Here is a 72,089-nt window from a genome sequence, read left to right as displayed (position 1 = left end):
AAGGAGTTACACAGTCCACCTTGAAACATAAAAAGTACTTACCATAAAGCAATTCATGAACATAGACAGCACTCGCCCCCCTAAATGTTCCACGATATGCAGAGCAAAGTCTCAAGGCTGTTTGTTTTGCTTTTTTCGGAGGCTTTTTTTCCCCATTCATGTATGAAACTCCTCAACAGCATGTCTATAAGACGCTGTAAGAATTAGACAATTCTTGAACATGATCGTAAGGGCCTATTTTCAAGGATAACAGTTTGTCCGTTTAAGATGCTGTGGCTACAGATAGCAGCGTGATGGTCCATTAGAAAAGGGCAAGAATCCGAAGCCGCTGGTGGGGTGAGTCACTGTCACTCAGAGTCTTCCACAAATGGGCTTCGCCCAGGCGGCTCTCTTATGTCAACAGCTGCCAGTAGCTGGAAAGACATTTGCAGTTCAACAATGATGTAGTCTTTTTTTTTTTTTTTTTCTTCTACTGGTGGTTCTTGAGCCTATAGCATGAAATCTGGAATCTAAGGGACTCAGAGATGGGCCCCATCCTTACCCAAAACACAAACCCACTCCCCACCGTTCAGGATCACCCAGCCTCTGTTCATAAGGCACCAGCACTGTCCACTCAAAATAGAATGTGGGCCAATAATGAGGCCACATAGGTAACTTTAAATGTTCTAATGGCCACATGAAAAAAAAGTTGGAAAAAAAGTGAGATTCATTTTATTGCTGTTTTATTTTTTTAACTCAGTGTGTCTAAAATACTATCACTTTAGCATGCAATCATTACACAAGTTACTAATGGGATATCTTTCATTTTTGTCATGCCAGGCCTCCAAACGCTCGGTTGTCACGTGCACTTTATATGTGACGGGATACGGGACAGCACAGGTCTGCACCATCACAAAGGAAGAATTAATTCACTCCTACACCCTCTGACCCTCCCCCAGAAACTCGGTACATTCTTCAACAGCTCTGGGTATCAGAAAGTTCTTCCTGTGGGGCAATGAAAGCTGCCCACTTTCAACTTCTACCCTTAGTTTTTGTTTCCTTTAATCGTATATTTTTTTAAAAATCCTCACCCAAGGACATTTTTTATTGCTTTTGGGGACAGAGAGAGAGAGAGAGACATCAGTGTGACAGAGGAACATCGACTGGCCACCTTCTCACATGTGTCTTGATCGGGGATTGAACCTGCAACCTTCTGGTGCAGGGGACAGTGCTCCAAGCAACTGAGTGGGCTGGCCAGGGCTAGATGATACTATTAATTCTACTGAAATTTCATGATGGCTTTCAATAGTGGCAGTATGTCATATGTAACTCTGCTTATTTTCAAGTTTTCTCCTCTTAAATCATATCCCTTCATTTTTTGAGTTTTATTTATTTTTAGAGGGGAAGGCAAGGAGAAAAAGAGGGAGAAAAATATCCGTGTGTGGCTGCCTCCCACACATCCCCCCCACTGGGGACCTGACCCACAACCCAGACATGTGCCCTGACTGGGAATCGAACCAGCAACCCTTTGGTTCGCAGACTGGCACTCAGTCCACTGAGCCACACTAGCCAGGACACATCTCTCCTTTTTTTTTTTTTTTACTTTTAACAGTGGATATTAGTTTCAGATCAGCTGCAGAATTTTCTGTTTCACAGTAAGTCCACACTTAACACCATTGATAGGTTCTGGGGACGGCAGGGGAACTACAGGTAATAAAACCAGTTTAGCCTCAGGCTCACTGACGCAAACAACAGTCAGGTTCCTGGGGCACCTCCCCAACATGATAACAAAACAAGCTGGAGTGAAAGGACATTCTCCGAGGACCGGGTGTACCTAGGACATGTCACTTTACGAGTCGGCCCATTGTTCCAGGTTGACAAGAGTCTCTTTGGAACAGAATTCTCTCAGCTAACTCCCCAAGTACCCCTGTCTGTCCCAGGTCAGCCGTCTCTGCAGCCAGCACCGGCAGCAGGCTCGGTCATCCAGGGGCAAATAGGTGCCTGGGGGCAGGGCACCCTCCTTCCAGGCTGAGAGCCTTCCAGACTCGGCCCACTTAGGTTACAGTCGTTTGGACAGTTGAAGTCAGCACACCACCGGTCACTTTAGTGCACATTTCTTCGTCTGCCCCACAAAGACACCCTGACTCACCTAGTCAGATGTCCTCCCCAGACACAGTTCTCAGCTGTCAGAGCAGGAAATAAGCGAATACTTCAGGCCGAACTCAGTGGAGCGGTGGCCAGCTCGGTCCAGAACCACATTTTTCTCCCTCCAGGCTTCTGTCGCCTTCTGTATTCCTCATTGCTCCTCAGGATAATTGATAACGGGTCACAGTTCTCGTCTCTCGGCTCCCTCATCCCGGGGATTTGTGCGAAATAAGCCGTTGGTCTTCCTTCTTTCTCTTTCAAGGGGAATTCTTTCCTGTCACTACCTATTCTGTTCTTTCGGTTTACAAGGTATTTTCAAGCATTCTGGCATAGGTTATATGACTATTAATTTTTAAATCATTTTCATGGTTAGCCTATGGAAACAGGCTCATATCAAGTATGAGTGTGTGTGTGTGTGTGTGTGTGTGTGTGAGAAAGAGAGAGAGAGAGGGAGAGAGCAAATTTTTGCTGTTGGTGCAAGTTTCTGAAGCCAGAAAGGTCTCCTAACTAGGGTGATAAGAAGATATTTTCCCCATGGACTGGAGGAACAGAGAAGACACAATTTTGCCACAGAAAGCATCATTTTCAAGGATCTACTGATATCACTCTTTTCTCTTTATCTTTTCTCTCCACTGACTCACTTTTCTGGGCAACACTGCTGATTCCTATGATTTTCTTCCTTTTTTCCAAACCAACTTGCAGCTCCTCTTTGTTAAGGGGATAGGGATCACTTTCTTTTCCCATAATAACGACCATTGGATCTGAAGGTTTGTTTATGTATTTAATTTTGGGGGGAAGCACATAGATGAACCAATCAGGGGCCCAGTAAAAGAATGCATATTTCTCTAGCTCCTTCTAAAGTCAGGCCTTTATGTGTAGCCCAGACCTGGGTCCTGTTGCCAGCTCATCACTGACTATATTAAGCTGATGTTTTAGTTTTCTGGTTTGGGTTGTGGCTCACCTACTGTCCCGTGCATTGCTGGATGTCTGAGACTATTATCTTATCAATCTCCGCATTACCAGCCCCTCAGGCTTAATGGGCACTCCGTTAATACTATGCCATAAATGAATCAATGAATGAATGAATCTGTTATAGGACATTCATGTATGACCTCTACGGGACTGCTTCCTGTGTTGAAACACTACTTTGCTGGCTGGAGAGCCTTAGGGAACCAAAGGCTTTCTTTTGTATTAAACTAAAACCTATCCCCAGAACTTCGCTTTCCCACCGATGACATGTTAGCCATGTATTTATTCTAAACACTAACCGAAGGCTTCAGACCCGGCGAAGATAGCAATTTGGTTTTCAACAGGAAGTCCTGAGCTCATTCCTGCATGCGTCCCGCCATCCTCATTCCAGTGGCAAGCTGGCATGCCAGCCACCCAGGTCATCTGGGGAGAGTCCGAATTCCATGTAGACACAGCCTGCTCGCCTCTGAAGAGCAAGTGTACTTTCTCAGGCTTCCAGGGAGCCAGTGTTTATCAGCGGATGAGTACAGTTACAGGGAGATCAAGGACTTGGTTTATTCTGGGTCACATCCACGAAAACGGCCTCGTCTGAGCCAAGGAGCACTTTTCGTTCTCGACCTGGGAACTTGGACTGAAATTTTCTGCCATGCACCCCTCCTTCCCAGGGTGAGCCCATGTGCCTGGGCCGTGCCCGTCCTTTCTTCATTCGAGATCAGCAGGGCTGTCGGGCATAGCTCTCTCCTGTGCTCACTGCCCGATGACACAGTAAACACAACCCAGTATCTCGCACTCTGATTTGGCTCCGGGCTGGCCTGTGAGTCACATGTCAGAGCCGAACGCTAAGCCCCACGTTCCACGCAGAGAGAGATGATGCCATCTGTCAATTCAGTGACCCCTAACCTCCCCCCACCCCCCCAATACTGTCCCCTTCTTTTTTCCTTGCACTTTTTTTTGGAGGTGTTTAGAAGTTGTGTCATCTTTGTGAATTGTGATTTTAGGATAAGGTATGTCAATATTGTGAATCTGCACTAAAAAAAAACAAAAGACTGCAAGGAATATGTGACCGTGATTATATCAGCTTTGATCACACTGATGCCACTAATTAAAAATTCCACTGAGGACAGCGCTGTGGAATCATGGAAGCCCTGAGAATTACCGAGGAATGATAGAACTATTCAAAGCATTAGTGATTAATGAACAGATGTGAGGAGGCAATGCAAAGTTGTGGGAAACCGTTGCTGACGGTGATGTCAGCAAGGAACAATTTGCAGACATAATTACTAAAAAATTATCAGAGACTTCCTTGTCAAGTATTTTGTATGTTTATAAAGCTGTTGGTGACTCATTGTCAAAGTCTGGGAGACTTACTTGATTTGGAATCAGGATTTTATTATAGCTTAGCTGTTATGTAAGAGTTTACTCAGGCCGATGGGGAGATATCCTTCCACGTCAGCCTTGCCTGTATGGGTGCTCGTGACATTTCCTTGTAGCTATTTCAGCAATTCCTATCTGAGTCTTCCTGCATGTTCGTGCCTGGGGTACTGTCGGTTTGTGAGACGGAGCACAGGCATGGATGAACAGATGCCACCAACTCGAATGGATTCAGGCTTCATGACAAAGGTGTACGGCATTGTGAAGTGGGTAATGTCACTTGGGGTAATTGTCTCTGTCAGCCATAACTCCGCATATGAATGTTTTGTCCTACGTATGTTGTGTTATTTGGCACAGGAAGTCAAAGTCCTCTGTGGCTTAACTAAGGCCAATCTAATAAGGGGTCAGGCTTTATCCACATCCCCCCAAATTCCCGTGCTTGAAGGCCAAGTCCTCTGGGTCCGCCCAGTTTGTTGGGAGGCTGGGGAACTATTGTTTGATCAGCACCTCCAGTTGCTAACTGGAAAGAAGCATTCTGTGTGCAGTTTCCAAAGCACTGACAGCAACCAGATAGACATGATGTGTGCCCCTCGCCTCCTATTTGAATGATGCTGTTGTCCCCAGAACAACTCCAAGAGAAACACAGCCTGAACCATGTGGCGCTTTCCAAGAAAGGTTGGGTGTTATCTGTGCTCCAGAGGGGAGAGTGCGGAAAAATAATTCGAAAGAAGGAGCGAGGAGGGCTCCCGTATTCTGTTTCTGGCTCTTCCACTGCCAGGCTGCTACTGTACCATTGCTAGGTTTTCTGCTTTCTCTCTGTAAGTTTCTTTAGCTATTGACTCAGGGAGTCGCCATGCAGCTAGCTGCAGAATTAGTCTAAACATCTGCCTGCATGGGCTTATATGCACATATGGGGTCTATTTAAACATTTTTAAATGGATTTATTGTATCACTGATGCCCTCTTGGATGGCCCTCCTGTCTTTGAAATAGACATGACCACGGAGAGGGCCGAGGGAGGAAGCATAGCATAATGGACAGGAAGACTTCAGGACAGCAGGTGAGACATACTGGACTTGGTCCTTTGGGTAAACTGAGGTCAATGATACGTTTTGGACGAGAGCTGCATATTTCTTCCACACGAATGACAGAAATGCCTGTGTTTTGCAGTTGTGAGTAATGAAGGACAGTTTATGATCCAGAAAAGTCACAGTACAAAGGCACTACTTCCTGTTGGCCAGTTCTTAGTTTGCCATAAACAAAGATTCTATTTTCATTCCCGAAGCACACGTTGTCACGCAAGATGGTCCCAAGAGGAAGGACTTTTGCTTCCATTTGGCGTCTTTGAGAAGTTCTCTAAGACAATGGTGTGGCTTTTCTGTTGCCCAGAGTACGTCCATCCAGCCACCGGCTGGGGCCGGTGGGATGGGGCGGAGGAAGAACAGGGCCCGAGGGCCTCCGCTCAGCACCACATACGCGGAATTCACGTGTAGTTTGCAACATGGGAAGATGGGCTGGTGAGGTGAGTGGCAGCACAGTCACCATGTTTGGGAAGTGTCACACAGCTGAAGTCCGGTCTAGAACGGAAGGGGACACCTGGCTCAGTGCTGGGAACAGGTGGGGAGCTTCAGTGGCTGACCGTGTAATCGGACGTAGCTCTGGCCCACAGAGGTTCTCCCATTCGCACAGGGCTGTCTCTCTGTCTCCAGTGGTCCAGAGGCTGACACACGTAATTTATCAGCACCCACGTCCTCCTCATCCTTGCTTAAAGGGTGGACGAGACAGGTGACAGTGACGAATGCAGCCCTCTTCCCTGAGCCCTCCATGTGCAAAGTGTTCTCCTAAACGGTTAAATGTGTCACCTCAGCAAGCCCTGTCAACTTCCCTGTCAACTTGGTGTTCTTCATCCCATTTTAAAGATGAGGAAAGCGAGGCTTAGAGAGAGACCTGCCCCAGGTCACCAAGCCAGTCGAAGGCGGAACAGAGTTCAAACCCAAGCTCTCTGACTCCAAGCCGATGCTCTTAAACACTGCGCAGCCCCTCACATAAGAAAGGGGGAAGGTTTGCTGTCAGCGCAGACCGATGCCGTCGGTCACGATGGAGGAAGAAGGCAAAGAGTCTGTGATTCCCAAAGCAAACTTGCCACGTTTTGTCCCTGAGTTCCTGCATTTTTGTTCTCGGGGCTAATGCTAGAATTCAGGTAGCCATTCTCCTCTTGCCTGAACTTCTTGGGAAAATGTGATTTCTTGGTAATTATACAATTATTATAAACGCATTGTAAAAACTATGAAAAAATCAGGAAAAGTAGATGGCAGGAGAAACATCATGCCTTGTGAGGACAGAGTCTGTGATCTATTTATTTGTGTCTTTAATAGCGTCTGCCAAGTCCCAAGCATACACAGATGCTCAATTATCCAATGAATCGATCTGGCCTCCTGGCTCTCCCCGATTATAAGAAACTATGAGTTTGTAGTCATTTAGGCTAAAATTAGAATCACAGATTTTTGATCACTGAGTATCCAATGTCGCTCAGTTGCTGCTGCTGCCATAGGACTTTTGAAATAAATAGTAGGATAGTTTCTGAAGTATAGAGCCACGCTACTCTTACAGCCTCCCTAAGACCGTGTTATGCTAGAACTGTGGGACTTTTGCAGTCTCTGGATTTGACCATTCGATTTTCTGGATAAGGAAAAGAAACCAGAGAGGGCAGCCTGACGTCATCAGCTACTACTGTTGGAACAGGGATAAGGGGGCATATCTCTATGCTCGGGGGTCAGGGCTGGCTTGCTACCACTTGCCTCGACTTCCCCAAAACAGGAAGATCAGATGAAAACACAGCAAGTCTCTGACCAGATTTCAGTACTTGCTTGGACCAAGCCTGGGAAAAATTGGAAGCAACGCTCAGCAAAAGGAGTTTCCTTGTCATTTAGTCGCCACTCTTCAAGAGCTCTTAATTTTATGTCCTTGGCATTGAGGCATCTGCGAGCAAGGCCCCCACTGCCGCAGGATACTTCAAAGGTCAGATTTCACTACTAAACTCCACTTCCTTCAAAATACACTTTTGGGTGCCAGAGATTCCTTCTGGCTGAGTAATGAACATTTCTTTAGTATTAAATAATCACAGTCATCGGAGGTTAGAAAGGATCTTAAGACTATCAGCTCCAATGATCTTCTTTTATAGTCAAGGAGACTGCCGTTTAAAGAGGTCCCCACACAGGACCTGGAACGGGAGTCTTTCTAAGACAACGTGATGGTGTCGTGACCTTGTGTAAAGGCTGAAGAAAATAAAGAACCCCCTGGGGCTTGCCCCCATGGGGGTTATATAATAATGCTGCAGCCCTTGGTCAACTCTTTTGCTTTATGAACATAGAAGAGATGTTTTCAAAGTTAAATAAGCAAGACTCAGACATCGCCTTGACCTGGATGATTCAAAGATGAGTGTTAGGAAGATCAAGGAGAGCGACCACGGAGAGGGAGCTGTTGTTAAAATATCCCTGTGCTTTGTCTTGGCCGCAGCTTCCAGCCAGTGAGCTCACGGGTGTCTGGCACCTTCTTTCACTTTACCTCCAGCATTTAGGGCCCTGGCCCAGGGCACCTGAGTGAGTGTGTGTGGGGAATGGATAAAGGGCCTGGTGACAGAGTGGTGGCTAAGTGAGTAATAGATCTGTCATTTACAAAAAAAAAAAAAAAGAAAAAGAAAAAATATAGCACAAAGCACCCCAAATAGATAATCTTTGGTACTGGGTTCCAAGCATTCAAGCTATCTTTAAATGCTTTGTTAAGGAAAAAGCTGGCTTGAGAGACTGGCTTCACATGCTTAGGTCTGAAAACCAAGTGGGAGATAAATAAATTGAGTGGCAGAAACCGCAAAAGTGGTATGTGCGTGATCAGACGTGCTCTCCCCAAAGCTGTCCTCTCAGGTGTACGTTTGCTCACTCGCCCATTCATTCATTCATTCATTCATCCACCTGTTCATCAAATATCCACCCATTTGGTGGGATCCAAAAATGCCAAGGTGACTGCCGTTAAGCAGCTCGGGAATTTACTCCAATTTCCCCCCTTCTCACACCACATGTGTATGTTATGTAGGATAAAGTAAAATGAGAAAACGCTGAATGAAAAACACCTTAAAGGAAGTTGGCATTATTTCGTTATGTGGTCCTAATCGGAGTTTGAGGATGCTATCTAGGTCATCTTTGACTGTTTGTCCCCAAACCTGGGAAGATGAAAATGACTCTGGAATTTCCTCCAAACAAGATCCCTTTCCTCCTGAGGCCTCTGTGCGTCTCAGGAATGTGCTGCACTATGGCTGCACCGTGGCTGCACCGTGGCTGCCCTTCCAGCGGGTCCGGTGACGTAAACCCCGCAGAAACCCGCCCTGAGGTCGAGCACACTCAGGGCTCACAGTCACCCTTACATGGGCAAAACTGTATTTGCTCCGCACCTCCATCACCCGCAGGTGAGTGAAGCAAACCCACAAACAATGGTTTGGCTAGGAGATACCGTTCTACTTGGAGTGGCCTACGATTGCCAAAAATGTCCACATCGAGCAACGCCAAACCAACGACGACTCACCAAGTGGGCAGAGTCACAGAGGGATGAGTTTTAGCCCCAGTCTATCCATAATCAGGAAAGTGCTCCTTTATCCCTCGTGTCCTAAGACAAATGGTCTTTTTTAAAAGTCCATTCTTAGTGACCTCTATAGAAAACAAAGATTCTCAGGAAATATTGACGATGCTGACAATGACTATGGGTAAAGATCATGATTAAAACGGAGAACTCTGGGCAGGGGTGAGCCTCAAATGTTTAACATCGAACAGTCACATCAAACCACCCAATGCACAGCGACCACAGACAACTGCTCTTTGCACCCCTGTGCATTCGTTCCCTGTCGGCTCTGCTTCCACGCCATCAGCGCGGACCTGTGACAAGGGAATGACACCTACCTGGTGCCCATGTACCTTGTACAGGTGGAGATCAACATCACATATAAACCAAAGTGCGCCCCTGCCCCTTATACAGACGGATATAAACTGCAAACGCGAATGTAATGTATGCTGTTCCACGTCGTCAGTTCTCCCTTCTCTAATAGATTCTCTCTGATAAGTGTGAAAGGGTACCGTGATGCACCTGCCCACCTAAAAAACAGAACCAACACCCTCTCCCTTCATGCTCTGCGCCCCCCTAATCTCTCCGCACTATTTCTTTTCCTGCGGGCACGGTTCCTGGAAAGACTTTTTCCACACTCACGGTCTTCCCTCCCTTCCTTCGTTTTGCTCTTGAATCCCCTGCCATCAGGCTTTTTATCTCTCTCCTGAAAATACTCTCGTCAAAGTCACCAAGAGCATGGTCATGGCCCAAATGGGCGGGAGCCTCTCAGGTCGTCGCCAGGTGAAGGTTAGCGGTGTCCGATGGAGTGGGTCTCCCTGTCCTGGATAGGCGTCCCTTACGTGGCTTCTTGGTGCCGCTGGCCTGCCCCTCCTCCTGACCTTGTTGCCCCTCTCCACTGTTTGCTCATCCTGCCCTTCTCAGCTTTGGAATGTCCGAGGATTTGGGGCTCAGTCCTGGGATCTCCTCTCTCTTCGCACTGTGCACGGACTCTCAGCTCCCAGACTGAAAGGGGGGGGGGGGGCTTCCACACCAATCTCCCTGCCACGCTGGGAGTGGCAGCGGCAGTGACGGCCACCTTTACACCCTTGCCCTGCACTGTTCTTCTTCGGTTTACTTATCACCACCTGATACTCTATGAGATATATAGCTTTAATCCTCACCTGAAAGCAATTTTTCATTGCTTTTGGAGAGAGAGGAGAGAGGGAGGGAGGTGGGGGGGAGGGAGAGAGAGGAAAAGAGAAAGAGGGAAAGAGAGAGAAATATCACTTGGTTGCCTTCTTGTACTCAGCCTGACCAGGGATCGAACATGTAACCTAGGTAAGTGCCCTGACCAGGAATCAAACCCGTGACCTGTCAGTCCATGGGACAACCCTCCAACGGAGCCACCCCAGCCAGGGCCTCTGGCATATCTCTGTAGTGGGTTTTGTTGTCTCCTGTCTCTTCTACTGCAGGCTCCCCGAGGGGGGCAACTATCCAGTTCACCATGGTCTCTTCGGTACCTAAAACATCTAAAACAGTACTTAGCATGGAGAAGCGACTCAGTACATATTTGCTGAGTAAACAACAGAGTGTGTGCAAACGAGGACTACAAAGACCACTCTGCAACCATGGGGTAACCCAGACAGAGCTGGTGCATGGCCAGCGAAGCTGGAAATATTTTCTCTCTGGGCCTTCCTGGAAAACGTTTGCCAGCCCTGGTTTATAGGTGTTAGGGAGGCAACAAAGGAAAGGGTAAGAGTGTAGCTCTGGAGCCAGGTGTCCAGGGGTTCAAATCCCAACTCCTCCCCTCACTCACTGTGGCCTGAAGTCCGCTGTCTTGCCCGGACCTCAGTTTGCTCTTCTGTGCAATGGAGGTAGCAGCAGCACGAACCACGCAGGGCAGGGGTGAAGACGAAAGGAGCTCATAACGTGTGCGGTACTCAAAATCTCCCCGAGACAGACTCGCTCCCACTATTGTGCAGTGAGAGAGTAATGCAGCGTGGGCGGAAAGACATGCACGTCTAAGTGGAGGGACGTGTGTTTCATGTGTCCCGAGGGCCACGGCGCCAATGCTGACAGATGACTAAGCGCCTTTCCCTCCTTCGCCGGTCCGCTCTCCTGAATTTTGGGTTAGTTGGTTATGAGCAGAGACATTTTCCTTCTATTGCACATGGAAAAACTGACGTGCAGACTGTGCTTCTGCTAAACTCATCTTTGTGGGATACATCCACGGAGCAAATCAATTGGCCTGTGTCGTCTACTCCATGTTTTGATGGAATTCAGGAGAGAAAAAAAAACGGAGCTGAAATCAGTCTCACAGACATTTCGTGTGGGTGTTTATATGACGACTGGTCTAATGCTCCCTTTTTATTTGATTTTGCACTTTCTAGGTGGACGGTGTCGCAGGCGTCTTAAAACGACTCCCTGAGCATCCTTCCAAATTTCCTCCCCTGGTCCTCCTACTGAAACTTCTTATGTACTCTGTCCCTTTCTTCGGTGTCCAGGTCAAGTTCCAGTTCCTCTGAGGGGGGTTCCTGGCTCTCCCAGCTTTCTGAGCCCAATGAGCCCTCTATTCTGTGAATGTCCATGACGCAGTCTATCCCCAGCAGAGGGTGCTCGTTAATTTCTTCTTTTACTTAAAAAAAAATCATGAAAAAATCCTATTTTTAAAAACTAGAGTTCTATCTGATTGAGGCGAGGGATGAAGCCTTACCTTCCTGGTGTGCTTGGCACACAGAACAGCGCTGCACACAGAGTATCTGCCCAGCAACGGGCTGTTTCCGACGATGCTTCTAACCGTGGCTTCCGAGGGTTTGTGGGGCTTGCCTCCCACTTCCTCTGCTCCGGCTACCACGATCTTCCTTCGGAACACCGCCCCCCACCAGCCCTGCTCTGCTCCACCTCCTGCTGGTCCCTCTGCCCAACACGTCTCTCCGCATCTCTGCCTGGCTGACAGCTACTCCTCTCTCCGACGTTAGTTCCACAGTCACTGCTGCAAGGAAGCTTCTGGAACAGGCCTTCTCTCCGTGACCGGGACCAAGCTGGGGCCTGTCTTCCTATGGCTCTGCCTTTTCCCTCCTGGTCGTTTCTGATCACACGTGACATCTCAGGTGGTTATCTGGTTAACATCTACCTCTCTTATGAGACCGAGCTCTCCAGAAAGAAGGACAGTGTGGGCTGGGATCACATTGCATTCCCAGGGCCGGGTCACATGATGGACTCCTCATTTTTTTGAATGAGTGAGGGGTGAATCACCGACCCAGATGAAAAAGATAAATGAAGATTACACTCCTGCTCAGCATGCAAATACACTGAGTCCATTTTTGCTGGGTATACTCCCTGTGCTGGCACCGAGCTCAGCATCGGGGGTGCAGCAAAGAACAAGGTGGGGGGAGGGGGGAAGAGGGAAGATTCAAACGGATGCTGCTGTGTCTGTGTGTGTGTAGTCCGATGGACCGCTAGGGCGAGCCTGGCCTGGCCTCCCAAAGGCAGGGAAAGGGACTAATTTCTGTCTCTCACCCTCTATCACGCTCTCCCAATATGGTTCTCAGTAGCAGGTATTAAATTCACAAAACTCACCGACATACCTAGTACCCCAAAGTGGATGCTTTGTCAATCATTGTAATCAATCTTTGCAAGCAAGATTTTCTGGAACTTTCCTCATCGGTGACTATCTTCTCTCCACATTGCCGATAAACCTAACGTCGAATATCAGAAATCTTGCTGCCCGTCTCCCGTTCTCCACATTTTACCAAGCCTTTGCCTCCATGGGCTATTAATTCTGAGTTTTATTTGTTTAATGCTTTCTGTTCGATGTACGTCTGTAGTATTCTTCATTTCCCCTCTCAGATGATCGTTTTGTGAAAACACGAACAATTGAGATGAACAACTTCTAACTAGTGGCAGTTAACTGGATTTCCATTGCTGTCTGCTTTGGTGCATCGGCTACTGTTACAGAAGAAGGAGAGAAACCTCGCCGATGCTAAACCCCACCACAGCTCCACTGTAGAGGGGTGCCATGGCCTGGTGATAAAGTCTCGCACTGCCCACTCTCACAAAGGCAGGAGACTTGGGGACAATCTAGTCTGATCCTCTGCTTCGCAGATGAGACCACTGAACCTGGATGTGGTTAGGTCACGTGTCTTCTTAGGCTAGGGCAAGACCCCAGACTCCCGATTCTCACTCCGTGAGCTCTCCCACTTTCTTCCGGGCCATCCCACCACTTTCACAAGGCTTATGAGTGACAGAGGTCCCCTTTCGGTCTTTGACCAAACAGGAAAACAGGAAGGGGCTGTGAAAACTGCCCCCTGAGCTTTTCCGCAATGAGGTATGTTCGTGTCATTTAGAGAAAGGGGACAGCCTTGCAGGTTGCCCCGTGGTGGTATTTAAGGATCGTTTCTGTGTGAGAGCAGAGTTCTCAGTGCAGCCGTGGATGGCCTGGAGATCGTGATGATGAACGCCAATTTCCCCTTCCCTACCTCTGGCATCATCCGTTGGCAGACTTGCCTCCAAGCACAGGAGGCTGACATTTCTCAGCCCAGCGCGCTGCCTGAATAGCCATTATGTTCTGCGGACATAGATGACTGAGTTTTGTTTCCTTGAGCTTTGTCTCGGGTTGCTACCCTCAGCCTGGTCTGGAGGCATGGCCAGCTCCAGAGCAAGGTCAAAGTCACTGACACAGAACAACGAACCCTTCTGGAATGGTGAGGAGGGACCCCCGGCACCTGCTCTGGCGCGCTCCTGTCCTCTCCAGCACCCTGGGGGTGACCGCTGTGCCCCGCAGGGGCTGGGCTGGGCCTGCTGCCAGACAGCCCTGATCAGAATAAAGCCCAGCAGGCTACCCCTTTCTCGGCTCCTCTACCTCCACTTTCCCACCCTCAAATAAATGGAAGGGACCGCTGTTGCTAAGGGCCCAAATAACAAGACCCAAGTGCTTTTCACTGTTGTTTCAAAGACCAGAAGCCCCCCTCCATGGGAAGGAAAACGAAAGAAATGGGGAAGGCAACGGGAGCCTACTGGGCTCAGGGAGTGAGGACAACCTTTTAAAGGGGGTTCACATTTATTTAGGGGGTGAAACATCCTTGCGTTTCATCAGTATCGGCCAGATCAGGCAATGGGTGAGTGTGCGCAGTGATCAGTCCAAGTAGGTGACTTAGGGTGTGGGTGGGACCTGTCTGAGACAGAGGTTGACGTTAGCGCTCGGCTGGGCTTCAGTGCTTTTAGTGTCTTTAATTTTGCTGATCCATACAGCAAAGTTAGGTGAGAGAGCTGCTTCCCCTCCCCCCTTGTCCTCTGCCGTCCTTCTTGCATTCTCTTCTCTTCTCTTCTCTCTCTCTTTCTCTTCTGTGGGTCCTGAGTTGGAGGATGGAGAGTAGCTATTTAGTTCTCATTATCCCCTTGAGTCTTTCGCAAAAGTAATGGTGGTGGTTCCTGAACAAAATACCTGCTCGCTAATGAGACACCATCCGCCCCGATTTGAATAAACGACACGTGTCAGCTGACATTGGTTCTCACCTATCGACCTGTTTGTCTATCTTATCTCATCTTGGACATTTTTTTTCCTTAGGGACACATTTGGAAAAGAAAATGGAAATTGAATGATAACAGTTAGACACAAGTAACTTGGGAAAATTACTGGGTATATGAGGAAGTCAAAGGACAGATAACTTGGTGTCTGCATTTTGGTAGCTGTTCGACAAACAAGCAAATCTAAAAGTATGGCAAAATGAAAACCCAACCCAAACTAGATGGCATCTTACCACGCACAGTGGCTGAGCTATGATCATGGCCAAAGAGGTTGAGGTATATTGGATGGAACATGACATTGTCTTGTCGATAGTTTCTGTATCTCCAATTATTTTTTAAACAAAAAATTTCCCCCTTGGAACACCATTTGGTGAGAACTTGTTAGGATAGAGTGGAATGGACAATGGAGGGTGATAAGACATCAGGAGACACTGCAGGACCCAGGAGTTTAAAAGAACTTTGATTTTGCCTATCTATTTATTATTCATCCATCTATCTATCTGTCTGTCTGTCTGTCTATCTATCCATCCATCCATCCTACCTACCTACCTACCTACCTACCTACCTACTGAGGCTACCGATCCTTTGAAGGACTGCTAAGAAAAGTCCTGGCCAATGAGTCAGTTCAAGTCTCAGTGAGTGGTGACGCAGGCTCCGAGCACTTTGGGGGAATTTGGAAGCACACACAGCGCTGCCGGGGGCCTCAGGGGGTCTGTGTTCACAGTGACTCTTCCCTGTCGGGGCTGATGCAGGCTGAGGCTGCAGGTGGAGTCATGTTGATGACACATGTAAGTCACTCAGCTCTCCTCTGAAATGAGCCTGGGGTGGTATAGGACACTGTTCATTATGAAGTGATTTTTTTTTTTCCTCTTGGGATCTTTAGGGAAGAAGAAAATATTGGTGTGTGTGTCTTCAACAGATCCTCCAATTTGTGGATCTCTGATATTTGATTTAAGAGAAGGAGAATATACACATAATACCTAAGTACATATAATATATGCATATATACGTTTGTGTGTAAATATCTTTGATGAAACATTAATAAAATTTATGTAATTATTTTTGGCCATATAGAATCCACACACACACACACACACACACACACACACAATGAACCCTTCAGGCACTATTTTTTTTTCATTTTGCAAAACAATTTTTTATAAAGTTATCCCTTTTGAATTATAAATGAACTGGTAAGATCCAATAGGTCCTTAAAATAGGATTTTGTATAGTACATAAATAATAATAATTCACATTTATAGACCTTTTCTCTTATGCCAGGTACTGAGCTAAGAACTTTATATGAAGTAGCTCATTTAAATCTCCCAGTCACTCTAGGAGCTAAGGTAGTATTACTATCCCTTATTTCAAGAAATCGGGGTTTAGAAAGTTTAGTGACTAGCCCCAAGTCACGCCATTAATAAGAGGTATAGCTGGGATTTGATCCCATGTACCCTGACCCTAGAGCCTATTACCGTCTTCTCAGCAATAGCATTTCTGCATTTTGGGGCCCCATAGTGCCTTTTATGCACAGAGAGCTTGGGACAAAGCAATGCACACATCTAAGGTGCGAAATACAGTTATCGATCCTTGGTTTGGACCCAAATGTCATTCATTTTGGCCAATGTTTCTCTTTCCATTCTTAAGAATTTGGCTTTTATCCTTTGTTCAAGTTCTGGAAAATCAGGTCTCAAATAAACTCACTGAATTCGTGCTGTGTAACCATGTGGCCAATGCTCGTGCTGTCATGGACAGACAAACAGACACAGAATTATAAAAGACAGAATGGGGAGAAAGGGTCAATCTGGATTCTTCTCCGTACAATTCCCTTGATACAGAACGGGCGATGCAGGGATCAGAGCTTTTCACTGCTGGGCAGGAACCTGTTGATAGCGATGTGGTGAATCACACACAGACCTTATGGAAGACGGCCAATTGCAGCATTCTCTGATGTTGCCCGAAGATAATTCAGTCTAGCACCTGAGGGCTTGGGAAATGCACTGGGTCCCTCTTGCCTTCCACGTGTTCTCTCAACGTGCACACGCCTCCTGCAGGCCCGGAGAAAGGACCAGTGTTTATGCAGCTCATGAAACCCAGAACTCTTTTCCTAGAAACACCAGAGACAGGGACATGGGCCCTACCCGAGGGGTGAGTGGGTGTGAGAAAATGCAGGGCGACTTCTTATGTAAACATCACAGAGGTTAAAGGTTGCGGTAGCCCCAGCCGGGCTAGAATAGGACAGGAGGAATGTGCCAGGCTGGGCATGCAGGGCGCTGTCTGTCAGGGGAGGCGGGGTCCATGACCCCTGCTTATCTGTCCACTGAGGTTTTGATCTCAAGACTGGGAAAGACGCGGCCAGAAATAAATGTTTGAGGCATGACATTCTTTCCACGTTAGGACACTGCATTCTTGCAATTTGGTGACAAATGACTGAACAGCGAGCTTGGTCCCATGGATGATCTAATTCTGTAAAAATGAAAAACTCTGGGCATCGGCTCCAGGGTATTCCAGGAAAGAGTTAAAGCTAAATATTGCCGCCTCACTCTCTCCTTCCTTTCTGGTGAATGATTAGCGAGGACGCTGGACGGGCCACCTCCTAGAGGTGCTTTCTCTTTTTCCCTCTAGGTTTTGTGGTCTGCCTTCTGTGGAAGAGAGCCTCTCTCTCCCTTTCCTCTTCTCCTTGGCTGGAAATCACTCCCAGGAAACATGCACCTTCTATCTCAAAAGCACTTTGCAATAGCATCTTATCATCCAAAGTGGCTGAGCTGTTATCACGGCCACAGAGGTAAAGGTAGAGGGGGAAGTAGGCAATCATGCCCACTTTTGAAAAGCTGCGAGCAACTGTGTGGGAGTGTGTGGGTGTGTGTGTCCGGCATAGGCAGTGTTTGAACGGAGGCCAGCGTGGAGAACTTGCTGCAATAACTCTCTACCCGGCGGAACAAAGCTTCCAATAATACACGGTGACATTTACACAAATATTTGTGGTTGTGCTTTCCATTGCTTCTTATAGGAAACAAGTGAGATTTTTAAATGCCGCAGGGATGTGATCAGTAGACAGTAGTGGGAAAGAATTTTCCCGAAACTTGACTTGCCATCAAAATAAGGAAAGGAGATCAGAAAGAACGGAGAATATTTCAGCTAATTAGGATGTGGCACTTTCCGACAGCTGATGTCCAAACCAGTGTTTGGAATTCGATCCCATTAACATGTGTCACGCTAATGAGTATTTTCCTTTGGAGCCGATTGGGTGGTTACATTTTTGGCAAGGCTCTCACGGTCTGTTGCTTACATTACCTGACCCACATTTTCCTGGTGCTGGCTGTGGGAAAGAAAAAAGTGGAAACTATCTCAGAACCTGGACAACGGTCCTGAGAACGCAGCTCATCTCGAACGGAGCCACTTCGAACAGCAGCTCTCGAAGGATTATCATCTTCTCCCTGTGGAACAAAAGGAGTGAGTCCTCTTTGTATCAAAAAGGCAGCAGAATAAATCCCCCAAAGGGGGATAGGAGTTCTTTCCTTCTTTATTTTTTTTTCTTCAGCCTGCAATAGAAGGCCAGTTCTCTGCATTCCTCCTGTTGACTTTGAACAAAATCAACCAGAGACCAGCAGCTTCCTTGAGTGTCACTAACGAGATGCCCTAACCGATCATTTGAAAAGCTCCCCACACAGGAACCTCAAGCCTCGTGCTCTGAAAAACCTTTTTAGGCCTCTGCTCTTTGCAGAACCTTTAAAATACCGTGTTTTCAGTGAGGGAGAGTCCTGGGCTAATGCTGAGGACTTTTATGAGGAGGAGGAGGGGTAGGAGAAGGCAGCCCTATGCTGGATGCCATATGTACACATGTGTGTGTGTGCTTGTGTGTCCAAGTATGTGTGTGTGTGTAGGTGAGTGCAGGTGAGCACGTGTGTGCATACGTGTGAGTGGATGTGTGCATGCCTACACGTGAGTGTGCTTCTCATTAGGCACTAGGCTCTTGGAGGCGGTTCGTCAGAAAGCTTAAAGGAAGAAGCTCTGGAATCACAGACCGGGGGTTAAATCCAGGTGTGATCACGGTCCAGGTGTGATCACGGTCCCGCTGCACGGCCCCTGATGGGCTGCTTCATCTTTCTGGGCCTCGGTCTCTTCATCTGTGGACGGAGGTAGCAGGCACACCCACCTGGTGACTGGGTGGCTGCTCGCTGGCACGTGGGAGGTGACTGCCTGCTGGGAAAGTTCTCCCAGGAACCTCAGATAGCATCGCTGGGGCTGTCTCTCCCCTTCCTGCTTCCTGGAGGAGCTGGGGCTTTTGTTTTTTGTTTTTAAACAAAGTGGGTGTTCCACCTGCCTTGTGGATTCTCTGACTCACGCGGCAGCGTGTGGATTCTTGTCTGCGGAGCCATGGCTCACTCTGGGGAGAGGCACGGTCGCCCTCCCTGCCCCAGAGAGTGGAGCTCTCTGTCTGCGGCACTTCCACCCGACGGGGCCCCGGGTGCTGGGGATGCTGCCACCGCCCGTGTCTGCATGCGGAAGGGGACTCCGCCTCCCTACACGCCCCCCACCCTGGGCCGAGGCACGGAGAGTCCTCCGCTGATGGGAGGGGCAGATGGCCAAGTCTGAGGAATGCGGTGGGCTCAGGGTCCAAGTTCTGTTTCACACCGACCCGGAGACTCGGAATTCCATTGCGTGGCCTCCGCAGTCCCCACATGCTACTCTCAGCAGCAGTCAGATGGACACTGAGCAGGCACCTTGCCTCCCCCTGCGGAGCCCAGGCCCGGCCAGGGTTGATGAAAGACTCCTTGGCGGGCTACCCCCGCTGGCTGCTCGTGACAGTCCCTTTCCAGCTCCCTCTCCTATTTTCATCAAATTCTCTGTTTTCTGAACTCCTTTGGTAGGGAAACGTCCTATTTAGACAGCTGATTAGTCAGTTCTGGTTTCAGAATTGTTTACTTTGACGTTCAACAGACACTCACAGGGCACCTCTCTGCGTGTGAGATGCTGGGAGAAAAGGGTAATTCAAGACTGTCCCTAATTTCAAAATGTTCACAATTCTGTGGAGGAGAAAGACAAGTTAGTGGTTTCAGCGTGGTGTGCTAACCGCTGGGACGGATGTGGTGGCCGGGGGCTTATGGGATGGCAGAGAGAAACAAAAAGAGTTTGAGTAACCTATCCAGGTGCAGGAAGTTTGTTTTGTGGGGGAGACAGGATTCGAACCTGGTTTCTGTGACTACGATTTATGCCTCTTTCCTCAGTTGCCCACATCATCAGTTCTGGTAGATAACTGAAAAATGCCACTCAAGACTCTAAGATGAAAATAATCTTACAATTATGAATGGGGTGTGCCAGTGAAAAAATTTTTTATAATTACATATTATTTTTGAGAAGCAAAGTTTTACAATTAATAATAGTGATGTGAACCAGGCTAACAGAGTGGTAAAAGCTAAAACATATGACCGGATAGAAAAGAATTATTTATGATGTGTCTGTAATGTCTATGTCAAACTGCATATAAGCAAGGCCTTTAGAAGTTTCTTCCATCAGTTGGGATTGTGTTAGGCTGCATGTAGCTGAAACTAGGACACGGTGGCGTCCACGAGGTCTGAGGTGCTAGCTCAGGACGGGTGCAGCCACTTAAGGAAGCCATCTAGAACCCCAGCTTTTTCAAGCCTCCCAGTCCCCCCATTATTACCATGTGGTTTGCACCCTCATGGTGGCAAGATGGCTGCCTCACCTCCAAATACTACATTCACCTTCAAGAGTGAGGAAAAGGGAGAGGGGTGAGGACACAAGGCACTCACCAGCTGAGTTTGGCTCTTTATTTATTTTTTTTTTTAAGATTTTATTTACTTATTTTTAGAGGGAGAAGGGAGGGAGATAGATAGATAGAGAGAGAGAGAGAGAGAGAGAGAGAGAGAGAAACATCAATGTGTGGTTGCTGGGGGTTATGGCCTGCAACCCAGGCACGTACCCTGGCTGGGAATCGAACCTGGGACACTTTGGTTCCCAGCCCGAGCACAATCCACTGAGCTACGCCAGCCAGGGCTGAGTTTGGCCCTTTAAACGGGGAAAACAACCCTGTCACATTTCACGTGTCTCTCATGATCCCCTGCTGGGTAGTACAACCACCCCGAGCTGTAAAAATTCTGGAAAGGAGAATGCTTTCTTCCCACCTAGACTAAACTGCAGCCCTACACAAAATCTGGGCTCTGTTAGTAGTGAGAAAAGAAAGAATGCACATGAGACAGCCAGCACTGTCTGCCACTTTCCTTTAGGTAGCCTAACTATTCACTTATACTCTTACTTAAACCATTTGTTCTTTCACAAAACTCATTAAAATATACATAGGGCGTGAATGCAATTCAGTTCAGGCTTGTTTGAATGATCACACAGTCTAAACGAGTCTAAATGACAGTTGATGGTACAAACGGACTGGGTACCTCTTCACCCTTCCCGTCATGTTGCTATAAACACCCCAGATTTCTTTCTTTTTTTTTTTGGTGAGAGTAAACCTGTTTCCCTATCATTTTATGCTTTCAAATGAAATATGTCTATGCTTTTCATATTATCCAATTCTCTTTTATTCCTAGTATTTTTGTCACTAGTTATTTCATTGGGCTGTAATGAAAGGTTGTTTTTTTTTATATAAAATATGCCTTGAATTTAGAAGAAAACCTGAATAAGAGTGTGAATACTGAAACCAAAGTTTCCAATAATGAATCACTCAACACACATTTATTGTTTTCCACAACCAAGGTAATTGCCTTATAACACAAACCTTCATTATTTCCCTCGGCACCTGGCACACTGTACCGTACACGATGATCAATAAATGTTGCTGACTGATGAAACTGCACCTACCCAGGGGTGTAAATGGGTAGGGAAATAATGTAATTTCACTCATCATTATCATCGCCGTCATCACCATCATTACTGTCATTATCATCATCATCATCATCATCATCACCACCAGCAGCATCACCGACATCATCATCCTCATCATTGTCTTTATTTATGGGGAATTCCAGAATGTTATTTTTAAAGTGCAGTGGCCATGAGCTGGGATTGTACAGGAGGAAGAAAAGAGGCGTGGAAATAAGACAATCACCACGAGGCCCCGGATGGAAATCTTCCAGACACTGGGGTGCTGCCCCTTTCTTTGCTCATTACTTTGATTGTTTTGGTTGTAAAGTGGCTGAGCCTTGCTTCCGACAGAAACATGCATAGAACCATGAGTGTCTGGCATTAAGACAACACGAGAGGTCCCCTCTGTGGGGGACAGCCCGTACAGAAACCTGCCCCTTTGCAGACAGATGCCTCTCAGGTACGTGAATCAAGTCTGAGTTCAGAGGCATGCTGGAGATGAGTCAAGGAGAACTCAAATGTCAACATATTTTGAAAGATGACAATGTAATGTTCATTCATTCATTCATTCATTCAATGAATATGCATTGAGAGTCTGCTAAGTGCTTGGTTCTGTTAGATGCTCTGGCCATAACAGTGGACAAAACCCAAGTCATTACTCCTGGAGGGCTTTTTGCTGCAGTGGGAGGGGCCAGATCATTAGTGAATAAATGAACACACACACACCAGACATTGCTGAGTGCTCACAGTACAACATAGAAGGTGAGGGGACTTGGCTGGGGTAGTGGTGGGGGTTTGGTGCTATTTCAGATAAGCTGCTTAGGGACCATCTCGCTAAAGGGACATCTGAGCAGAGACCTGAAGGAACTTAGGGAGGCAGACACATGTCTCTGGGAAGAGACCCTTCTCCGTAGGAAGGTAAAGAGGCAGGGGCTGCTTGGCTTGTTTGAAAAAGCGGTGTGTGCCGAGGAGCCAGCAGGAAGTCAGGGCGGACGTAGGTGATTCCACGGGCTGCTGCAGCAACCCCAGGGCAGGATGGTGGCAGCTGGGGGTGGAGTGGGGGCCAGTTACTTGTCCACTCTGCCCTTGCCGTGGTCCTCTGTGCTGTTTCTTTAGTCCTCTCCCTCTTGCCTCTAACTCCACAACCACAAAGCAGGATGGGGACCTTCTCGCCCTCAGCACTGGCCCAACAGGAAGTCATCTCCAGGCATCATTTCTGTCAGAGCATCTTACCAGCTAAAATTCTGTATCTCCTTCTGGAAGGCCACTTTCAACAAATAGCTAAGTTTCTAGATAATACATCCCAAGGCCCCTACTCACTGAGCTTCCTATCCCGCCTTACAAAGTGGCCTATGTTTTTATACCCAAGCAAGTATATATTCTTGGTCTTCTTTTGTGTCCTCTGTCCCTCCCGCCTCCAACCATCATTCATTCTATTTTCCTTTTCTTGGAACCAGGCCTCTACTCTCTGTTAATTTTCTATATTTCTGTAGCTAACAGTATCTGGTTCTAGTCACCGCTTGGATAACTCTGCTCTATTAAGACAGTCTGTATTTACATGGTTCTGCTTTTGTGTTTTTTAATTGTTTGTTGTTTCTGGCACTTCTTGGAAGTGTGTTTTGAACTCCTCAAAAGTGAGTACTGTTTGAACCGTCACCTATATCCAGTAAGCATCCTGTATACAGAAGGCGCTCGACGAATGGCTAGCTCTCTGTTGACCGAGCGTGACGCCTCAGTCTTGTCTGCTTGGGCCAAGTCCAAACACAACTCTCTTATCTGCCACCCTGACTGGTCCGCATAGCCATCTGCCCAGGCCCGGGGAATGGAATTCTTTAACGTGGAGATCACTACCTGTGGGCACAAGGATGGCTTGATGCGTGACCAAAAGTACTTCCCACGCTGAGCACGCAGGCCTTTGGTTTGCAGCCAGAGGCAATTATGTGTAGAATCTGGAACTGTTTGTGATTCTAAGTTTCAGGCCTTTTTATTCTAAGTCCTTTATGCTTTTCTCCAAGAGCCACCCCATTTCCAAGGGATTAACATCAAGCCAGCCGTTGGCCGCTGGCCGCCAGGGTTGTTTAGCAAACCACAGATCTTTTGCATTGTTTGAAGTGGTGTTTGAGAATGCGTTTTCTCTACTCACCTGAATCATAATCGGCTGGTCTCTGCTCACCATATGGAACAGCCACATGGCTCTCCCTCCGAATCCGAACTGTACAGTGCGGCATGGACTCGTGTGCAAGCTTGAGTGGTTGGGTGCTTGCTTCCCATCTGCGTGCAACTCCTTGAGGGTGGAAAAGATGCTTTTAGAGCCCTACCAAGTCTGCTACAGCCGGTGACCACTCCGTGTTTGCGGGTCAGCTGAGGGACTGCACGGAGTGCTAAAACGACCAAGATGCAGGAGGGAAAGCACAGTGGTTCTCACAATTTAATGTGTTTTAAAATCACCTGGAGGGCTCTTTGTTAAAACAGGATTGCCAGTCTCCACCCTCAGAGTGCTGGACTCACTAATCCCATTAGGCCTGGAGTTGGCTGGAGATTCTGCATTTCTAGCAAGTTCCCAGGTGCTGCTGCTGTTGGTATTGCCGTCGGGGCCACAGTTAAGAGTCACTGCCCAAGGCTACACCAGGGATCCAGTTTTTCCTTTGGGAGGCTGGCAGACGGAGGGGGCCCTTCCCTAGCTTCAAGCTGCTGACCATCATTCATGCCTAGAGAGTGGTGGTCCAGCCGTCCTTCCGCACGGCTGTGGGAATGAACAAGCTGTTTGGTTTCTTTTCGTGAGCACTTTTATTAGTTCACCTCTGAGTCATGCTTATTATACTTGATTATAACATTAGCCAGAAACACCCAGCTCAAATGCTTCCAAGTATATCACCACTGGAGAAAGTTCCAACCGCCAGGCAAGTGGGGCGAGGGTTGTCCATCTGCCCAGGGGCTGGAAATTTACCTGCGGGCCATAAACATGTCCACAGGCCACGACGGAAGAGCATAGCGCGGTACTGTAGAAAGCGCGGAGGCTGGTAGAATCAGCCGCTGGGTGATCGAGTTAGTAAGCACTGTGAGTTGCCCATTTTCTCTTTGTGAAAACAGGATCCCAGCCCTTCACAGAGAAGGTGTAAGAGGTAAATGTGTGTATAACCCCCCCCCTTTTGTACAGATGCAAAATACTTTTTTTAAAGATTTTATTTATTTATTTTTAGAGAAAGAAGGGAGGGAGATAGAGAGAGAGACATCAATGTGCGGTTGCTGGGGGTCATGGCCTGCAACCCAGGCATGTGCCCTGACTGGGAATCGAACCTGTGACACTTTGGTTCGCTGCCCGCGCTCAATCCACTGAGCTACGCCAGCCAGGGCTGTAAGATACTTCTTAATGAATGGTGACTGGGGTTCCTATCTTGGCAACTTCCCATCTGTCCACTCTAGTTTCTGTCCGGCGCTTCTGCGGGTTTCTATCTACTCTACAGAGATAGGTGGACGTGTGCTCGACGCACCTTGGGCTGTGTCAGACCCTTTTAAGAGTTGATAGAAGGAGGTCGGTGATTTGAACCATCAGTGCAGAGGTGCTGAGAGACGGTGTAGCAACTGTGCCCAGTGGTGCATCAGTATGCACAGGAAGGGTGATGCTTTGGGCTATGACAGAGCCAACCTTGGGCAAAATTAAAAAGTCCTCCCAATTTAGCTTCAGTGCCCTTGACCTCCTGTTCTGTGGCTCCTTTTCTCCTAATGCCCATCCCTGTCTCAGAGCTCACTCTTTGAAAAGGAGTCAGTGTCGGTGATTCAGAGAGCCCTCTGCCCTTCTCACCTAAACCCGGTGAGGAGGACTGCCCCCCGAGGGCCCCTGTGGTACCCGTGTGGGTCATGTCCTTCAGGGGAACCGAGGTGGAAATAGACCAGGCGTCTATTTCCAGGACAACCAGGGCCTTCGTCAAGGTGTCTCTATAGTTTGCCGCGTTTTCCCATGAACCCCTGTCCCTAAGGGGTGGATAAAAGGCTGTCCCCTCCACAGCGGTAAGTTCAGCCATCGACAGGCAGTTAAGGAAGACTGACGTGCCTCGGGCAGCTGGTCCATCCCCATGTGGGTACGACTGGCCCCGGGATCAAGTTAATACTACAAATGCTACTACTTTCTGTTGACATACGGCACCAGGAAAATCAAACCTACACACGCAGAACTTCCCTTTGAAAGCCAGTTTTTCTCCTTTCCAACAACTACAGGGTGAGCCTCCTGGAATAGGATGTAGCCTTTTGTCAGGATAAAAAAAATGCTCTTTTGCTTAGAGAAAATCACTCCTTTGTTTTTACCCTGCGACCCTCAGAAGAGAAAGTGCAAACATCTCAGGAAAGAAAAGGGTCCCCTTTAGTTCTGCCGGGATTCTGCAGTGTGGCTCCAGCCGGTCTGGGGATGTCAAACCTGATGCTGAGACCGAGGAACAAGGAGGGGACAAGTATCATTCCCCTGATAAGGAGGGAGCTTAAAATAGTGGGAACAAAGGCGAGCCTATGCGGTCCACGGCATACAGAGTGCTGACAAGTAGAGCACAGGCAGCTGAGAGGGAAGAGGAAATTCAGGAGAGGGCAGGGAAGGAATCCTGAATACCCCCAGGTCCGGTTTCCAGGAGAGGGAAAAATGCAAAGACCACCCCTACCTTTCAAAGGTGTTTGTTCAAACACAATGGCCCCACTTAGCCAATGAGAGCGCTCTATCTCACTTATCTAACCCACTCAGATTTGCTCCGGAGACCTGAAAACCTCGGGGCTTCTCCTAGTGAGGTCTTCAAAGTCTCTATGTAAGCCTGAGAGGACCAGCATAGCTCTCTTAGTTAGCCCTGCAAGGGGTCAGCAGGTACTACTCCTTGTAGTTTTATAGTCAAAAGGAGCTTCTACAGTTTGTTTTTTTTTTCCAGGAGCTGCCCAGGAGGAAAGACTGGGACAGCTGAACCATATATGGTGAATTTAAACCAACTAGGGTCTTTCTATGAGATAATGCACTCTCTCCTCAGATAAACATTACATGCATGCTTCATGCAGATAACGTCCTTTATTCTCTGCTAAGCTTTATCTTTATGGGTGCTTTGGGGAGGCATCTTAATGCTTGTTAAGTGACAGAGTGAGGATTCAAAGCAAGACCTGTGCAGGGCAGACACAGTGCTGGGGTATGCGTATAATTAACTCATTGCCTTCCCATAAAAGCAGCGGGAGGTAGCCATGCATTTTTGGCCATGTTTTGAAGTGAGAGGAGTGAGGCAAAGAGCAGTTCATTTGTTTATAAGATCACCAATCTTGCGAGTGGCAGGGCCCGGACTCTGGTAGCTTAGATGACAAATGTCTGCATATTTCCTGGTGGCACTGCGACATAAGCAATGTCATCAGTCAAGGGCTCTCAGAGGAAACAAAACTAGACACTTGTTGAGATTCAGTAATTCATCATACCCTTGTCTTCCTCTGTACTCTAAACCAGACAGACAGTGGGGTCAGAGAGATGAATATTGGCCTTGGGATGGGAAATGGATTTGGAAAACATGGTTTAGAGCAGGGGCGTCAAACTCGTTTTCACCAGGGGCCATATCAGCCTCACAGTTGCCTTCCAAGGGCCAAATGTAATGTTAGGACTGTATAAATATGACTACTCCTTAACAGTTCAGCGAGAGCTCGGTGCTGCCACCGGGTAGAAACAAGGTAGAGGGCCAGATTCTGCCCATGGGTCTCGTGGTTGCCACCTGTGCTTTAGAGGACCATGCAGCTAAGTTTCCTAAATGCATCCCCCTAGACTGAGCTAGTTTGCCAAGCTGCGGGCTTGTGCCTGGAAGACCAAGCCCTGCCTGAGTGTGGCTGCTCATGGGGGGGTGAGGTAGAGAGCAGGCTGGGTCTGCTGGAAGGGGCCAGGTCACGTGTGCGTGTTCCTCCTTCCGTTCTTGCCCACCTGACCACTCACGGACTCCCTCTTAAGGAGTGAATGCAAGGAAGAGACAAAAACATTTCTCTCATTTTCCCCTGCTTGGGAGTGAAATGGAATTGTCCTTTCCTCCAAAGATATATGAGGAGCTGGGGCCGAAGGGCCCCTCTACAAGTAGTGAAACGATCTTTGTCGAAGGTTTTGGTGTGCACGTGAAGGCGAGACTCGAGACAGTGTCTGGCTGAGCTCGGCTGATTTCCGAGCCCATACATTTTGTGACCCTGAGCAATGCTCCAGCTTCCGAATCAGAAAAATCACTGTCTGTGCGTGTGCCCACGGGAGAAAACTGCACTGTGGGTAATCAAGTGAAACAGCTAGTCATGTCAGTGGAAGAAAGCAGCGGAGCCAATTATTGAACTAGATTGCCCCCCCCCCCCACCCCGCAAAAAAAAAAAAAAAAAAAAGAGGGAGAGGGGGAGAGAGGAGGGGGAATAGATTTCATATGTAATTCATTTGCTTCTGTTCCAAAGTGGGAAAAAAATCACATTAGTCAGGGCGTGTGGTTGAGCACGAGGGTCTGGATGCTCATTTCGGTGAACACAGAGGAATAGCAAACGAGAAACACAGACGTATCGGAAAGGTGGTGTAATAGCTGCAGACAGACACGCACATTAAAGACGACTTTGATATCGGTGGAGAAGGTCGACTAATCCGGTGGACCCCGGAGGACGAGACCGCACCAGAAACACTTCTCACCTTGCGCGGGGTTGAGCTCACGTGTTCAGATCACGTCGAACACCGTGTGTGGGAGGCAGCCGCGTCCTCTTTGCATGTATCGCAAAAGCTGCCTAACTGAAGGAAGATGTTATTGAAGGCGTGCTGGCGGGACCCCGTGTAAAGCACGTGAGGACTCGTGTTTAAGAGACGTGGTGTGTTTTTCCTCCCGGAGCTGCGGTTCCCACTGGGACAGGTCAAGAGTGTGACTGTAATCTATTGTGAGCACTTTGGTGGTACAGCCAAGATTCGTCTAGAGAATTTTAAGTTGTTTTTTTTTTTTTTTAGATTTATTTTTAGGGAGGGAGAGAGAGAAAGAAACATCCATGTGCGGTTGCTGGGGGTTATGGCCTGCAACCCAGGAATGTACCCTGGCTGGGAATCGAACCTGGGACACTTTGGTTCCCAGCCCGCGCTCAATCCACTGAGCTACGCCAGCCAGGGCTGAGAATTTTAAGTTTGTTGATGAATATTTACAAAGAGTTCTTCTGTGACTCCCAGTTCCCCAGAACACCCTTTCACCTGGTCACCGCTCTCTTTTATCTTCCAAATATGCAGCTGAGCCCAAGCCCATAACCGCTGGCCTCTTACTGGAATCGGAGGCTGGGTTCTAGTCCCAGGCCTGAAGGTCACCTCTGTCCCGGAGAAGTCACGGCATTTGTTCTTTCAGCAATTGTGTTTTTGGCACCTGTATCGGGCATGGTTCTCGGCACTGGACGTGATTCACACCTCCGTAGGATTTCAATCTGAGCGGAGAACACAGACCGTTAAACAATCGCGACAACCAGCTGCAGTAAGTGCTACTGTGGGGGGGCCTGTGGGGGTGCAAGGCAGCACAGAGGAGATCCGTCTGCCCCAAAGGGTCAAGTAAAGCCTCTTCCCCCTTTACCCGGAGACTTCAAAGGTTCGGCGAATATTTGAGGAAAGCATGTTTTGCAGAGGAGCTCTCGTCTTACGAGCCAGAGAGACAGGACAGCTGTGAGCAGGGCGCTTTAATGCAAAGAATGTGGAGTGTGAGGAAGGCAGGTGGCGGCCTGGAGAGACGGCGGGGGTGGGGGTGGGGAAGGCAGTGACCAGAGGAATGTGGTGAGAAATGAATCCGAATAGGTAAGCAAGATCTTTGCTTTTCTGAAGCGCAAACTCAGAAGAGTCGTGTCCGCCTCACACACCTATTCTGAAAATCAAAGGAGAAAATGTACACAAAACAGTTTGCAAGCTATCAAGCCCTGGACAAAGGCAATGTGCCCGCCAGCTCGTCCCTGTGCATTGGCTGCGGACTTTGGTTTACTTCTGCATAAGCAGAATGCTGTTGCATAAGCTCTATGCCCTCATGACCCTTTTGTCCTGGTTGCACATCACCAGTGATGCAGTCTATTTGTGAATGTGTTTTCGACCTCCTTATCCGTTTTCCTAGGCGTATTTACTACTTACTATTGGCAACATCGCGCCCCCAAGGCAGATGAATGCAAGAGCCATTTCCCAGCCCTGCACATCATTGAATGGGACAGCCATCTCACGGAGAGGTGACCTCAAAGCCAAGCAGGGTGACAGCTCTCTGATCCGTCACCACAGACCTAGGCCCTCTCCGTGCAGAGCTGAATCAGGCTTATTTTGTTTAAATTTGCTCTTCCTGGTTCCCAAGAAGAATAGAGTTCGTGCCTGGGTTACAAGTGCCTGTGTTCAGGAGAACTAGCTAGTACTTCTCCTCCGCTGGATAAATCCGAAGCCTAGGTTTTTGCACCCTGCGTGTGACTCGGGTCACTGTATGAGCCCGTGATTCTTTATTTTTGTGCTTTCTTCCTCTGATAAGAGAGACACAGGACAGGGAAGTGTTTGGGGCCTATGTGAACGTTTCCCTCTGCCTTCGGGTGGATTTTGCATTTTCTAAAGGTGTGTGCAGTGAGTGGCTGTCGTCCCGCACTCTGAGTACCTGGTTTCCAAGCTGCCGAGCTTCTTGAACAGGGGATGTGAGCGGAGACCGAAGTCAGAGGGAAGATGTGAGGAGCGTGTCGGCTTTTCGCCTGCTGCTGACAATTCCCAGTTTCCTCCTATGGGTGCAGAGAGGGAAGAACATCAGGTTCGTGACTGACACTCTGGTATTTAGTGCGCCCCATCTGCACTGGACTTTCTGGCATTGGCTGGGTTGACTGTTTTGGATCACCACGGTCTCTTTCACTTCGGAGTGTTTCCCTTTACACCCGAAAGCCTGCGGAGCTCAGGGAGGTGTCTCGGTTTGTGCGGGTGTCCATATCGGAAGGCAGGGTGGGGAGGACGCTGATGTGGGGCTGGGGGGTGCAGCTACTTTGGGAAGTTGGCCGAGGAAACAAGTGGTACGTTTTCTGCCCTTGAGGAGTCTGGTTAGTTTTGGTTTTTGACAACATCACTCTGAGAAGGTGTGTGCGTGTATGGGTGGGGTGGGGAGGGGAGGGGAGGGGGCCCAAAGGGGCCACGCAACGGGATTAAAAAGAGGTTTGGAAAAATGCTCCCCCCACCGGAATCATTAGAACATCAGTTCTCAGCTGTCCATTGCCCCATCACGCCCCCCGCCCCCCAGGGGCAGGATACCTAAAAGCTAGTAAAATTCCTCACTGTCCTTGCTGAGGCCGGCACCTGAGCTGTTGCCTCTGTTGCTCTGGCTGATGGCCTTGGGGCTTTCCCAGTCATCACAGACTTGGCCTGCTTGGCTGTGCCCTGTGCCTGCTGGGGTTGGTTTGGGTGGCTCTGATGGTTATGTCACCCGGCTGTGCCTGTCCTCACTGCCTCAGTGCTCTTTGCTGGAGGTCCTCTTCTTCCCGAGAATGACAGGCCTTATTGAACTCCCAGCAGGACCTCGCTCTCAGTTTCTTACAGCGCCCCCTAGTGTTATCACACTTGACTGTCTCTTCTGGCCGCCTCCCGAGTTCAAGTCCCCACAGAGAAGGGTGTGAATGACCTAGGACTGTCGGATTTAGAAAATAAAAAATAGAGGGTTTAAATTTCAGGTAACGGATGAAAGAATGTCTTAGCATAAGTATGTCCCAAGTGTTGCATGGAACATACATACATTAGAACATTCTTTACTGATTATCTAAAGTTCAAATATAACACGTGTCCTGTATTTTGTCTGGAAACCCACAAGTATTAGATCCAAATTAGTGATATTTCCACCCCCGGGCCCTTCGCATGCTTACAAGGTAACTGGGGTAAAAGATTGCCAATGGGAAAGGAAATTTCTCTTTTTCGTAAGCACATCAGCTGCCACAATGGACACATTCACCTGGGAAAGCACAGAGGGTGCAGGGTGGATGGGCCTGAGCTCAGATACTTGTGCAAGGTGTGCCTTCCTGAAGGTTCGGCATCCAAAAGCTAACTCTGTGCTACCTCAGCCCGAGCTTCCAGGAGTGTGCACCTTGAGTTTGATCCACCGATGAATCATTAGGGGCCTAGTCACTTTTTATTTTCATCAAATGGGTGGACAGAAGAGGATGCAGACACCTACATTTTGAAAAGTCAACATATTTGTATCTTGATTGGTTGGGGCAAGATCATTTTATGGGAAATGCAGTATAAGCTATCATTTCTCATATTCCCTTTTTGATAAAAATAAATATTTACTTCCAGGGAAGGAGATGGTATGTCTGCATGAAGACAGCAGGTCACTAAACATCTTTGCAGAACTCTGCCAGTAAGACAGCTTCCCACGGGGTGAGTAGACACATAAAATGTGAATTTTTTTTAAGATTTTATTTATTTATTTTTAGAGAGGGAAGGGAAAGAGAGAGAGAGAGAGAGAGAGAAACATCAATGTGCGGTTGCTGGGGGCCATGGCCTGCAACCCAGGCATGTGCCCTGACTGGGAATCGAACCTGCGACACTTTGGTTCGCAGCCCGCGCTCAATACACTGAGCTACGCCAGCCAGAGCCAAATGTGAATTTTTTATATATAAATGTCTCCATGTATATATAATGAAATATTATCCAGTCTTAAAAAGCAAGAAGATTCTGCTATATGCTATAACATGAATAAGTCTTGAGGATACGTTTACTCTAAGTAAAACAAGCAAGGCCCGCTTATGCTAAGTGAAGTAAGGGAGTCACCGTGGAAAACAGGGGTAAGATCCCACTCCCTGGAGGAACCCGGGGTTGTCACTTTCACGGAAAGAGGAAGTAGAATGGCGGCTGCCTGGGGCAGGGGCGGGGAAGTCTTTAATGTGTATGAAAAATTTTGGAGATCAGTTGCTTATCAATGTGAATATACTTGATGCTACTGAACTGTACACTTAAAATGGTTATGAAGGTAAATGTTATATTATGTGCATTTTGCCATAGTTTAAAAGAGATAAAGAAAACCCACCTTCTTAATTGTTTTCCCCTAACATGATCTAAAAGCGTTATTAAGCTGTCCACTCTGGGCCAGGTAAATCCCTCAGATTTCTCCATTGCATTAGAAAGTCAGTCTAACGTGAACTTTTGTGTTCCTTCCTCCTGGATTTCTACCTCATCTTTCCTCGGTGGTCAGATTTATCTTGTCTCAGCCTCAATCATTGCAAACAGAGAAGAAAAAAGGTTTTTTTTCCCCCTCATTTACACATCATTTTGAAGGGAAAGGTTGACAAATTAGAGTAAGAAGGGTGATGTGTGAATAAGAATTCCTGAAAGTGTTAGGGAGAACCAATAAGACTAAGCATCTCAGAAAGAGCTACACGAAATGAAACCGGCCCTTGTTCTGTATGGATCCGCTACAGTAAGATTTCTTACGTACATTATTGTTGCAACCCCAAGTGAGAAGAACATTTAACTTCTATTTATACTGGGGGAAAGGGATAGTGAGAAAAATCAGACTCCAATATAACCACCATTTGGAACAACGGTAAAGGGTTCATTTAAATTAATGAATGAATCATTCCTGGAATTTCAACAGCTTAATATGCATGTCCCTACATGCTGTCTTTAATTTGAGGCTAATGGTCCCTTTTTAGTAAACTGTTCTCCAGATAGTTCTCATCTGACATTTTTCTCCAAAAAATCATTTCAGTCCCCCAGAAAAAAAAAAAGTCAATGTTGATAGTTTTTGCAACCAAAGACTGCATGATTCCTTGGCTAGGGCCATACTTTCAAAAAGTGGTCTTGCTTTTGCAAGCATGCAACATCACGAAAGTAGGCCAGTGTCTCTGAGCGGCTGGTGACGTTTGGACCTCTGCGACAATTACCGAGGGAAGGCGTGTGAAATGTCCAGCATGCAGTGTTTCAGCTCGGGTGCTGAGGTGCTGTCGATCTGAGCAGAGTGCAGAGTGAAACAGAAGCCTTGCATCTGTTCGGTTTTCTCATTAACTCGTGTATTCATTCATTCACTGGGGAAACACGAACCAAGTCTTCGACACGTCAGGCCGTATTTTGAATATAATTTAGCTAGATAAGCTGCCAAGATCCATTCTGAATGGAAATACGTGAAGTTTTTGTTGCGCCAGTAGTCTTTCTTTGGTATGGATTATCTCGATGACGGTCCGACTTTTGTATTAACTGTGGCGGCAGAATGAAGCAGACAGCCTAACCTTGGAATTCTTCTCCAGAACACTGAGCAGGAGGAGGACCACATTCTGGTCTTGGACGCTCAGCATCCTCCCCCACAAAAGGTTCTTTGTCATTGTTTACATTTTCGAGGCCTCTCCGGGGCTGTCTGGCTGTGCCCCGAACTTGCTGCAGATCCCAGATGCAATCACACAACCAGCTGCCTGTCCATCCTCTCCTGCATTTGGACAGGGAAAGCGCTTCACCTTTCAGAATCCAATATTCATTCCCAGCATTCCTACTTAAAAACCCTGGTCAACATGTTTATTATCATTCCCATATTTTTCTATAAACAAACTTTCCTGGGATGCTATTAAACTCTGAACGCCATGGCAACAGCCCTGGAAGAGGGCCACCAGGCATGGGAGGAGGACCAGGGCAGGTCCAGTGTGGCAGAGGTCCCGCCCCTGGATGGCCAATAGACGAAGGCGGGCAAGAGGAAGCCCAGGGGGCCGCCATGTTGTACAAATGAATGAAACAGCCCACTGTATTCCAGAAACAGGAAATAATGCCCACAAAGAAAGAAATGTTTCCCGTTTTGTTCCATCAGTAATAAAATCTCATCGCATAAGTGGTAATCAGTCTGTAACTTTACCCCCACGGAGCTTCAGCTTTTGTTCTGTCTCTTTCTTTTCCTCTGCCGGAGAAGGCTTTACAGTTCCACAGGGAGAAAGGGGGAGGAATAGATCCGCTGGGTACTTTTTAAGCTTTTAAAAGAACATTTGCTTTATTTTTCTTTTCCTACAGACCACAGCCAATTGCTGGTCCTCCCCCTTTGAAAGAAACCTCAGCTGTACCTGCTCTTTCGTCTCTTGTGTGGAAAAACGTCTATCGGCTGGAAGCCCTAGGAGTCTTAATTTTCAAGGATTTTCGTTGTAAGCTGTTCAAGGCATGAGCTAAGTTTTCAGGCAAAGGTAACTTTAGTAGTTAAGCCTCATTTCAACCCCCATTCTATGCTCTCCAGGGCTATTGGGGTAGCTTTTTGCGAGTGGATAAGCTCCTTAGCGAAGATGTAAACTTATGTTTTCTGGTATCTGATAAAGCTTGCTGGAAACTGATACTTTAAAAAAAAAGAAAAAGAAGAAGAAGAAAGAAAAGAAGGGAGGTTGGGGGAGGAGAAACTGAATCCAAAGGCTTACAAAGGGATTAGAAAAGTACACTCCAGATGGAAAATTTTATGGGAGCTGGAGAAAATGTATAAGTGAAATATCAGTATCATAAAATAACAGGAAATCATGTAATCTACCTGATGGAGAAAATTGTCACTTTAAAAAAACTGTTCTCATTTCCTTCAAAATGATTCTTGTTTTTGAGCCAATGAGCTACAGCTAAGCTGACCACGGGCCTGTCTTCTGCCAAACTCATATTTGCCCACAGAACCTCTGTGTGTTTACAATTGAAACATTTCCATTCTGGTTTTTTTTTTCTTCTAATTAAAATAAAGCCACCCAGGGGCAGACAGAAATCATGCAATAAGGAAAGAAAATTGCTAATGATCTGGGTGAATTATGATCCAGAAGTTTAGAGGAAAATTAGAGTGAGTGTTAGAGCAATGGCCTCAAAGCAAATTTGGGGTCAACCAGAAGAAAAGCATGACAGGGAAATCCTATGTTTTCCTTTAATAAGTAACAATAATAATACAATTTGTCTCAAGTATGCACACGGTGGAAGATAAATCAGAGGATGAATGCTTAAGTCTTTTACTCCAGGGGAAATATGATATTGATGTTATTTTTTGCAATAGTTATTACCCCCCTCCCAACTGCCAACCTCTAGAATCAATTTTGTGACTTAGTAAACTATTGCTTAGCATATGAAAAAATTTTTTTTCTCTTACTTAGATAGGGTATTATCAGGATTAACTTCCTGTTACCTATGCATATTATTGTGAGTGAGGCAATTATGGCATTTCCAAAGGTAAAGACTTAAATTGGTTTCATAACCCATCACACACACACAACCTATTCAACGGCATGAAGGTTGGCCAGCCATTGCGCCAAGTGCAGTGGAGACTAGAAAGCTGGACTAGAACTCAATGATCTAAGTACAAATGTAAGTGTGCTTCCAGGTAGAAAGCGACAATTGCCACAAGAGACGGGCATATAAAACTGAAGTTCAAAGGATGAAGGATGACTCAGAGAGAGAATGGAGTCCAAGGAAGTCTTCTTAGAAGGACAGCGTGTACTCTGCCCCTGAGAAGTGGGGTAGGAATGAGACATGGCCCTGAATAGGTCTGCGAACATTTTAAAGAGACCTTTGCGCATTTGTTGACTCACTCACTCATCGCTGTGGGTGCTCTCGGTTCTGGAGAAAGAGCAGTGAGCCAGTCAGATATCCCCCATGGAGCTGAGATTCCGGCAGGATGGCAGCGGCGGTGGTGATGGGGATTGTATTTGAATGTTTTATCTTCTTGGAACAACTGTTGTCTTTGAACTACTGGTATTGGCTTCACCTGGAGAAAATTTATCTTTCCAATGAATTCGTTTGTGGCTCTTGGAAGATTTTGGACAGGTGTCAAGAAAAATACAGAGATGAGGTTCAAGGATACCTACGGTAAACTTCAAGCAAAAGTTACAGAATTATGCAAAGTTCCAAAGGAAATAACTTGAAGTCATATATTTGGGGTACGAATTGGAAAGAAGCTGAGGAGATAGGCAAGCGCTAGCCGCCAGGAGGCCTCTGCTTCTATGGGAGATAAAGGAGAAGAATGAAAACAAGAGGAAGAGGCAGGCCCGCGTCATTTGTAAGCTAGGTTGGGGAACAGAAGAAATGTGGAATGTACGGGATTCATTCAGGAAGCATAAGGTTAAGACTGGAAAAAGAACGTTCGTAATGGTGAAGTTATAATGACTGTGTGAGAATTAGTTTCTTGGCAAATAGCTTTCGAGTTCTTTGTCTTACACACAAAGACAACCCTTGAGTCTACCCAGGAAGGAGATCAACTAAGGAAGGTCAGACAGCTCGCAAGAGTTCCTCCATCACCTGCAGGGCTAGGGCTAGTTCCTGAACACGCCATGAGTGAACTAATCCCACTCTTAGAAAACAGATAAGCATTTGCTCATTTGAGGTCGTATAATCACTAGGAAATGGTTTGTCAGTATTTAAATAATTTTGCTTTTAATATATAGAATAAGCAATCAAGATTCCAAAGAGGACTTAATCCAGTTTCTTCACCTTAAAAATGTTTTAATCATCGTGGAGGAAGAATCATTGAATAGTCACAAATTTGGCTGTTTTATTCGGGGCTCTTTAGAAAGCAGTCTGAGGCAAAGATTTAAAGGCCAACAACTGATTTGGGGAGTGCTCACTAAGGACCCTGGAGTCGAGGGGGAGGGACAGCAGAGATGAGGAAAGCTGGGAAGCAATGCGACTTGATGGGTTACTTCAATGGCCATTGCTTTGTCATAAGGTGCAAAGATGCACAGCAGATAACTCAAGAGAATGTGTTCACTCTCTTCACAGGGAAGAAATCCGTGGTAGGTTTGCAAGGAGAACCACGTCTCGGAGCAGCCCAGGGAGAGGACAGCAAAGACAGGAATCACGTGTGGAGTTTCCTCTGGTCTCATTCCCCCCGGTCAGTGTTCCACTGCTGAGAACTGCATTTTTGTCTGAAGTCCCATCTGCCTCCTTGCATCCTCTCAGGGAGCCAGACCCTCTGCCATAACCCACCCAGGAAGGAGAGGGGCAGCTTGGCACTTGTGACTAAGAAAGAGTGAAGGAGGCAGAGGAGGAACTCGGAGAAGACAGAAGGTTTGTGTCAAACTCACCAGTCCAGGGCTATTATGAACAAGAGACCACCTCTAGGCACTTGGCCCCTCTGTTCGACTCTCCTGGCTCCTATAGCACATTTCGCTCCAGTCCTAATGAGACCGGTCCAGTGAAGGGCTCTGTCTTTATGGTCCCCGCTAAATAAACCGTGTGTGTGTTTCCCTAACTGGATCTTCAAGGACTCCACAGGAACAAAGGCTGATTTATTTCTCCATCTCTCGCACTCAGCAGAGGTCCTGACATACAGCATTCCTCCGAAAATACCAGGAAAGGAGAGGGTGGATGGAAAAATCAGAAGCTAGGAGTTAGTTGGGGACTGCAAACTTACTATTTCACTTTCTTTCTTTCCATTCAGTGTGCAAAAACATTGGCCCTGTCTGCAGTTACTCGGTACTTTATAAACCAGGATTCCTAATGGTGGGGTGGGGTAGGGTGGGGGGAGGGTCTGGAAGCACAGAGAAGAGAGGCATTTGGAAAATTCTCCAGGTGATTATGCTATGCCCTGCCTTTTCCCACATAGATAAGAACCAGCATCCTGCCCCAATCCATTCCCTAAATGTATTGACCAACATTCCCGGCAGAGAGAACAAGCCAAAGGCATGGAAATAGAGAAGCAGAGCATGTTGGGAAAACTTCCAGTAGCCTGTGAGCCTGTCTCTTTTCCAGTTTTCACCTCTGACCTCCGAGTTACGTTCATGAGGCTGATTCTGCCAGAACAAGGCAGGAAAGGCTCCTGGGTGACATCTAGGTTTTTCTACCACCTGGGATTTCTGGAGAGTGGTTGGGTACACTTCCATTATAAGCCAAATCAAGCAGGCCAGATACACTCTCTCCCCTCACATACTTCTAGAAAGACAGCATTCCTGAGAGAAGCTATTAGTTCCCTAAATTGGAGATGGGAGCAGGGAAACCATAAGCGACTTGCCAAAAATATAGACGGCGCTGATGCTGGAATCAGGACTTACTCTCACATTATGGCCAAGCTATGGGCTGTCTTCCCTGACCGGTCAGCGTTTTCAGCTTTCTTGGGTTAAACATAGCCCAGAAACACGTTGCTACAAAACAGAATAGAAACACCAAGCCCAGTTTAACTCAATTTCTCTGCATCAGGGTGGGTCACTGTTACCCTGAAATAGCATGTGAACAGCAGAATTTTCTCAAAGCCCTTTTACCATATTAAATTACCAAAATAAATAGCAGCTATATTTTATCTGCAGTATCAGCACGATCGTATAACACAACGTAGGCTGGTATCACTTAACAAGCCGGGCTTAAAAAAAAAACCAGCACAAAAAACCCATAGTGGAATATTGGAAAGCGCCGGGCGCTAATGCATACCACAGCATGTCTGGCTTATTACCGTATTATGATGAATTAAAGCTTTAGATCTGACTAATTGATTCGGAATCCCTGTGCTCTGCAATGTGATGCCCTCTCTTATAAACCACACTGAAAGGCTGATTTCTACAGCTAATGCAGCAAAAGGGGCTGCCCTGGGGGAATGATTAGGTGACTCTGGGTTGGCATAAGATGTGTTCCACAGTCCTCTTACTTTAGGGCTTGAAAGAGAGTGAAAGAAGGACAGATAAGTTTACTTCACCAGGTGCACCAGGAGGAGAAGGGAGAAGGAACATCTTAAATAAAAAATGAAAATGTTTCATAATTTTGATCTCATCACTTGTAGATTTCAAACCAGAACCAAACTTCCAGAACTGGAAACTTGGAACTCACTGGTAGGGGTGGTACATCGAACTTCTTGAAAATGTATAGGTTAGTTAAATGCAAAATAATATTACTTCTTTTTAATGGAGGTATCATTCACATAGAAAGCATATTAATTCCAGGTGTACAGTGAAATGATTCAATATTTGTGTATGTGGCCAAACGATCACCACAATTAATTTGGTTACAGCTGTCACCATATATAGTGACAATTTTTTTCTTGTAATGACAACTTTTAAGAAATACTCTTAGCAACTTTCAAATATGCGATGATAAGTATTATTAGCCTTCATCACCACACTGTACAGGACATCCCCAGGACATTTATTTTATAAATGGAAGTTTGGACTTTTTGAACACCTTTACTTATTTCTACCCCAACCCCTAATTGTATTAGTTTTAAGAGCATATATTACTTAAATTAAATGCCTATGAATACTCCCAGATTCTAAGCAGGCCTTCTATATAGACCATTCTTCTAGTCTATTATGAAACTGTACAATTTCTGTTAGTCTATCATTAAACTGTTCATATTTTAGTGCATGATTTACTTTAAAGTTTAACAGCCCCAGTAATCTCATTGATAAGACCATATGAACATATTATAAGTTGACTAGGAGAAAATCTAAATAAAATGAGTCTAAGTTTTTGTGCTTAGATAAGAATTAAAAAAGAAAAACCCAAAGGGCCAGAGTCTCTTGATTAGATGAAATAAAAGTGGTACTTTTAAAGGTATTTCTATTTGCATTTACATGGTAGTTGATATTAAATAAGTAGATAGCAACACATTTATTAAAGAGATTAGTGTGAGCCCACATTCCCAGAAACAAAGAATTAGGGAGTTTGGAGAGACAAAGTCACCCAGTTACCCCAAAGCCGGAAGCCAGTTGCCAATCCATTCAATTTTTGTATGGCTGAGACAGTTAAAAAAGTTCTTTCTTAACGTGAACGAAAGCCTGCCAACCTGTAACTTTCCATCTGCTTGCCCTACTTTTTCCTCTTGGAAAAATATAAACTAAACACGATTCCTTTTCTATATACTAACTATCCAAATATTTGAAGACTGCTATCATATTCTCCTTATTTCTTTTTTTTTTCATTTTCATTTTCATGCAATCCGCTGTCAGGCCAACTTTCCACGTTGTACAGTTCTACTAGGGAACTGGAGGGAAACAGATGTGGAACCTATATTTTTGAAATCTCATTTTGTCAGAGGAAATGCAAATCGCTGACAAAAATGCAAGAAATAACTGGATCTCAAGTCGAGAAAATAAGTTCAAACAATCGAGACGCCACTTGTAACATATACGTGGACGAAGACTTACAGTCTGTCAACAGTCACATTTTAGGGAGAATCTTAAAGAATTATTGGCTGGGGCAAGGGTTTAATTAGGAGCATGTTCATGGTAACAGTGTCCAAAATAATAAAATTGAAAACAATCTTATAATGGTAAAATAAAGCCCAGAATGCCTACTGTGGTGTGAGAAAGTGGTATTTCAGAAGAATGTTTAATGACGCGGTGCTAGCAGGACAAAAGGAGATTATACTACAGTATGTGTTGAGTGATCACTATTGTCTAAAGAAATAAAAGCATATACCTATTTGTCTCTCTGTGCTTATATGTTTGTATAAAATAGAGAGATGGGCAGGTAGGAAGGTATAACAACAAACGCTGGAAGGATTTATACCCAAGTCAAGTCAGTGGTCATTTAAACGGAGCCCGTTTTTGGTTTTACCTGATTATGATATGTCATGATGGCGGGTCACTCCGAATCGCTATTTGACATGCAATCTATGAACTCTGCCCGCACCCCTTCAGGGACAGACATCTGCTTCTGCTTCTGTCCAAATCATTTCGTAAAATGTCCAACAGGACAGAGCCCAGGACTGAGCGTGTTGCGCTCTTTGTCATCAGGAAGTGAGACACGGCACGCCCATGTGACGGTGGGCTGACATCCAAGATGAGAGCCGTTAATTCAATCACGTGTCCTTTCATCCGATACTCAGGAAACCCCACGGTCTGTCAGGCCTGTGCTAGACATAGGGCTTCTCCACCATCCGTAAACCACCGTCTTGTTCTGCCTTCAGGACACTTGACCCGGGCCTGGGACTCTTCATCCATTCACTCAGCAAACGACCCTCGAGCATATACTGTGAGTCAGCCCATCCGGTGAGCGCCGGGGAAACCAGGTGAGAGGCCCACCTGGCAGCAGAGTCAGAAGGGAGGCAACAGAGTCTCACTTAATCTTGGGCTAAAGATATGGTTCCGGTCCTTGAGGAAGGGCGCAGTTTCGACCTCGTGGTCACTACTGGGCTTCCAGAGCAGGAGACTAGGAGGCTGAACTCCTTCCTCTCCAGAAGGATTTGCTGTGGCTCCAGCGCAAAGCGGGGGCATCTTCCCCAGGCCCGAGGTTACACACGGATGCGTGGCCAAGCCGGACGGAGGACCCACAGCTTGTGTTTCCCCCTTTCCGAGATCAAAATGAAAATTGTTCATTTTAAAGATAAAAGTAGTCTCCTCCGAGTCGCAAAATGTTTATACATATGTGTATGTAATATTTATTTATGTCTCCCATGTGGTGATTTAGGTACAAATGATTCTGGAACATATGGAATACATTTTCTTTGAAAGTAAACAGAGGTTATTAATATTCAGGAAGAACCAATGTCAAAATCAAAATGAGTGTTGGCGTCTGTACATCCCTCAGAGGGTGAAAGTTACGAACTTCACGTTCGAGAAACGCACCCACCTTTCTTGTGATAATAGCCGTTTCTGAGCTAACGTACGTTTGGCCTTTGTTTGGGAGTAATGGGAGGTTTATTTTCAAGTTACCCAAGTGCCACAGCAAATGACGTGATGACGTAACCTGAGTTCAAGGGGTACAATACTGAATGTTAGATCGGAAGCCAATTCCATTGACATACATACTGAGTGAGCCTGGCTTGGTCCCATTACATGAGTTAGCTGAGGTCAGTGGGGCTGTAGACCAGGGTCACGGTCAGGTTTAAGCCTATTAGATTTGCTCTAATCCATGATCCTACACGGGATGTTTCATCTTAATTTGCACATCATAAACTATGCACTTAACTGTATTTACATAATCACTGCAGTTTAACGAATGCTGTAGGGAAAATCTTTTCTCTACCCTCTTAGGTTCAGTACCTGGAGCTTGAGAATTAAACGGACAAAAGATTAACAGGAGAGAAGAAACACACATTTTATTTGATATCGATATTGTAATATTTTATGTGCATGGAGACCTTCACAGAAAAGAAATGAATACCCAAAGAGGCATCAGACTGGGGGCCTAGAGCCACCTCCCAGGCACCTGAGCTGAGGGGAAGATAGAATAGAGGAAATATCTCTGCTTTGTTAATTTTACAAAAGTAAGTGACCATATAAAACACCGCGTGAGAGACCCTCACCAGCCTGGAAGGGGCCTCATACAAGCGAGAGGTCTTCAAGTTCAACCTTCACAAGCTTCGTGGAAAATCCATCTCTATAGTGAGGCCCAGGGGCCAATGAGAAGGACAAAACTCTCCTTCTACGGGAATACACACTCCATTCACGGGCTCTCCTCCTATCCCTCCTTTTATACTGGCTCTCGGGATGCTAGGTGGGTCTATTAAATAGATTCCATTTGTACTGCTGGCGAAGGAACTTGCATTGGTTTACAACCTGCCGGACCATCGGCTCTCCAGCTACAGACCGTAATGGAGGAAATGGCCAGCATCCAGGCATCGGTGAGAACAATTCCTTTCAACTTACTGTTTCCTACATGGGTAGGAAACACCCTGTACGTGTCTTCCTGTACGTGAGAAGGATATTCAACAGGGTTTGAAAATGGCATTTTGGGGCACGTTATTACATCACTCAAGAATGGGTAAAACCGAAAGATAAATAAGAGAACTTGAAAACCCTTTGCAGCGTGAGGAAAGAATAAAACATTAGTTACTGAGAGAAAATGGTTCATTTCATGAAGTCTAAGAAATATTTAGAGAGCATCTTATTCTCATTGAGGACATTATTTCTATTTTAAAGCAGGGTGAAATAAGAAAACTTCAAAACAAAAACAATAAGCAAAGCAAACTGTACTTTAGAATACTAAAAAGCAGATTTGAAATTACAAAAAATTGTGAAGAATGAAATAGACAATCAGCTGAGAAACAATCGCTGAGAAACAATCTCAGAATTCAGAGGACAGTAGTATAAAAATAAAAATACAAGAGAATTCCTAGCTAATATGAAAGATGACTCCTGGGTACTCAAGTCCTAAATAACTATTCCCATTAAGGGGGAAAAGAAAAAGGGAAAACTTTTCAGATATAAAAAATTCTCAGATCTTTATAGATTTTCCCTTTTGCAGCCTGCATCATTAGTAAAAAACAGTTTCACACAATTAAAATATGCTAACAAATATGCAAAACTTCCAGCATAAATGAAGACTAACCTCTCAAAGGAGAAAACAATATTTACCATAAAATAAAACAAAACACAATGGTCTTGAGTGATTTCAGGTGTCTTTTCTGAAACAACCACATATGGGACAATAGCTATTGTGGCTTTTCAAAAAAAATGAAAAAAAGCAACAACTGATCTTAGAATTTTACAAATAGCCAAGTCAATACTCTCATATCTACAAAGTTTTGTGAAATTTATTAGCTGACTACCACAAAACCACCATACTCCAGGTAATCAAAGGGTGAGTCTCAACAAGAAACAGACAAGAAATGTGGTAAACTCTTCTGTCTTTCATACCACAAAATTCTGAGGTTACAATATTTGAGTAGATTGATAATTTTTGTATCTTCTTTATGCATTTTGGAATGCTATCTAGAGAATACCGCTTTTTATCATGGCCTTTCTCGATTAGGGGAGATTGAGTTCAAGCTAGTTAGATAAGAAGCGTCCTCCGGTTTGAATTTTACTGACTGGTGTGTGTGTGCACATGTGAATGTGTGTGTTACAGGTATAATTAGGAATTTGCTGAGAGAACTAGATTTTCTATGAACTAGAAAAAACCATGGTTTTATTTATTCCATTACAGGAGATAACATTCAATCTGCATAATAACTAAGCTGTAACTAAAATGTAGGTAGATTAGGTAAATCAGAATGGTTATTTTAAGCATAGCTTAAATATTGTACATATAAATGCTATTTTATTGTGGTAAAAAAATAAACCAGCTACTATGTATATTAACACAACTTACATTTTTCCCATATTTTTGCTAATATATATCATATTATTTAACATGTGGGCCTTTAAAAATAAGTATCCACAATTTAACCAAATTTGTATGCCCTAATTTGTTATTAGAGCTGAAATATTTTATAAGAAATAAAATTGGAAATTAACGTAATTGTTGGGTAAGACTGTTACTTCAAAATATAAAAATAAACCTATGCCTCTCTTTAGTCATTTAAAAACAAATGACTAAATCACATAAGAAATTAACAAATTGTGGTTATAACATAATTTAAAGTTAAGGCCTTCACTGTTATGGAAATCATGGCAAATATAATGTGATGCCTTCCATGCCAATTGAATGTGAATTTCAGATTGTATGTGACTTATTTCCACCACCTAAGCTTCATCTTGGTAAATACAAATTTGAATTGATTTGTTTCTCTTCGACTGTTTCCTGTGCGACTACAAAGAAGCACAGACATTTAGGGTACTAATTCTAGAAGAAAATTTTCTGGCAAATATTTTAGTTAAGAGAAGAAAAAGAAGAGAGCGGCCTGGAGTCAGGGAAAGCACCATGGTTCTAGACTGATAAGAACTAAAATCGTATCTTAAAAAAATAACCGTTTCCTCCCACGCCCCCAGAAAGGAGTGCTATTGAAGAGGAAGCTGTCTATGTTCAGACTCGAACCTGGGTGACCCTCGGAGCATGGGGAGCATTCACTGGAGTCAGCACTCATATAGCTTTGTCGGTGTCCATCGGTCACAACATGTCTCCCGACCTCCAGAACTGTCCTCGTTAAGATTCATCCTGATATGATGGACACGTTGATCACTTTGATCATGGTGACCCTTTCATAATGTATCCGTATATCAAAGCATCATGTTCTCTTTAAATATACACAATATCCATCTATTTGTCCAAAAGGAAATGAGACCCGAGCAAATCCACCACTGTACGAGCGAGTCTGACACGGAACTTCGCCGAACATGCAAATCCAACCTAAACGGCCACCCTGTTTTTTAGGTTAAAGACTTCTGGCTGGTTATCTTTTTCTCCAAATTAATTTCGGATCATGAGACCCCATTAGCTGGGTTTTGCTGGCACCGCGTTGCCAGAGGATGACAAGAAACCGGGAGCCTTGGAACTCTTACATGTCTGCCCTGAGAATTCCAGCCCCATTTTATAACCCCCAAAGTCTTAGATCATGCGGGTCTGGTTTAGATAAGCCGACGAGAATGAAACCGAATCAGTGAATCTCCTAAGCTCCCCCCAGCCATCCTTCATTAAGGGAAGAGTCATTTCTGCCTTTTCTGAAAACCAAGAAGACCAAAAGACCAATCTTCCCCGACTTCTCTTTCATCTGAAACTTTTCCCACAACTCTGCTGCCAACTCCAGAGCAGAAGTCTCAATTTTTGCATTCCTGTCTCTCGAATCCAGGGAAGTTAGGCGGGAACGTTCCCTAGGGCCTCGCCAGACCACGCGCTCCCCTTGGGTTCAGAGTTCCGGGGGAGCTGGGCACGTGTGAGTATTCGGGCACCAGCGTGTCTGGCCCCGAAGATGTGCCACGGGTGTGCGCCTTTGCTGCTGAGGTCTCCAAGGAGACCCCTGGAAGGATGCTGCGAGTGTTATGAGTTATTCTTGGCCCTCTACACTCACTAGCTCTCTCTGTGAAATGGATAGAGTAGAGCAATTACAGGGAAGAAAAAGCAGTCTTCTCTGCCCTTGGTGGACACCCTGTGCCCCGACTTCCTGGGACTCTCATCTGGGGGGAAGGCCTTTGGCTCCCCATTCGCCTGCGACAGGAGGGATCCGTGACGGAGCAGCCTGGCGTTAAACTGCCGCCCGTGGCAATGACAGAACCATCGGTCTAGCCCAGAGTCCGCCTCTCATGTACAGAGAAATGTGGCTCCAAGGGGCTGGGCGTCCTTCCCGTGGTCTCAGGGCCAGTCTGAGTGTGAGCTAGGATTTCGGCCCGGGTTTTTCCGGGCCTGGAGCTCCTGATCTGTCCTTGGAGACTGACGGTTTCTTCTGGTCCTCATAAATTTCGGTCAAGTCGTTCCTCTCTGTTCTTCGTGTTGTTATACTGCGACTTTTAGTCTCCGCTCTTGAGAAGTTTATAAAACTGGCTTAAAAATCTCTCAGTTTCTCAGTGCTGATTGTGAGTGTCTGAATACACAGTTTGGCTAAACCCCAAAAGATTGAGAGCTCATATATATTCATATATATTCTCTCTCTGTATATAGAATATATATTATTGAATATATGTATATATATATATATATATAGAGAGAGAGAGAGAGAGAGAGAGAGAGAGAGAGAGGGAGAGAGGGAGAGAGATTGTGAGTTCCTTAGATGTTTGTGAGTTCCATGAGGCACTTTCCAGGGCCTACCACAGTACCTATACATAGTAACTACCCAACAAATATTTTTTCAATGAATTCTTCCCCTGTCACCTTGTCCAATTCAGCAGCTCAAGTCATGGTGTCCTCCTAGCAGCAATTCACATTTAAAAAGTTTCTCTGATCAATTCGTCCGCCTCACACCCATCTCCAGTTGGGAGCTCCATACTCTGTGTGCCTTGCCTTCGTATTTCTTCCATCGGCTCAGCCAACGCGTCAATTGTACGCATTGCTTTGTTTGGTTGAATCAATTATTGAATTATAACATAAACACAGGAAGATGCTCGTAAGTGTGTAAGTGTATAGGCTTCCTGAATTTTCTCCAAATAAACATAGTCTGGTTTTCCATGAAAAATACAAACATAATGGTAGAGCATGTGCCCATCGTTGGGAAATTTACAATCTCTTGAAAACAAAATATGTGCATAAAAATTACTTCTGCAAATGACAGGTGCCAGATGAATGGACAATACGATATTGGCTGGAAGAGTTCAGAGGAAGGAAAAGACAGAGCTGGAATGATAGTGTGGGAGGGTCTCATGGAAGACAGAATTTAGGCTAGGACTCAGAGATGCTAGGACTCAAAGGCTATGCATTGAAAAAGGATAAAAAGAAGAAAATAAAGTTTCTGTTGAAGCGACAGAGTGATCAAGCATCACCATGTTCAGTGTGAGGCCAGTAGGTGAACGCTAAATGAAGCTACATTAAAATAGAGGACTGATGTTTTATTTATATGATAGAATTTCAGTTAATATACAGATTATACTAGAGGAGTCAATCTTCTTTTTTTTAATGGGATGGGAGCTAGAGGAGAAGAAAAGTCTGATGGGGACAGGCACCATTTGTGCGGTTTATCACCATGGCGCGCCCTGGAGAAGTTCAGGGCTCAACCTGCACCAGCCTCCATGCTAACCCCTGGCGGGCACTGACCTCGGCTGACAGCGTCGGGGGCGGAGGAGAAGAGGAGATGTGTGAGCGGCCGTAAACTCACTTAAGTGTTGTCGAACACAGCTTAATTGGTGGTAAGAAATTAAAGGCCAACCGTGGTTTAATATGTCATTTCCCTAATAACATTTTAGGCTGAGCTCTTGATGCTTTAATTCCAAAAACTAACTTGTGAGTTGCACTATGAGGCTGGCCCCGGGGGGAGGTGATATATTTTTGCTCAAAGGCTTTTTTGATGAGCCTTGAGAAACAACAACGCCATACTTCTTTTCATTTGTAAGCTTGACCCCATGGGGAGGTATGGGCCAGGCAAATAAATAACAAGAATAAGAACGTCTTTATTCCTCTCACATTCCCTGGACTTTGTGCTTTGTGCCACGGCAAACGGGAAGGGGACATGGAAGCATTAATGTGGCTCTGGGAGGCGCTCACAGTGGCCCCCGAGGAGCGCTGAGAAAGTGTGCAACCCGGATCGTGTGCCCCGGGCCCCCTCTAGCAAGCAGCAGCAGGGTCAGGTTGCTCAAAGAATATTCGTGAAATCAAAATAAGTGCGAGCACTTTTCAGATTTTCCACACGGGTTTATGGGGCACCTCTGGAGTGGCTAGCACCCTCGAGTGTCTTCCTGGCGTGTAGGTTGGGGCTCAATAAACATTTACTGGAGGGATTAGTGCATCGGTGCAAACTCGTGTTTTAGGCGGCGAATGCGCCGGAGCTGAGGAGGAGGAGGAGGTGAGAGCTGAGAAAATAGATGACTTTGGTTGTTACCCAGACCTTCGGTTGCATGGGCTTAAGTGTGGATACCCGGGAGAGGGTAGGGGAGTGGTATTCTATGGGTCAGGTAGCTGGTGCGTTGGGGCTCATTGGCTGTAAGGAGACTGTTGAGATGAAGGACGAAAAGAAGAGTCAAAGGGAGTTGAATGTTTGAAGTTCAGTAGAAGGAGTGGTCAAGGAAAGGGGAGTGAGCAGAAACAGTAAGCCTCTGGTAAGCCTGTTTGGCTGGGGTCAAAGTAGGAGCCTTTTGCACGCGGCTATCCTACGAGTAGAATTCTCCACCTGGCATCTGGGCCAGAGTCCTGCGCTCCAGGTCCTCCATGGGCCAATCAACTGAAGGGCGTATGAAGTGGCCATTATGTTAGATGGACATTATAAGGCAAAATCAACCAGGCGAGGTCAAAGGCAAAGTGCTTACTTCATCATAACCCGATCATCAAATTTCTTCTGTAGGACCGGTCCATTCCCTTTACATCCAGAGAAAATAGGACGGCTACAATAGCACGTGCGATTTTGACCTGTGTTCCTGGGGTGCCCAAATCAGGGGCGATGCGCTCCTGAAGTGTTCCTTGATCTTTTTTCCATTATCACCCCCCAAGGAGTTTTATAGACAGCTCTAGAGGGGTAGATGGTATGTGGAGATATGAAAAACAGATGAGTTCACTGGGAGAAGGGTGTCAAGAGCAGAAACATAGGAAGCTCACCAAGAGGGGGGTGGGAAGGGGGGGAAAACAGGCGAAACAGACAACACAGTTAAAGGATGGAAGTGTAAGTCACGAAACGCACGTGACTGAGTCAGGGGAAAAGAGAGTTTTCATGAAGAGGTAATAAGAATCGTCAAGGACTAAAGAAAGGTGAAAGACCAAAAAAAAAAAAAAAAAAAAAAAAAAAGAAGAAGAGACCTTTGGATTAATACCTTACAAACCGGGCTTATTTAACATTTGGCTGTGGTCACACATATGTGACTTATTTATAACTAGCCCAATCAGTTTCACGCATTAAGCAGAAATAATTGCCTGCCCCCAGTTATTTAGAGCTATGCATATGCTTTTAAATAAGGCTGCCTGGTTTGCGGCTTTCAGTACGCTGTGTTGACACTGGGGAGCTTTATCACAACAAGAATTTTGATATACAGTCCCTCTCCGAGCTGTGAAGGCTGCTCATTGTTGGCCTCAAGGAAAACACGGTCCACCTAAGGCTGGGACTTATTTTCAGCAGGAACTGCCAGTTCACTCATTGGGTGGCTCACAAAGAATTTTCAGTGTAAGGACCCAGGGGGGTGGTCCCCGGGCTCCAGCGTGACACCGTGCGGCTGAACAGGAGTGACGACGTCACTGACCACACAGGGAAGATTTTCAGGCGGCTGCTGTGTGGGATTTTGTTTATGGGTCCATTCTGCAAACAGCTTCCCTCAGACCAAATATTCAAGGAGTTTCGGCTTGGAAATAACTAGGTAGGTGGTTCTGGGCCCGTGCTGAGTCATGGGCTTGATAGGGTGGAAGAGGTCATTGAGCCCAGCCTCGCCCCCCACCCCTGCCCCAGCCTAGGAGCTATCCTGCTTTACAGTGTCCTGACAGATAGATACCCAGACGGTGTCGGCTTGATTGCTCCCAGCGCAGGGTCACTCACTACACTGTGAAGTCCTTTCTGGTGTTAGCGATCTGTATCTTAGAACTGTTTCCGGTCTCTGGGAAGTCACACTGTTTTTAGCACCACACACACACACACACACACACACACACACACACACATTAAATCCTCTAACTCTATGGATAATATGGCCACATAATAGAGTAAATGCTATTAATATCCATATTTTAGATGAGGAAATGAAGGCATCGATTGGTCATGGAATCTTCCTAAGGTCGAAGGGTTTGAACAGGCATCTGAGATCAGCAAAACCGGTCTGTTTTAATGCCTAATCCTTCCTGATAGTCATGCACACTTTGGGGGACAGTCGCTAGGGCTTCCCTAGGCATTCTTTTCCCAGGCTGTCTCCAGCGAATGTAACCATTTTTCCCATGCCACGGTTGTGATTTTCTAGCAAAGCTTGCCATTGTGCCCGGGCTGAATGCAGACTCAGCGACCCTCGGACTAATGTGCAGAATTGTGTGGAGTTATACAACGGTTGGGTCCTCAGACGGGCGCGCAAGGTGGAAATTGAGTACCGCCGAAATTACCTTTGAGGAAGCCCTTCGCTAACTCATAATGGAGAGTGCATACGAGCCTGTGCGTGTGCTCCTTCTGCACAGACGTCCCCCTGTTCGCGCGAACCTGAGAGCCATTGTGGTCCAGGAAAGCAGGAACAAAAGGAAAGTCGATCTGGGGACGGCTGGGCTTTGAGATCACCCTGCTGTGCAGGTGATGATCGGATTCCTGGTGGTGAGTGGAGGCGGGGTGGGAAATATTTAAGTTATCCCGTTCATTTGCCGGTCGTTCTAATGAAAGGTTAAGCTCTATAACTATACTAACAAATAAATGTTAAACAGTTTTTCTTTTTTTTTTAAAGTGATACTGCTGATTTTTTTTTTAATTTTTTAAAATTTATATTTAGAGAGGGAAGGGAGGGAGAGAGAGAGAGAGAGAGAGAGAGAGAAACATCAATGTGCCGTTGCTGGGGGCCGTGGCCTGCAACCCAGGCATGTGCCCTGACTGGGAATCGAACCTGCGATGCTTTGGTTTGCAGCCTGAACTCAATCTGCTGAGCTATGCCAGCTAGGGCTTAAACAGTTTTTCATTAAAAATCATGGAAATCTTAAGCCCTCTGACATGTTGGTGTGGCTGTGAGGATTACACAGGAAGTAAGAGCAGGGCAGGCTGTCGACCAGTCTGTGAGTTCAGTCTCACCACCCGAAGCATCCGCAACAGGAGAGACAGCACCCCAAGGGGGCAGCAACTGGCTCTTCGGGCGTGAAAGTCTTAAAACATTCACAATGTTTTGTATTTGATTTTTTAACATTCATTTTTATCCTTGACATTCTAAAGCTACTGTTTGACTAGTTCATGAATGCTAAGTTTGTCTTTCAGAAATACACTTTCTTTAGAATACACAGGTATACATATGTGTATATGTATACACATACTCTATATATATTTTAAATAGATACATATTTTTAATATTCCTGTTCATCAAATGTCTCTCCAAGAAGCCCATGCCTGTGATTACGGAAAGATGAAAAGGTTCCACAAATTTTTTAACGAGAGCTACAGAGATGCAAAATTAACCAAGAACTGCTTTCCCAGATAGAACACTTGCATGGTAGAGGCTGTCTGCCTGAGAGAGAGCACCAGAGCATTGGCTATCAGATGCACAGGGGAGTTCAAGGGCTCCTGAAATCTCAGCAGTGCAGCCCAACCCAAGAACACTTCCCACACGTCCTCACAGGAATGCGGCGGATTTCTCTTCTGTTCTTCTCTAGGCAGAGAATTCAAAAGGGGGATATTGCTTCAGATGTTTGTCAGGCACTCAACCAAACACCCTAAATATTTGCAATGTGCAAAACAACATGCTAATCTAGGTTCTCCCATATTTAGTCTTGCCCCTTGGATCACAAATCACAAAGAGGTAGCCCTGACCGGGCAGCTCATTTGGTTCAAGTATCATCCTGACACGCCAAGGCTGTGGGCTCAATCTTCAGTCAGGGCGCATGCAAGAATCAACCAGTGAATGCACAAATAAGTGGAACAATAAATCGATGTTTCTCTTTTTCTTTCTCTATCTCTCTTCTCTCCCACCCCCTTCCTCTCCCTCTCTAAAAAAAAATCAATACAAAATCACAAAGATAATTGATTCTTTGAATAAAATATGCCTTCAAAATACAGAAAGCTAGCAACAAGGGGAAATTATTATGGTATTTAATGGGTGAAAACAAAGGAGAACACAGTAAGTAGTAGTGGAAGATAATGTAATATGGTGATTAAGAGCATTCACAATCCCTCAAGTTTCAATTCCCCTTCTCCCACTGACTGCCGTGTGACATCAGACAAGCCCCTATTCCCTCTGTGCCACAATTTGCATATCTGTTCAATGGACACCATGATAGGACCTGCCACAGAATTCTTCTGAGGATGAAATGACTGCATTAATGTGCCGAAAGTACCTGAGTATCAGGCATAGAATAGCATGCAGTCAATGGTAGCCATTATTACTATTATGTTTCACAATGAAACCTAGAGAAAGGTGACTCTCAAATGTGATTTGTGCTTGAATCAGAACGCGAGATGCTCATTTAAACTGCGGCCTGGATCGCAAAGCGAGCTTGTTCCTCTTTTAGGAGAATCTGGCCCTCTCAACAAACTGCATTTCTTAAAGAAACTCCAATTCTCAGTTCTTAATCATAGTTAGAGTCAATAATATGGTTCCACTTAAAACCTCTTTCCTCTTGGGTAACATAGCATTTCCCCTACAGTAGAATGGCTAAATGAATATGTATATATTTAAGTTGATTACACCGGCTTTTTTACTTTTCTTTTCACTAAAATGATGTGAGGACTGAATACATAAGTTACAGAGATAATACAGAGTTTAAAATTCAAGCCTGTTAAATTCAATTACTGCCTCCTCTTAGATTTTAATGGAACTGCAAGAATCCCTTAATCAGCATTTGAAGTTGGGTGCTAGGCCCACAGAATTTCCCGGTTCCCTTGTACTTAGCATTGCACTGGGAAATTATTATATTTCAGTGGGCTCCGGTTCTTTGTATCTGCCACAATGAAAGGAAAAGGGAGCTGGGTCAAGGGTACAGGGGTTTGGAATACGAATCAGGAGGCCTGGGAATCTGGGTCACGTTTGCTACCCACTTGGCAAATCTCCGTACCAGAGGCAAACGGCTCCGCCCTCCCAGGTTTTAGTTCTCTCCTTGTAGGCAGCAGTGAACTTGGGCAACACTAGCTTTCACTGGCAGCTGCAAAGTTCTGACAGTCACAGTGCTCCTGCAGATACTTTCTACCAGTTAGAAAAATCATCATATTTGTAGCAGAGACCAATATAAATGCACATTTGACCCTTGAGCAACAGAGGGGTTAAGGGCTCTGAACCCTCCTCCACAAACACTTGTGTATAACTTTTGACACCCCCCCCCGAAACTTAACTACTAAGAACTTACTGTTGACCAGAAAGTGTGTTGATAATATAGTTAATTAACATATAGTTTTTGTATTATATGTGTTATATACTGCAGTCTTACAATAAAGTGAGACAGAGATTTTCTCTACCTTATTGAGAAAGCCATAAGGAAGAAAAACTAAATTTACAGCATTTATTTAAAAATATATTTGCATATAAATGGGCCTGCCTGCACAGGGGGAAATTCGTGTTGCCCAGCTACAGCACTGTTGTAGGTTTCTGTAAATTACAGCCCAAACGTACTGAATGCTTCCTGTGTACGCATCTTACAAATACGTCCTCAGTGAACAATGCTGGGAGGTTATTTTGCTCACTTCATAGACAAGAAAATTGAGACAAACAGCAGTGAAATACAGTGACAAAAATAAACAGATATCCCATACCCACAATTCCTTACTCCCCAGTAAAACCTGACTTTTAGCAGACTCCTTAAAAACAAAACCAACAACCAGCACGTCTTCCCAGCTTCCCTTGTAGTTAGGTGCTATCGTGTGACAGTGTCCTGATCCATGGGGCATACATGACCAGAGTGTGGCAGTTTTAGGGAACCTTCCTTAGGGATACTCCTGCTCCCCCTGTGAACTCTTTGTTTTTCTGTCCTGCTGGAAAGGCAGCCCAGAGGCCTGAGACCCAGGGTGCCCTCCTGAGGGGGGCCCCACCCTGGGGGTGCTGATGCTGTCCCACGTCACTGTGACGCTGAGCTTCTTCCTAGCCCCTTACTAACCAAGTCCAGACTTTCAGACAAGAGAGAAACAGTTTTCTAGTTGATGCCACAAATACTTGGGGTTAAGATCAAACCCAACCTTAACTGACCTGCGTATCGCCCAAGGTCACACATCTCGGGAATGGCAGAGCTGGTGTTCGAACCCTGGGTTGCCCGACTCGGAACACAAGAGCATCGCTGTAGCATCACATGACAGGGTATATGTGTCCTGGGTCAAGTTGACCTTTTGTAGCCAGATAGCCTGTCTTTCTAATTACATTGGACTCTGGCTGACAGTAATGCTGAGTTTGATACCCTAAGTACATACACACAGTTTTGGGCAAGAGGAAAGGTCTCCTGAAGGCCAGCTGGACCTTCAAGTTTTGAGGCAGATGCTTAGAGGAAGTGGACCATGCACACCAAAGTGAAAATTAGACTCACATAGCAATGACTTCCACCCACCCCCTCTATTGGCAGGGAGGGAGGCCGGCCTGAAGGGCTTGCTCTGTGACATGCTGCCGTCTGTGTCTGCACCTGAATGTCACTGTTTTGCGGGGCCCCACAGGCTGTCCCCACAATCCGAACAACACAGTCACTTAGCGTTTCTTTGGTTGTCTTAAATAAATGGATTTTGGATCTCAATTATCTGCCAAATACCTCGATTCTACACTCAACATTGCAAATACAGTGGCTAGCAAACTCTCCTTTCTCCTTGGAGATGATGACGGCAGGGAAGTGAGAAAATGAACATCATTTGTAGGTCAGTTAATTCCACTGCTCGACATCTCAAGAGCATGAATGGAGAAGTCGGTCAATTCATTCAGAGTTCATTAGGTGGACAAATAAGATACACAGTTAGAAATATTGGGAGTTTCTTGTATAACAGGCATAAACATAAATCATATGACACGAAAAAATGTATTCATGTGAGCAATCAAAAAACAAAACAAAACAAAGCAATTAAACTTAAGAGGAACCTTAACAATAAATACACTGGACTTTTCGGAAGAAAACTTGAAGTTTTATGAGCATTAAAGGATGATTTAAATTAATGAGAAGACTTTACATTCTTCTGTGGGACAACTAAACACCACAGAAGTAATTTGAAAAGCCTTCTCCAAATTGATTTAGAGGTTATGACATTCTGATCAAAATTATGTGGGAATTTTACAAGAGCAAAATAATTCTAGAGTTCACCTGGAATAATAAATTAATGGAAAAAAAACTAATAAAATTTTGAAGATTTAGAATAATGAGGGCTTCAAATTTTAAAATATATTAGAAAAATAAAATGAATCATGCAGAATGATATACATAAAAATACAGATGGGCCAAGTATATGTAATGACTCAATAAATAAAAAAAAATAAGGGAGTAATAGATTCTTTAATAAATTAGGAGATATGCTATTTGAATACAAGTTAATTTTGACAGTAGCCATACATCTTACATTAACATAAATTCTGGGCTTACCAAAAATTCAGTGTCAAATTAGGAAAACATAAATACAGATGAATATATGTCAGCTTTCTGGATGGGGATGAACTTCCAAGCATAAAAGCAGTAGAAGAAATAACAGAAGAAAAAATGAACAGATTTGACTCTGTAAGAATTTATGACTTTCCCCTGTCACACAAACAGGGAAAAGGGCGCATAGAGTTCAAAGGACAGGGGGGAGTTCCCATTCTGGAATGGCAGCCCAGGAGCCCTGTGGGCCCTGTCTCCAGTGAAGCTAGCATAACTGTTGAAAATTATACATATAATAAAAAAAAACCCCAACCATTGAAAGTCTCTGGCAATTGTCCTAAACACATATAGCAAATGAAGAAATATTTGTTCAAGAGAATCCACGGATGTCAGGATGAACAGCAAGAGCCTGTGGGATTTGGTCTGTGGCCTTCTCTCTGCTCTCGCTTTCCGGGCTCAGTGTGCTGGAAGCTGCAGCCTGGGCGGGAGCAGCCAGGCAGACGTGACGCCCTCTCCCCTCGGCTCCCCATCGAGAAGCACGGAATCTCACCAAGGGTGGGTTGTAGCATCTCTCATTCCCTTCCACCCTTAGATGAAGAGGCTTGATTCCTGGTATGTGTACTGAGGGGTAGTGGGCTACCTTCCCCCACTCAGCCCGGGCTCTTAGGATGGAGGCTGTAGCTCAGATGTGGCGAGAAGAGAAACTGGGGTGCCCACTGCCCTCACCTCAGCTCACCTGTCCTTGTGAAGAAGGCATGTGACAGGAGAGGAAGCCATCAAGACCAGAGGCTACATGTTCCCCCAGGTCCCCCAAGAGTGGCTCAGAAATTTTGCCAAGGGTGATGGGGAGGACCTTTGAGGCTTTCCCCAAAGGCATTGATTTTATTGCACACGGAGTGTTGGGAAGTTCAAGTCTATGGGGCACTCTTGCAAACAACAGGTCCTCTGAATTAAAAACAATAAGCAGAACCATGGCTCAGCTCATTCTCTGGAGAGGACTAAGGAGGGAGACAGCAGAGGACATAGAGCTCTCTTGGGCCCAGAGGAGTCTCAGAGATTGGCATCAAACACTTTCTGTGCCCGCATATAATTGGATCAGGCCACAGAGCAATTTATGCCTCCAGGCATTGTGGGAAACAAGGGAGTCACCAGCCAGCAGGGAGTGAGGCCCAGCCACTGCGGGTGACACTACCTGGGACAGCTTAACAGAGGGGTCAGGGAGAGAGATGGTGTCCTATTCCTACGAGGTGGGTACCCCCAAATACACAAGCCATGAATGTCGTCTCAAGTCCTCTTGATGGGTAATCCTTCTCGAGTCTTAACAAAAGTCAGCGCCAAGTCTCTCTGGAGGTAGGCACCTTTTCTCTCGGCCTCCACAGAGTTTCAAACATCCTTTTTCAAAGAGACAGGACATCTTACAGTCCAAAATGACTAAGCACTCCCAGTGCCCACATCTGTTTCTAAATGCACTTCCTCTCTTACAGGAAACAGGATTTGGTGGGGGCAATAGCTGGTCCCAGGCCTGGCGCTGGGAAAGTAAACATTGATTCTGCAATATCTTTTTGTGTAAAAAAAAAAAATTCAGAAAGTGACCCATTGAAAATGTCACTAAAGCCAGCTTAAGTGAGTTTCCATCGGTTGGAACAGAAGGAAAATTGAGCATCAAAATGATCATTCATGGTAATATGTGATAATACACTGAATAAGATAATCCAGAGTTCATGTTGATGCTGAAAAATATAAATAAGCTAATACAGTGGACAAGAAGCTTTACTCATTTTTGTTCATTGGTTTATATTCCAGAACTGCCAGGTAACTAGTAAATATAGACAGAATGACTGACTTAGAAAATCACCATTTTGCAACCATCATAAGAATAATTGATTTGGGCAAGAATCATCCGTGGTTGCTAAAGCTACTGAGTGACAGTTTGCTGGGTAATTAGATAATCTCAGAGCATCTTCCCACAGATTATTTATTAATTAAAAAGTTGCAAAAGGTAACTGTAGACTGGAGAAATTCCAAAAACACCACCTCAATGGAGGGATCAAAATCAACATCTCTACAAATATGACCAGCGGAAGTCCCGTGCCTCTTCGATGAAGGATACAGATGACTTATGTCCTTTTCCTGCCGAAAATGCATAGCCTGAAACCAGCCGAGGGGAACCTACCAGACAGAGGCAAATTGAGGGACATTCAACACCACCATTAGACGGCACTCTCCCGTGAATTCCACTTCCTTCTCATCTCCCCCGTTCAATAAATCATCGAGTTCTGGGGATTTCGCCTCCTCAATACCACTCGAATTCATCTACTTCTCTCCGTTCTCTGGTGCATCGTGTCCCCTAATTGCTAAAACAGCCGCTGGCCAAGCTGCCCTGGAGTCCCCGTTCCACAGGTTAGCCCCCCGATCTGGATCTGGTTACAGTCTGAACCTGACCCCGTCACCTCCTGGCTGAGACGAGCTCGGTGGCTGTGAGAATAAAGGCAGACTCTCAGATCTGTTTCTTACGGCCCATCCCTGTCTGGTGCCCACTGTGCTCTCTGGCTGTACCCTTGCCACTTCTCCCCTGCCAGTCACCCTAGTCTTTGCACGTGCCACTTCCCTTAATTTTCGGGTGGAGGAACGTTCTGTTTCACGCAGGCTTTTATCCACGTGGAGAAGTCCTTTCTACACTTCCTGCCCCACTTCTCCCTGGTTGAGACTGAACCCTCTTCATCCTTTGGGCCTCGGCTCAGATATAATATGTTCTGAGAAGTGGCCTCTATCCCACCTCCCTGACCTCACCCAGAGTGACCGAGTCCATCTTGTCCCTGTTTTATTACCCAGGAGCCATTGCAGAAGCTGGGCCACAGCGGAACTGTGATTGAATACATGGGCAATGTAGTCGCAGCAGGGAGAGAAAACCGGCATGTGAGGAACTAGTAGCAAATGTTCTAAACAGCGCAAACTGTGTGACGCTAACCTTAGGCATTCTGGCTGAAGACGAGAGTGAGAGGCTGAGGAGCCACTTTCTGAACTTGTAATCAAAAAATTATTGTTAGTATCCAGGTCTTCATTTCTAAATCCCATTCTCTGATAATACCAGGGATCCTTGGAGAAGTGGCTGATTCCAGGGCAGGGACACGAAAGTATAAGATGAGCCAAGACATCTTATAAAGCCTGACTGCAAAGAAGTGCTAGAACAAACGAGGTGACGGGATTCAGTACCAATTATAAGTTATAAAAACAGTCAACGAGATATAAAGTACAGCACAGGGAACAGAGTTGATAATATTATAATAATTACATGTGGTGCCAGGTGGGCATTGGGCTTACTGAGGTGATCACTTCCTAAGTTATAGAAATGTCAAGTGTGGGCTTTGAACCAAAGTGTCACAGGTTCGATTCCCAGTCAGGGTACATGCCTGGGTTGCAGGCCATGACCCCCAGCAACCGCACATTGATGTCTCTCTCTCTCTCTCTCTCTCTCTCTCTCTCTCTCTCTCTCTCTCTCTCTCTCTCTCTCCCTCTCCCTCTCTCCCTTCCCTCTCTAAAAATAAATAAAATCTTTAAAAAAGAAGAAATGTCAATTATATTGTACAACTGAAACTAATATAATAGCATATGTCAGCTGTAGTTGAAAAAGAATCTCACAAAATTTTAAATGAGTTCCTGTTGAAAGGACAGAGCGGCCCCATGAAAGAGATCCCACTGGCTAAAGCTGGAGCAATCTGAGCAACAAAATAAATAGGACTGCATTGTGGCCCCAAGAATAAAATAAATATCCAGAAATCCACGCTGATATGAATTGACTGAATGAATAAATGCTTAGGGAGAAGACATGTTTCCAAAGAATACAGAAGCAATGAGGGAAAGAGGAAATCACCATTAGGCAAACACTAGAGAAATCATTGTAGCAGGTAATTGTTTAGAAGTCACCAAAGAATTCTAAAATCAGTGGGCAACTGTTGGAGGAGGAACAGAATATTTGTATAGCCTCACATTATCTTCCCTAACACGTACATTCATTCACAGGAGACTTTATAGTCAAGAAGTTTGGCCAACACCACCTCACCCAAGTGATCCAGTTTAACAAGGCCAGCAATAAGGTATGTGGACCTCATGTACCCCAATATGATACACTGAGGGGCATAAAACCACCTGGATGCTTTTGTTGTTGTTGTTAAAAATGAATAAACTCAATCTAATTGTGAGAAAATATCAAACTGAAATTGAGGGACATTCTGTAAAACAAGTGACCAATACTTTCTCAAAGTGTCAATATCACAAAAGAAAAGAAAATGACGGAGAGTCACAGAGTAGAGGAAACTAAGGAGACAAATTTAAAGCAATTCTGGATCCTGTATTAGATTCTGGCACCAAAAAAATGACATGAGTGGAAAGTGAAATCCAAATAAAGTCTGTAGGTAGGTTACCAGTACAGGGAAAAGGGTCATCTTAGCGACCAGATTATTGTAGAAGAAAGCAACCATTTGCAAACCCATTGAAGTACATTATATGTGGAACAGTTATGAAATGAAACATAATATTCAAGGTGTTGAAATGTCTGTCCACTTACTTCTAAATCGAAACAAATCTTTCACGGTGCCTGCCACTGGCCCAAGGGCTGGGAAGGCCAACAATGGTCTTTTTGAGCCCTGCCGTTCTCGCCCTCCCTTGGCTTATGCCAGGACCGTGGTTTGCACGGCTCAGTGTATCTGTTTGCTGTGGACTGTGGGTCCTTTCAGCTCACAATGCCCCTGCAGTATGCTGAGTCCCCAGATTTGGCGAGGCGGGGCTCGCTTCTGAGGATGGGTTAGCACGGGCTCGCTGCAGCACTTGGGGTGCAGCAATGACCCATGGGAACACTGTCCATCCAGGGGCCTGCTTGGGTCCAGGCCCCTGGGTGCAAATAACATATAAATTGTGCAATAAGCCCATGCATCACCCCCCTCCCTACTGTCTGGCATGTTACCTCCTCTTAGGAAATGTCCCTAAGGGCACAGCCACTAGCCTGTAGCTCAGCTTCCAACTGCCCCTCTTTGCAGACCCCGGAGCGGGGGGGCGGGGGTTGTGGTTGTAAGGGACATGTGATGATTGCTTTCATACGTCAGCTTGCCTGGGCCACCCCATGCCCAGACGTTCTGCTGAACATTGCCCCAGACGTGTCCATGAGGGTGTTTCTGGGTAAGACCGCACTGGAGCTGGAAACTGAGGAAAAGAGACTGCCCTCCCCGAGGGCGGGCATACCGCACCCGGTCCAGCGGAGGCCTGCATGGGACAACAGGCGCAGCAAGAAGAAACTCTCTCTCTGCCTGACTCTCTTGGATCTGGGACTGGAACTGAGACTATTGGGTCTCTTGGTCTCCAGCCTGATGAACTTGGATGGCCATGTGAGTCAATTCCTTCATATATATGTATACGTAATTCCTTTACATACTGAATGTATATGTATGTATGTACATACACACACATGCACACACACACCCTCTTGGCTCCATGTCTTGGGAGAACCCACGCCAACATGGTGGCACTTACGGGACAGGCTTGCCTCTACGAAACTAAAGAAAGCCTATCAAGTGCTCCCTGGGGCCCAAGTTCCTAGAGTTCAGGGAATACTAAGCTGTCCTCATGGGAAAACTAAATAGGAATTTCACGTTATAAAGTTTGAATTTCAAATTACAAAGTGCAGCCTCACATGCACAATGGAAAGAGAATAATACGCAAACATCCAACTAAAAATGTTACTATTTGCTTTAGTAGAAAATTTCCAATTCATCTTTTCGCCAAGAAGCAAACATCAACAAAACATGAAGTGATTAAATTATAATATATGGGTCTGTTGGACCAGCTTTCCTCTCCGTGCACACGACTTCGTTTTATCCTCAGGTATGTTTTTTTTTTAATAACACATTCACAAAAGAACTGGATTAAGAACAACTTTGAAGTCATCACACTTAAAAGAACCAGAAGTCACAAGTGATATTTCTTGTCAAAATAATTTCAACTCAGATTTTTCAAGTTTATCTTCCCACTAATTAATGAGGTTTTTAAAAAAAATTTTTCCCCCAAACTCTAGATGCCGCAGGAGGTCCTTTCTATGACTCATTTCCTGCACCTCGACTGCTCTGCAAAGGTTATTTGAATTTATAATATTTTACTCACAGGAAAATCAGGGCAGCGCTTTGTTCAGGGACCGGTGTCACTTGGCCCATGGGCCTCCCGAGTTTCTGGAAAGAGGCTGGCCTCTGCGAGGAGTCCTTTGAAGGGAAACCACCCTGGGCGGCCCATGACTAAGGCTGGGCCCACTTCAGACTTTTTTCCTAAGAGAACCCAGTCAAGTTGATTTACTCACCAAAATATGATCAACCCCATCCAACATGTTGCTCTGATATGTTGCTGCTGACTGGCCGAGGGTTTGACAGAGACAGACTGGCTCGCCCTCAGTGAAATGATTAATGCGCGCCACCCCGGCGAGTCACGGGGGGTGTGGGGGGGTGTTCCTGTCCCTCATCCCTCGGATACACTGGGAAGCCCTGGGCAGAGGTGGTCAGCCAGGAGGATTACCTGCTGGTAGCACCAGCGACAGAAGGAGGACCCCTCTCTGAGACCGATGGAAAACACAATGATTGCCTGAACCCTAAGTCCTTGGCTGTTTCCTGGAGCAAAACCTTCATTATAACTCAGATCTGCTTCCCCCCGACACCCCAGACGGGGCTGACTGTAAAGGTTGCCACACGGTTGACTAATGTCCCCGAATCTTGTCATTATCTAATTGTGCAAGGAGGGCAGCGAATTTCCCGGACTCCTTTCTCATTCCCTCCCCTTCCTGAGCTTCATTCATTCATAAAGCCCACACAGCTGCTCTGTGATGGGGGGTGTCACGTGTCCGCTGGGCCGGGCTTGCTGCTGGGTCCAACGCTGGTTTGGAGGTTGCTGTGAAGGATGTCTGTAAACGGGATTAACGTTTACAATCCCTTCACCGTAAGTAAGTAAGCAAGAGAGATTACTGTCTAGGAAGCCGTTGGCCTCCTCCAATCAGAGGAAGGCTGTAAAAGCAAAGACAAAAAAAAAAAATCTCCTGCAAATTTCCAGGAAAAGAAATCCTCCCTCAACCTACAACATTGAAATCCTGCCTGGGTTTGCAGCTTGCTGGCCTGCCTGGGGAGATTCCAGACCTGCCAGCCTCCAGGCCGTGCGAGCCAACATCGGTGAAATCAGTCTTTTCCCTGAAAATAAGTATCCACCTTCTATTGACCCACCTTCTTCCTTTCCGTCTTTCTCTCTCTGTGTCTGTCTATCATCTATCACGTACGTGTGTCTCTCTCTCACTCCTGTGGGTTCTGATTCTCTGGAGAATCCTGACTAATACCATCCATTCAAGGCATCTTTTTTCTTTTTCTTTTTAAAAACTCTCTATTTCCATCTAGCCAAAAAAGGAAAAAAACAAAACAAAACAAAAGCTAAACAAAACTAAACCTTTTGCCTTTGCCACCAAGAAGTAATGCAATTCTACCTGAAAACAGATACTTTTCCCATTCATGTGTGTGACGTCTAGATTGCCGTGAGGCTGAAAGGTCACTCATATTTTGATAGAACCTCCCCACCCCCCAGCCATGTCCATTATGTCAGGGCATCGGCCTGAAAGAACAGCATATGTGACTGATCTTTTGGGGGAAAATGCCCTGCAGCATGTCAGATTTGTGATAGAGTGAGAAAAAAGTCAACACTCACGGCTATCGTTTACAAGGTGTGAGGGGGTGAGACCTGGGGACAAAGGACTCAAACACCTGAGTGGTGAGAGCAGGAGGGGCCAGGACCCTTCCTCTTGGAGTGACTCCCAGCAAGATTTAAGAGGCCTGTAAGTGGGTAAAGGCTGTGCTCTGAAAAAGAACCAGAAATCGCAGTACTCCCTTTACTGACTTCCCTGAGTGTAAAAATAGTCACTATGACTATTGTACATGATGACCATAAAAAGAGTCCCTATTTTTCAACATCTCTAAGTAAAGTGCTTGGTGTCAAGACAACGCCACGAAGCCAGGCTGTGGATCCTTGAAGAGAAGAGCGTCTGTGGAGACGTGTGCAGAACGCTGGTGCGTTAGCAAGAGAGGGAGGTCAGCGCTGTGCCTGGGAGTCGATTTTCCTCGTCATTCTTCTGGTCGTAGTTGCAATACAATGGAAATTATTCCCACACACGTGCAACCTCCTTGTTTGCAGTTGTTGAACATGCTACTTCCCAGCAGCATCCCCTGCCCCCGCAATTGGGCGAATCGTGAAGAGCACATTTGAATGTGGGAACAGGCATCTTAACCTGGAAGCATTTATTAGGGACACGCATTGTTTCAGCGAATGGCCCACCTTCGAGGAGCAAGCATGGCCTCTATCTAGCTCTTCTGCCTGCCCTGACGCCCTGTTTGAAGCAGAACGGAGTACTCATGGGAAGCATGGATTCAGGAAACCAGCACCTCGTGGGGGCTCCCCACCAGCTGTGCCCACGACACGGAAGGGCTCTCAGATGAGGAAGCCAGCGATCATCCATCCAAGTGTCATCTTACACACCAGGCCGGTTCTTTTTGCCCCTTCCTCAAACGGACACTTTTCAGGGATTGTGTTTGGAGGCATCTATTGGGCTGAGCTGCTTGGATGGGTATCACGGAGGAGACCCATTGTAATTTCCTAAAAATCACAGCATCAGGGCAGCCAAGTGTATTGGCTGAGAAGGAATCAGAGCATTTATTTGTGTGTGTGTCTATAAACACACACACACACACACACACCCCAAACACCCCCATTCCCAACAGCCTAACAACAAGTCAGCATGTGAAGCCTATGACTTCAACTTTAAAAATTTATGGCAGCCTCTATTTTTTTCTTGGCCATTTTAAGAGTTAATGCAATCTCTTGAAAAAAAAATCGTTTAAGGGCATTGCGGTAAAACACGGGTATGTCTCGAGGCCGAAACGTGAGATGTACTCGCATACAAAATCAAAACGGACCATAAACCAGCCACTGAAACCCTCTGCCAATTGTCTGTAAAGGGAGACCCCCGATGACCTACAGCGGGAGCATAAACGCGAAGTTGTACTTTGCCTCATGCCCTGGGGAAGGTGTTGGCTTTCGGATTTTTGTCTCCTTGCAGCCAAATGCAAAAGCCAAGTGCGTTGCAAAAGCTTTAGACACATTTTCATCAATAAAATTTCTTATAAAACAGATCCTGCAAATGCGGAGCTTATCTGCCAAAGAGCCAATTAATGACTTGACATCCTTGTTGAACAATGAAATAGTTTATGATGGGTAGAGGTTTTACCATCACCAGTTCGTGTTCTGGAAACCACAAGGCCTTGCTTGCAATTAGCGAGAGGCATCACAGTTAGGGATGAGAAGAGGTAACGCTGTGTGTTGGAAATTCTCCCCATAGAGGAATAAGACTCCTGAGGGACAAGGACCCAACTAATTTGAGAGAGTTGGGCTTTTTAGAAAAACAGAGCCTTTTTTTTAAAGGGAAAAGTTCAAGTTCTACTCAGATGCCTAGAGCCTTCGGTCTTTCCCCTCCCCAATGGCCCTTTCTTTTCAGAAACTGCAGCCGTTGAATTTGGACCGCACTCGTGAACACTCACGAATGTGTGTTAATCCCAGTTCAGACATTGTGTGAGAGTTCACTCTATGGCTGATGGTCAGAATGTCCTGCCTTGGGTCCATGGGGAACGTGGTGTCTCCGGTTCCTTGAATTTTCCCGAGAAGAGGGAAATCCGGGCTGAAATAGCACTCACACAGTTGACCATGTTTTCTCAAGTTCAGGCCAGGTCTGGCATTAGAAGGACAGGTTCTACAGGGGAGCGTGCTCTGGATTCCAGATGGCTGGTCCGGACCTCCCTGCCAGCCACCTCTAAACGATGATGTCGCTCTGAATGGGCATGTCCATCAGTGCCATGCTTGTCTGCCCAGCCAGGTTGAACTCTACAACCTGCAGGGGGACACAAGACGTAGGCCACTGGGTCATGGAATAAGAGATTGTCCTCCAGGTTATAGTCCATAGAGGGAGACTGGAAAATAAATTTTCATTTGGGAATGAAATTCTCAAACCTTTTGGCACCCTTGGCTGTTTAAGCAGAGAGGGTAGAGGGGAAAAAAATTACAAAATCTCTTGAATCTATTTCAAATGATATAATTGGATGGATCTTGAACTGAGACGTGACTTCTTGAGTGTCTTAATATTCCCAATATTGTCTGTGGACTGGTTTACTTCCATAACTCTAACAACTCCTAGGAAGTGAATGAAACTACCCCCTTAGAAGCCCCCACTGTCCGCTGGCTTTGCTTGAACAGAAGTCCCCGAGTTAGGGATTTGGGCCCTGGAGTCATGGGGACAGCTCCTGTTGGAATTCCTGGAAGCTGCACATTCACATCAGAGGGAAAAAATTGTCATTTCCTCTTTACCCAGTCCCAGTTAAAATTCCCACTGTTTCAGAAACTTGCAAGTGAAATGTGCTGGCAGGCCTTGGTATGAATAGATGTGCTCACCTTCTCCTGTCACTGTGAATGAATGCTTAACTCTGACCTTGGGCAAGTTTTCTCTCTGTTACTGGCCAAGTGAAGGTCATCCATACTACTTTGTAATCAGCCACGACAAAAGGATCCCCAGAGGAACCTGGGTACAGTTCTCTAGGTACCAGCCCACCTGGTAGGACAGCCTCACTCTAAGATGGTCCAGCGTGTAAAAGGAATTCGCATTTATAAATAAGAGGAAAGAGGTGGACTATCTTTTTCTTTCTTGAAGAAAAGAGTTTTCATTTTATTGGTAGAGTAACAACTGGCTCCCTTAATGAGGTACTGCTTTAATGCTTAATTAAACATGACTCTGATTTCTCGGAGTCTGCCTTCTAGAAAAAAGTTCAGACACACACCAAGGATGGGTCAGTCCTTGGTTAGTAATCATTCTTTATGAGTCAGCCACAAAGTCCTTGAAGCACATTGCTCATAAAAGTGTCACTGAAATTCAAATGTCTGGAAGACAAATCAAACCAAACCAAATAGAAACACATACTATGAGAAGACGGTGTTTCCGGAGAAATGAAAACATGAGGAAATCTCTGATTTGTTCCAGCGCTGCCTCCCTAGTCTCAAACCCTCCCTAGGTTGACGGGAAGCTTCTCAGGTGGGAGGGGATTTCTGCACACGGGTGCCCGGTTTCCCTTGGGTCTGGGAAGTCAGTCCAAACACCTCCCTGTCCCCACCTACACTGTAGAAGCTGGTGCTAAAAGCGAGCTGTGCTTCCCCTACACACCCCTTCCACCCGGATGTACTTCCCGTCACCATGGCCAGAGTGAGGTTCCCACAGTCGGGTGCACAGCTGCCTACCTGGGGAGGGCGCTCTCTTCGAGGCTGGGGCTAGAACTAGAAAGCTGAAGCAGAGAGGAGGTTGAGAGGTAGCTCACGAGGGACTGATAGCCCCACTTACGTCACATATAAGCCCCCCAACTTAAAAGAGTTCTGCCTCCCCAGCTTTGCTAGAGTGGGTGTTTCCTCTCCAGCAAACACACATAAGGTTTTTGGTGTTCTGGAAGTAGAGAGCGTATCTAAAAAGATACACGATTAATGATAAAACGTCTCTGCGGCCTCACAGACCCCACCCACCTTCCCTTGAAGCGGATGAAAGGAAAGGTCGAGGCAGCCATCTCCAGGGTGGTGAAGGAGGGCCCAGTCATCCCCAGGGTGGGGAAGGAGGGCCGAGGAGCTATTTCCTGACTCTGGTGACTCCGGGCAAGTGTTCTTGTCTCGGTGCGTCTCAGCTCCCTCCCCCTTCCTCGGAGGAAGGGCCTGCCTGCCTCAACGGATTGCTAAGAGATGATGCGTGGGAAAGCACCTACTATACTTCTTGGCACCTAGTACGGCCTAAAAATAACCACCGCTTCTGACAAACTGGTGTTACCACATGGGATTTCAGAATGGGTCCTTTTGTCTTGCTCACCAGGCCCGGTTACCTCGCAGACACTGAGCTCTGGTCTGCATTCCGTTCTGGGTGTTTGTGGGGGAAAAGGGTGGGGATGAGGGAGAAGAGGACACAAACCCCAACAACGCCCCCGATGGCCTCTCGTACTTCCTGGGCCTCTAGTTCAGTTCCGGTGAGCACCGTAAGCAGCGTATCTTCATTTGCGCCCCATCTTGTGACTTGGGGTTGGGGCTCTGAGAAGTGGGAACCCCATCTTGTAGGAGCCATCCCCCAGGAAAGCCTAAAAAAAGATGGGCACCTCTGAGAGACACCCACAGCTGAGAGGGATGGCCGGGTGGTCAGGCCTGAGGAAGAGCCATTCCCAAGTCCCCCAGGGCTTGCGCAAGGAATACAAGCATCCAGAAGTTTCCGGTATGAAACACAGAAGACAGCTGTGGGTGAGTGTTCACTAAAGGGTGTGTCCTCCAGGGGGGACACAGGGCCACTGAGAAGTGGCTCTGTGGGTGGGGGACGTGGGGCGGGCCACACAGGCCAAAAAGGCTACAGTCAGGCATTGGGGACAAGGGGAACCAGGGCCCCAGTGACAACCAAGGGAGGGTCCCTGCTACACTGGAACACAGCAACTCCAACTGGGACTCTCACGCGAGACCCACTCGCTCTACAAACTACGGCCACCCCGAGGAGGCCGAGGCCATGAGAAGGGGCAGCGGGCCCTTCCCCGCCCATCACAGTGCCCTGCGGAAGAGGAGACGCTTGATTCTGGAGTAACACCGTCTTCTGGGGACCTGGCCAGTCCCCTGGGGCGAGGAGCTGGGGGAGGCTGCGTGGCTTGTACAGGATCACAGAGAAAGGACCCAGGGCCGACCAGAGCCACTCCCACTCGAAACCCATCTGGCTCAGTCACACGAAGAACTCATTCTGAGCTTCAGTAACAACGGCCATGAACCAGTATCTAATTGTGATGAATCTGTGCCTTCAACACTGAGGAGCTTCGTAAAGTCAAGGCACACAAAGATATCGCCAACAAAAACAAAACCATAAGCTGGAATAAGAAGACATACTTTGACTTGATATGTTTCTTTAGTTTTGAAAGTTCCCCATTATTTCTTCAATATGGCTTCTTACACTCTCTCTTCTTTCCTTTTGGGATTCAAATTGGGCTTTTTAGATCTACTAACTGTGTCTCATACGTTTCTCCTTGTTTTCCTTTCTGTATTTTCTGTCCTTCTTGGTTTTCTGCTTTCACCTGGCTGTTTGATTTTGCTGCTGACCTGACCTCCAGTCCGTTACCCTCTCCTCTGCTGTGTCCGCTCTGCTCCACACCCCACCTGAGGCCTTCGTTTCAGTCACTGCATCTTCTGATGCTGGCATTTGCATTCGGGTCCTCTTATTTCCCTTAAATCCAGATTCCAGTTTCTCAAATGAAATGATCAACTGTACCCATGTCTGGTAACTCAAAAAATTGGATCCTATCTACGTTTGTTTTTTATTTTATGTTTTTCTCTTTTTTAAAATATTTTATTTATTTTATTAATAGAGAGAGGGGTAAGGAGGGAGAAAGAGAGGGAAAGGAACATCAATGTGTGGCTGCCTCTCACCAGGCTCCCACTGGGGACCTGGCCTGCAACCCAGACATGTGCCCTGACTGGGAATCGAACTCGTGACCCTTTGATTCACAGCCCATGCTCAATCCACTGAGCTACACCAGTTAGGGCTCTTTTTCTCTTTATAGTGATGCCATGGGCCCGTTACTTTTCAACAGTGTGGACGGGTTACGTGCAGTAGGTCGCTCCAACCAGGGAGCGAGCTGATTTGGGGCTGGGCTGCAATTCTCAGCCAGTTCTATTTGCCGTTCATCCCCGCGTCTGGAGTAGCCCCTGCGGGGGCCCCAGCAGAAAGCCTGGGGTGTTTGCTAAGGCCACTAGTTCTTGGTGAATCCTAAGGTGCAGTATTTGTCTCACTTTACCATGTGACCCTAGAAAACTCTGCTTTTATCTCTTTTCTTTTGTTTTGTCTTGTTTCTGTTTAGCTACTCAGCCTAGAACTTAGAGCAGCATAAGGATTCAACAAATGTCTTGAGGGGAAAAAACCCTCCGTCTTCCTTCTCATTCAACTGTGGCCTCTTGATTCCTGGCTGCCTTGCAGACCCCACTCTAACTCGAGTCTCTCTGGCCCCAGGTATCGATGAAGTCGGGTTCCGCCAGCCCCTACCAGCAGTCACTTGCCAAGATTCTCAGCCTCTTGTTCGCTACCAAGAATCAGAAAATGCTCCACCAGGAGGAAGACACCTTAGCAAATCTAAGCTGATCTGTCTGAGCTTCCTTTGGCTCCAGGATCTTAACTCCCCAAATCTTGCTTGCTTTTGCAACTCACCAATGACCTCAAGAAAAACCACCACAACAATTTTCCCCCCCATTTTATCAGGCTTTTTCTAGCTCTTCTGGGCTGAAGCATTGGTCTGCTACAAACTCTTTTATTATAACTCAATGTCAGAATCAGGCTGGAGACTCCTTAAATTACATGTGGGCATGTTCGAAAATTTGAAACCTAGTCTTTTTCTTTGTCCTTTTCTCTTCACTGTTGGGCTTCCTTGGTACTATTGATTTGCACAACACTCAAAGAGAAAGTTAAAAAGTTGTGAGCTTAGCCCTTGTTCAAGGAGACCAGGGTCCAGCCAGACCTTTTGTCTCGTTGGTCTAACTCCACGCTCACACACCACCCTCCTTGCCCTGCCGCCCTCTATCTTGAGGCCCCTTCCGCCCCGACTCCTGATTTCTGCCTCATCACCAGCCAGACTCTTGCTCTTTGCACATTAGCTTCTCCAGTTTGGTCCAAGGTTCACGAATGGTATTGGTTTAGAGTTACCCCTTGGGGTGGGCTCATCAAATGTTATGAAATTTGTTAAAAAAACATTTAGGTTTCTAGGTTTTGGCCATAGATCTGGAATCACCGTTATTCTGATGAACCCCAATGATTGGTATTTTTAGTAAGCACTCCAGCACCCAAAAACCACAGCGAGGGGCATGTGGGGTACCCCGCCCAGGCTCCTACCCCCGGAGCCTCCCACTCCAGCAGCGGCTGGCTCCACTGTGACTCTCAGGCAAGGGACCACACTCACTGAGAGTTTAACTAATGTGATTTTTGGCTCTTTGAGGTGATCCCTGTTCTCTGGGGAGAAATAATCAGAGGATTATATAGAATTATCTCCCCCAAAGGCTACGAGGACATAGACCGCTCTCCCGGCGAGGTGGCAGCGTGGCGGATTATGTGACATTTCGTCTTTGCTACCCTCTCAGCCTATTTAGCATGTAACGTTACACTCAGTATAACACCTGCCGTCGGTTGTCTGAACTGTTCGTGGGCAATCTGGAAAACCCTTTCTCATCTGATACACGTCATCCCCCAACATCTGAAGCTATTATTCGGGACGTTTCTATTCTTCATTTTATACGTGGGGGCCGAGAGCCAAGCCAAGAAGACATTTTTGCATTCCCCCGTCTCCTCCCTACCAGGGCTGGAGGAATGTCAACATAAAAGAAAAGGGAATATTATTTAGGGTGGCCTGAGGGGTAATAAGTCGGATTAATGGGATGAAATTGAGCAAAGGAAAACGTAAAGCGGACATCAGGAACATTTTTCCGAAGACTGAGATCAATGATCCTGTGGAATTAAGGTCCCAGGGGAGGGTGTAGGAGCCCCATTACTTGAATCGGTTCAGACCAGACTGGACCAAATATTTGAATATAATCCCACCTTGGCAAAGAGTAAACCTGCAACGGCTGGGAGATGGAAAAAATGACCTAATAGGTCTTTTCCATCCCTGACTCCGATGAGTCATCCAATGTATGCTGTTGTGCGTCACACAGCCGGCCAGACCCGGGTCGCCCGCTATACATTTCAGCCACAAAATCCTCGGGTTCTGACTGTGTCCCCGGCAAATGGCTACCTCAGCAGGGGCTGAGGGCTCCTGGGGGATTTCTGGTCAGTTCCTAATCAGTGACATGTCGGCAGCGACGGCAGACAGCAGTCCCCAGCGAGCGGAGGGCGGTGAGTAACCAACCGAGTGCTTTCCCTGCCCTCTGGGACGCTCACGCTCAACCCGTCGCAGACAGACAGAAATCTTTCCACTGCCGGTGTCGTCTGTGAGCCGCCTCTCACTCAGGCTGGCGGGCCTGTGGGCCGTGCTGGGACCGCCCCCTGCTGCCACTCCAGTCTGCTGTGGCCTCAGCAGCCCGCCCTCCCCCCTCCCGTTCAGCTGTGTTGCCGTGAGACTCTGTGTCCGTCCCCCCCCCCCCCCCCCCCCCCCCCCCCCCCCCCCCCCCCCCGCCGCAGGCTGGCTTCAGGGCTGTCACTGACCCAAGCCCCAGAGCATCTCCTTAAACAGTATAATTAGCATTCCCTGCACTTGGATCTCAAGGACAATGGCAGCA

At 46.2% G+C, this 72,089-nt stretch overlaps 1 long non-coding RNA gene across 1 annotated transcript; it reads left to right on the top strand.

The window, feature by feature from the left end:
• The first annotated feature begins 33,445 nt into the window (after positions 1-33,445).
• LOC118498285 lies at positions 33,446-38,453 on the top strand. The gene is made up of 3 exons (XR_004900806.1): positions 33,446-33,883; positions 34,377-34,543; positions 36,560-38,453. It is a non-coding gene; the product is annotated as an uncharacterized LOC118498285 (long non-coding RNA).
• The last annotated feature ends 33,636 nt before the right edge of the window (positions 38,454-72,089 follow it).

Source organism: Phyllostomus discolor, chromosome 15 (genome assembly GCF_004126475.2).
Source record: "Phyllostomus discolor isolate MPI-MPIP mPhyDis1 chromosome 15, mPhyDis1.pri.v3, whole genome shotgun sequence".
NCBI classification, from domain to species: domain Eukaryota; kingdom Metazoa; phylum Chordata; class Mammalia; order Chiroptera; family Phyllostomidae; genus Phyllostomus; species Phyllostomus discolor.
Note: the sequence above shows the minus strand (reverse complement) of the source record. Positions and strands in the feature narration are given on the sequence as shown.